The 60,948-nt window shown below is 37.3% G+C and overlaps 5 protein-coding genes across 7 annotated transcripts; 3 read left to right on the top strand and 2 right to left on the bottom strand.

Annotated features, from left to right (window-relative positions):
* Positions 1-5,651: 5,651 nt before the first annotated feature.
* LOC137732033 (uncharacterized) lies at positions 5,652-10,117 on the bottom strand. 2 transcript variants are annotated; one of them, XM_068471323.1, is made up of 5 exons: positions 9,936-10,117; positions 8,685-9,198; positions 7,111-7,227; positions 6,585-6,988; positions 5,652-6,139 (listed from the first exon to the last, which is right to left on the bottom strand). In XM_068471323.1, the coding sequence occupies exons 2-5, from the start codon at positions 9,180-9,182 to the stop codon at positions 5,761-5,763; spliced, it is 1,398 nt and encodes a 465-aa protein (XP_068327424.1). In that variant the 5' UTR covers positions 9,183-9,198; positions 9,936-10,117; the 3' UTR covers positions 5,652-5,760. The 2 variants fall into 2 exon arrangements, with proteins under 2 accessions (XP_068327424.1, XP_068327425.1); XM_068471324.1 differs by having other exon boundaries at positions 8,685-9,189.
* A 7,642-nt stretch (positions 10,118-17,759) lies between these two features.
* Positions 17,760-21,402, top strand: LOC137731085 (OVARIAN TUMOR DOMAIN-containing deubiquitinating enzyme 1-like). Its single transcript, XM_068470161.1, has 10 exons — positions 17,760-17,997; positions 18,350-18,520; positions 18,605-18,670; positions 18,744-18,827; positions 18,965-19,087; positions 19,683-19,735; positions 19,853-19,902; positions 19,988-20,088; positions 20,604-20,884; positions 20,998-21,402. The coding sequence occupies exons 2-9, from the start codon at positions 18,353-18,355 to the stop codon at positions 20,865-20,867; spliced, it is 909 nt and encodes a 302-aa protein (XP_068326262.1). The 5' UTR covers positions 17,760-17,997; positions 18,350-18,352; the 3' UTR covers positions 20,868-20,884; positions 20,998-21,402.
* A 359-nt stretch (positions 21,403-21,761) lies between these two features.
* Positions 21,762-29,141, bottom strand: LOC137731882 (protein MEI2-like 4). 2 transcript variants are annotated; one of them, XM_068471127.1, is made up of 15 exons: positions 28,459-29,141; positions 27,912-27,984; positions 27,701-27,746; positions 26,326-26,640; positions 25,624-26,051; positions 25,367-25,525; positions 25,080-25,196; positions 24,829-24,980; positions 24,612-24,709; positions 24,116-24,505; positions 23,352-24,021; positions 23,164-23,248; positions 22,991-23,059; positions 22,740-22,919; positions 21,762-22,440 (listed from the first exon to the last, which is right to left on the bottom strand). In XM_068471127.1, exons 2-15 carry the CDS (start codon positions 27,969-27,971, stop codon positions 22,282-22,284), a joined length of 2,928 nt encoding a protein of 975 aa, XP_068327228.1. In that variant the 5' UTR covers positions 27,972-27,984; positions 28,459-29,141; the 3' UTR covers positions 21,762-22,281. The 2 variants fall into 2 exon arrangements, with proteins under 2 accessions (XP_068327228.1, XP_068327229.1); XM_068471128.1 differs by lacking the exon at positions 27,912-27,984.
* Positions 29,142-45,277: 16,136 nt separating this feature from the next.
* On the top strand, positions 45,278-50,551 carry LOC137732982 (histone-lysine N-methyltransferase, H3 lysine-9 specific SUVH4-like). The gene is made up of 17 exons (XM_068472210.1): positions 45,278-45,357; positions 45,450-45,844; positions 46,288-46,317; positions 46,528-46,626; positions 46,742-46,798; positions 47,287-47,341; positions 47,507-47,613; positions 47,718-47,897; positions 48,120-48,218; positions 48,358-48,456; positions 48,577-48,626; positions 48,719-48,807; positions 48,907-49,066; positions 49,189-49,294; positions 49,378-49,560; positions 49,693-49,926; positions 50,019-50,551. The coding sequence occupies exons 2-17, from the start codon at positions 45,476-45,478 to the stop codon at positions 50,130-50,132; spliced, it is 2,031 nt and encodes a 676-aa protein (XP_068328311.1). The 5' UTR covers positions 45,278-45,357; positions 45,450-45,475; the 3' UTR covers positions 50,133-50,551.
* A 4,999-nt stretch (positions 50,552-55,550) lies between these two features.
* On the top strand, positions 55,551-58,290 carry LOC137732078 (trihelix transcription factor ASR3-like). The gene is made up of 3 exons (XM_068471375.1): positions 55,551-56,491; positions 57,095-57,154; positions 57,759-58,290. The coding sequence occupies exons 1-3, from the start codon at positions 55,801-55,803 to the stop codon at positions 58,043-58,045; spliced, it is 1,038 nt and encodes a 345-aa protein (XP_068327476.1). The 5' UTR covers positions 55,551-55,800; the 3' UTR covers positions 58,046-58,290.
* The last annotated feature ends 2,658 nt before the right edge of the window (positions 58,291-60,948 follow it).

Genomic DNA, 60,948 nt, shown 5'->3' with positions numbered 1-60,948 from the left:
TTAGAATTTCTGCGTGGAAAAAAAAACTTGGAATTTGGGACCTTCAATTCCCAAGTTTAAATTCCATGTAAATAGGTGTCATTTTCCAATTTTTATGATTGAAAATTTAAAAATAATAAATTTCATATTTAATTCCATTTTTCTTTTAGGTTAACCAAACAAGAAAATTCACAAATTCTAAAAAATAAAATCCCGTTATTTTAAAATTCCTTAGTAATCTTAAATTTCTTCATCCAAACATAATGTAAGTAGATTAAATATGAAAGTTTTTAGCTTGGTTTATTAAAAAAAAAAAAATCAGTACATTTTCGTCGCCTGAATATTTTGCATTGGAACATCTTTGTATATCTATAATTGTATGTTAGCCGTGTAATGAGTACTACAAGAAGACGAGATGTATCTTCGGACATAAAAGGTCTTCCTAGCCCCGTATATGCTCTCGCATGGCTATATGTCTACTTCTGAATTTGTACATATGTTGGACCTTTGCTGTGATCATGCATGACGTACATATGTATATAATTATTTTAAAATATAGTTCTTCTTCTATCGTCGAAATTAACACTGTAGGATTGGATTTGATTTCTTATGAGATAGGTCAAAGATTCAAGAACAATCAATTTTTATCACATGGACGTACTCAATTTTCGGGTTAATGTTTTGACTGCATCAAATTAAACTGCAAGTGGATGATATATAAATATATGTGTGTGTGTGTGTGTGTGACTAATAGCAAGATTTGATTTCATTTGATTTGTGGTTGCAAATTATTTAGATAGGAAGGTGCTCGGTGCCTGCATAGGCATATAGAGACAACCGGACAAGCATATACTGTTCATATGTATTATAATGTGTGACCACCTTCTTTTTTTTTTTTTTTTTTTTTTTAATTTTATGAAGCTCTCGATCGACAGCAGATTGGGAAAGATTACATGCACATGTAAATTCAAATACGGACAATCATTCCACATGTATTGTCACATAATATTTCGCACTTACAAAAGATCGCCCTGCGTCCCTCCAGCAGCTTTATCTTCAACTTCGAGAGAGATACATATAAATATAAATAAATATATAATGGCATTTTGTGAGTATCGTGGTTCGTGACGGAGCAATATCTCATATACAAGCATGCATGCAAAAATCAATAATTCAACCGTCCACATGACAATCATTTTCCAGATCAGGCCACGATCCTCCTCCTCCTCAACCAATCCTTCATGTCTACTGACATGCATGCATGTATTCACTTTATATATTCCTAATTAAAGTTGGAATTAAGTACCTATATACAAATTATTAATATCATTGGTCTCAATCTTTTTAAACATTCTAAATAAATACTTAATGACCTATTGGCATGTCACATCCGTTAAGCCTCAGTTAATTGTCCGTTAAATGTACATGTAACAACAATGGATCCCACTTTTTAACTTACTTGGACACTAAAATAATAATAATAAAAATAACTTAAAAAAGACAGGAAGATTAAAAAAAAAAAACAAATTCGCAAATAAAATGGAGAACAAAAATGAAGTTTAGGAAAATCAAGCCCCCGCCACCTCCAAGCTCAAAATACAACCACTGAAATCCTATCCCAACCTTTATATTCAAAACCCACCAACTAGGTATATTATGGTCAACATTATTATTAGTTGCCGCAAAATCTAAATTTCAAACGAAGATTATATATAAATGGAACCCAATAATCAAAAGGGTATTGAATTGAATAAAAAAAATATACCCAAATTGAAAATTGCATCAGGATGCCAATTTCCTAACAAAGAAGAGGGTTGAGAATTCAGATAGGGTTTCAAAGAGCTTGTTTATGCTCATGTGATTTCTTCATTCATCAATTCTCGGCTCATAAAACTTCCAAGTTCTTCTTTGTTGGTGGTGAAGGTGATCGTGGCCATATCATAGCAGTCCATATTGTATCAACTACCTCCATGAACTTCCTCTCAATGTTGGTGACTTGAGTTGTAGGGTGGAGTTGATGGTTGTGCGTTGAGCGTTGCACGTTGGTTTGGAGGTGATGGCCTGATGGGAGTGGGAGGGTAACCATTAGTTGGTGGATGCTATGCTTCCATGATCTTCCATTGATTTTGGAGACAAACTAAGCCCTGGTTAATATAACATAAATTTAATTAGGGCTTAACATATGTGACATTTTTAATCAGTTAGCTACTTGTTTGAAATGTTTAAAAAAATTGAGACCAATGTAAAATGACACTAAAAAATTGAAGCTTTAGATACTTAATCTTTAAATTTATATTAATTATTATATCTCTTTGATAATTGTTATCTTCTCTCATGCGATCAGATCCCTGTCACCTCTTCACGCTTGCAGATGCTCAGCTTCTCCCTAACCTGATGCAGATATTTATTCTCCCTCCAAAGTCCAAACAACTACCCCAAGTAACTTACAGATTGAAAATGCTAAAGAGAAACTTCCCCGAACAAGCTAAACTTAAAAAAACAATGAGCATGCATGCCAAAATGTTCTTGTAGACTTTGAGGTCGGTACCAAAGTCTTGTCGATGTCAGTTTTGCCACGAGTCGAAGTTTCTACCACCCTCTTCTTGCACTGTATTATTATGTCCACTTGATAATCATCTCATTTTAGGTTTTGTTAAACGAGTGTGAGTGATTTCTAATCATTAAATAAATTGTAAATGATTCAAACATGGATTGATTTCAAATCTATTCACGCATGCGTTTGCGAGTGATTTTGGCGCAACTCATTATTTTATCGTGTGGATGTTAATTTGCTTTGTCAGGTGGGTGGTGGGTACGTACATTCCATTCTTCACCTTATAAGTAGTTCGATTCCATGTAAGACTTTTGTAGATGTACACATGGGGCCGCATGCACATGTATGAGTGTGCCTTTGCAATATTATCAAAGGACACCAGCAAAGCTTAAACGTGAAAGCCCTTCCAATGTAATATATATTTATCTTATATATATATATATATATATATATATATATATATATATACATGTAGTCAAAGAAGTTGGTTTACGTCGAAAGTTTATATATATATATTAATCACAACATCGTCTGTATTTGTGGAGTAATGTTGGTAAGCGTTCTGACCTTTGAAACCGGCCTCGCGCTGGGAGTGGGAGCTGTCGCTGACTTAGTAGGTTTAGGTAATAATTCATCTATTAATATATAATATAACAGACCCTTTATGCAAAGGGATTCTCATTTTTTGAAAAAAAAAAAAAAAAGAAGAAGATTATGTGTGAGGTTCATTCCATATCGAATTTCAACGATCCAAATTGTTTATTTTGTTAGTCTCGATTCATAGATCATCATTGCAAAAAATCCAATTCATTCTGATTTGCCTATTTAATTATCAAGATCAAATTTCATTGTTTCTTATATAACAAAATATTCGTTTATTTCTTTGAACCCAATTAGATGTCTTAAATATTTCCGATTTGGTTAATATTTTGCAAGAATGATCTATGAGGTACAAGTTGAAAAATAAACGATTCGGATCGTTAAAATTTGATGCGGTGGATATCCCATAACTAATCCCTATTTTTATAAAATAAAATAAAAATCCCTTTCTTTAAGGGCTTCTTATAATATAATATGGTTTAAGTGATGACTAATAATATAATATAATATGGTTTAAGTGATGACTTGCCTGAAGAGGAAGTGTACCATCAATTATTCAAATCTCTAAAATATAAAATGAAGGTCCGTATTAAAGAGGAACAGGTTACCACAAAAAATGAATGGAGAGAGAGAGAGAGAGAGAGAGAGAGAGAGAGAGAGAGAGAGAGAGAGAGAGAGAGAGAGAGTGTGCCAACAAAAAAAACAAAAAAACAAGGAAAAACAAGGAAGTTTGGTGAGGCTGGCAGTGCCAGTTGAACGACGAGGTCGGTCACGGGGACTGCAAATTCTAAAAGGGTTTAGGCCTCCGGGACCAACCTCAACATAAACCAGCATGAGTAAGCGGACCATAAGTGGTGATAGGCTCTCTCCCATCCCTTTCTTATCCCCCAACTATGATGGTTTCGGTGGATCATCATGATTCATGACACTAGAGGCAATATATTATGTAACAAGATTGCGTGGGCCTAACTGCATGCGCAATCTAATAAAATTTACGAAACACGACTGCTCGTTAGGGTAGTGTTTAGTGTCTGTTACAAAGATATGTGTAAGTTTTTGTTTACATGTGTTTATTTCATTAGAATATGAAAACACGTGACGGTGTACTTATGTCATATAACATACATGGTAGAATCATGTTTCATGAAACAAGTGTCATACATATAACTCTAAGAATGTGAAGATATGGTCCAAATAAGAAAGCTATGCAATCATTATGATCTTAGAAGAAGTTAAGCCACTCTACTGTTACTAATTGATTTTATGATTAGAACTTTTACTTCCTTCATGATACTCGACCTATTGCTGATATTTTTTAAAATTGGAACTTCAACTTCTTTCAAAAACCTCATATTGAGGCTACACCACCATTCATTATTCATGTTATGCTGTTTCAGTAAATTAATTCATAAAGTTTGTCGAAGAAAAGAAACCCATTTGACCTTAATGTTGGCAAGGTTCCACGCACAACTCAAAGGATTAAAAGATCAAAAATTGCTAAGAAAAAAGGGGTCATCTCAACATGAGTGGCGAATCTAATTCTACACAAGTGATGAAGTTGAAGGGCCGTCTCATAAGAGCATCTTCAAAGGAAATGCTAAAATGTACACATCACCTATAACAGTAAAAAAAGACTACACTAATATTCTCCAATCGAAGTGTCAAATCCTATGTGGCAATGACATGGATTGGCAGCAAAAAATGTTGTTGTCAAATGTTTTTTTTATTAATTATTAAATGTATTTTATTAATTTTTAATTAGTAGGAAGGTGAACAGATTACACCAAAGGCCTCGACGAAAATGCGATCAAATGGATCAAACAGGTACCCAAATCCTCAGTGTTCAAAAATTTTCGAAAACCCATTTCACATCTATGAGCATTCAATTTCCAGTTTTCATTTTTCAATTGAATACCTGCAGGGATCAGAAATTGAAGTGCTAGAACAACAACAATCCCCACAAGCAATCCGATTGCCTCTTACCGAGAAACTCACATCCAACGCGTACCCAATATCGCCACTGCGCTTGGGCACCAACAACGCCCACCTTTGCTGAAGTTCCACACTAGCCTGCTTGCGCCTCACAGCTTGGTTTAATTAGTTTAATAATTTATTTTATAAAATAATAATTTAATTTGACATATCGGTTGAAGAACAAAACTTTAAAAGATGTCAAAGTGCCACATAAGCTGTCAAAATTTAAATTTTATGTTCAAAATTTGACATATCCTTTAGAGATGGTCTAACCGGTGTACATTTTATCCAAAGTTTGCCGCAATGCAACAGTTTGCATTCTGCATAGAAGCTAGAAATCGTATAAGGCTATAAGCTTATCAAGGGAAGACATGTAATTCCACACCGCCATGGTAGGTGCTAACCAAGGCAGACTCATCAAACTTGTTTGGTTGCTTAGATTATGCCTCAGATTTCTAAAAATGATCGACACTTTGAACAGGGTGATGCAGGGCACCAGCTACTCTTAGATATAAAATGAAAAACAAAACAGACAGTTAACCGGCGGGACTCGGAAGATGATTGTATAAACTATAAAGTTCCGACCAGTATTTGACAATGAAGCAACACAACTGAAAGCATGACTTGGACGAATCTACACATCCAAGTTTCGTTCAGCGGTAATGGGGTGCTCTAGTGTACGAAAAGTGAGTAGAGATTGGAACATCTGCCTCAGCTGAGTAAGAGGTACCGTGCAATGGTCTTACAAGAGGGTCAGCGTACACCAAGCTCTGATCCTGAAGGGTTGTGACTGGATAGTACCGTTGGTACGTTAACGTCCGTTCATAAGATGGTGCTAAAGAATGCGACTGCAACATAACATGTGAGGCTGCAGCAGTGGGAACCTCTCGACTATAAGATTCAGCCACATAATTGGAACGCGGAGCAATTTCTCTCTCTCTCCGCTTCAGCAACTGTGGCCCGTCATACTCACTTCCATAGGCAACAACTTGATCCCTGGGAACCATCTCCTCTGCAAGTGTCACCCTATGCCTGTGAAAATGCATGAGAATGTTATCTACCATACGAGCATTATGCTCTAATCAATAAAACTAATTTCTCCCACATGCGCTCGGGATCTGTGAGGATTAACTCTCACTGATGAAAATATAAGAGATTGAAAGCACGCAGTCAAGATAATGTAACTGTGGTGGTTTACCCAGTGAGGTAATGAAAATAGGATAATGAGGTAGATTTGAGTCAGTTACTGCGCTGTTTTATTCCTTTTTAAGCTTGTATCAAATGATAAAACTATCCTAGTACATAAAGCGTCGAAAGTTATAAGAGGGGGATATTTCAGGGGGAAAAAACATGACCATTAAGGAATCTCCTTTCTACAATGGAATTGATGAGATATATATGGAGAGGGTTAAATGTAAAAAATACCACATAATAACAGCTGAAATAATTGGGTAAACAATGCAACAAATGAATATACCTTCTATATGCATCCTGATGGGACATGTATGGTTGTTCAGGCAAGTACGGCTCATGTGTCACTGCTAAATAATAGGAATCAGCACGACGTGGAAGAGAAGCATGCTGAACATGTCGAGGCTCTAAGCGAGGCCATACATGTCCCACATGTGTTTCGACCTCATATTGATCATAAAGTGGATATGGGATTGGCTGCCTGGATTGCATATCAAGCGGCGATGCACGTGTACGTTGCATACCATATGAATAGGAGCCCTCTTGATGGGACAGCCTTGCTGTTGGATGAAATCCTTCTTCTGTAATGGGAGATGGAAATGAGCCTGGTTTTGCCACATCTCGGGGAGGGGCAGCAGAAGTAGGTACTGACTCGGTGAGTGGGCGAAACAATGAGATTAAAGCATGCACCTTCGTCAAAAGCAAAATCCATAAGAAATTTTCCTTTAAAAGAAAATAATTTTAAGTGATAGGCAACTAGTTTCGAATAACTTTTAAATAAGGAGCTAAAAGATGTAAATGATGTTACTTACCTGTTTGCTATTGAGCTCTTGTTTAAACTTAGAACCTCCCTGATAGTTGTCTCTGATAGCTGCTTTAAAAGCATTTTCAGGAAGAGGTAAACAATCCTTGAAAATCTTAAATCTGACCTGAATATACGAACAAATTGACAAAAAATGAAAAAAAAAATCGTAAATTAAGCAAACTGCAGAAGGTCACATGTTCTGCTATCAGTAAATATACAAAATATTAATTCTGCTATCAGTAAATATACAATATACCATACAAAACACACAGGTGAAACAAATCTTCTTGAAATTTTTTAAGTAGGTCTCACAAAGCTGATGTAACATCTGAAGATTCTAGTAAAAACAAACAAGATGTTTTCAAACAGAAAAACAAGGATAAAAGACTGTCAAGTTCCACATTAATAAAATAGTTTGATGGTATTGTGTTCTAGACTTTGGTCCATCAAGCTGGACCCAACTCTTAAACCCTCTCAGTGGGTTTGTAACCAAGACTGCAACGCTGTTGTTTGGCCATAACGTCCATTAGCCCTTGCTCCCAATAACCCTTACACCTCGACTCTGTTCCACATAAAATCCTATGTCTCATTACTAATATCAGTGCACCATCATTGCAACCACCACAAGCCACAAGCGTCACCAGACACCACCACTGTCATTAATACATTCACTTTTTTATAACCAGCTGCATCTCCGCTTGAACTATAATCATGTTCAACCTTCCACTCCGCCCTCCACCATCAACTTGTCATGACGCCTTCTCCATATTTAGAACTTTAATTATAACTTTCGGGCTGATTACTTACATTTCCAACAGTCGACAGCACATTAAAGGGAATAAACCAACAACTTTTACCACTCAAAAATGTCACATCTTGTTTCGGTTATCATAACACCACCACCACCAATCATTGCCAATCCTTCAATTGTTACTAGCTCAACTAGAATACCTGGCTTAGCTCAAACAAATGAGATCTAGTCTAGAATATTAATCTTTTTAGGGTCGGTAAGGTTTCGGACCCCTCAAAATTACAATTCAAGTCTGAGTTTTATGAAATCTGGCCCACTCCCAATTTTTTGTTTGCCTGTCCATTGGAAGTTCATGAAACAAAATCAAAGGGAGCTCTCTTACATCCCATAATCCCTCTTCCTTTTAAAGGCTGAATGACATCCGCCAAATACAATCATGTATTTATACATACTTGCATGCATATATGGACATATATCTATGTATAGCTGTTTTCTTGCAAGACATTCCGCAATAAAAGAAATGCAGGACAAGGTCATGACTGCTGAACACAGGATGCAACCAATGCATCCAATAATGGCATGGCATCTGTTTGGAAAAGATATATACTCCTAGATAAATACAATCACACATGGACAACTTAGATACACAAAGGGTAAGAGTTTTTCTTTTGACTAGTACTAGCATCGAACAATATTATTATTATTATTATATAAGGACAAGGTCAGCAAAATATATACCACGTATATTGTGAAATAAATGGTTATGTTTAGGAATCTTTTGTTCTTATTTTCTAGGACTAATATTTCATATTCATATAAAGCATTATTACCTGTGCAGGGAATTTCCCCTTAAACGCAATTGGTTCCAAATCCACTCCTCCATTTGAAGTTGCCTTGTATGTGCCATAAAGAAGCTTCAAGTCAAAATCATACAGAAATAGCTTTGCACCCGGTCTAATTTTTTTCACAACGTCCACCTTTGCTAATGGCAGCCCAAAAACACGATAGCGATAACATTCGGGTTTCGTTTTCCCACTACACATAAATATAAAACCGGAATGAGAGTGCCCACTATCCTTCTCATTCTTTGTTGGCCGAAGCTTTTTTCTACCAGTAGGATTAGCATGGCTAGACGAAGTCGCATGAGCAACATTGGAAGTGGAAGGGCCGCTGTTAGGCACAGGAGCCGACGTAGGTACTGAAGATGCACTTATCTTCATAGATTTCTTCTTTTTCTTCGTCAATTTCTTCTCTATCTTCTTATTCCTATCATTGTAATTTACAGCTACATCTTTTCCCTTTAACGCCTTCCCTCTTTTCTTTGCCATGGACACGCTGTTAAAGCTAAAATAATGCATTATTCTTACAATGTAATTCGACGTTATTCCATATCTAATCACGAAATGATTTCACAAAATGTAGTTGTTTCTAAATACGCTTGTTGACTCTCATATGACAATGCGATTCCTAAACATTGATCATCATATTCAATCTTAAACCCATCGCTGTATCCCTTTAATCCCCTAGTTCCTAACATGTTTATACAGGCAAAATGAAGGGAAATACAACCAATTCAACACAAGTAGCGATGAATATTTTTCAAATTTCGATAATATCCCGGTGGCTTAATACATTACTTCATAGCTCATACCTTTCAATTTCAATACATCTTCAATAAATACAACTCAAGAAACCCAATTTTGACAAGAAAGATTGCAACTTGTCCAAAATCTCCCATTGCATCAATTAATTATCACTTCACCTCCTTAATAACTTAATTTTTCCATCACCCACCAATTTTAAATTAGGCACAATCTTTTATCTAATTAGCTAAATGGCGATTCCATATCATCTGAAATGCTTGAATTATTCTCCAATGAATATAATTACGATAAAAAAAAAAAGGAAAGTGTTATTGGAACTTCAAAAATCTCATTCCAGAGTATTTTTCTTTTCTAATATAGAAAGTTTGGAGTGTAGAATGAGATTTTTGGAATGCTAATAACAATTCCTAAAAAAAAACGAATATATCAATAAAATCAAATCGGAGCGAAAAGATGAGTGATTTGATCGAAGAATACCTGGAAACCGATTCCTCCCAAGATTATTATTACGCTGCTGCTGTCGTTGTTGGAGGTTGAAGACTGTGAAATTGGGGAGGCGACGCCGCGACGGGCTGAATAGGTGGGAATAAGGGGTCCGATGGCGCCGTGAAGTTACCGATGTGGTGGATGAACTACACGCGTATGCCTCAGTCCGGTTGTTGCTGTGGGAGTTTGGATTTGGCGGTCCCATTTGGCAGGAAAATATGATAAAGACTTGCTTTCTCAAATGGGCTACACAGTCCTTGGGTTGGGTGGCGTTTCTAGGCCCACAAAGTTGCCCTGTAATGTTTCTGCTTTGGGCTTCTGCTACTTTGTTACACCCATGCGATTTCGACGCACCAAATGGTTGACTCATCAGGTGTTTTTTTATTTAAAAACTATCATGAGATAGTCTACTAAATATGGACGAATTTCAGGCTCGTATTTTATACGGTATATTTTAAGTTCAATATTTTGCGTTATGAATCACAGGAGAATGGTGAGGAAAGGCTAAAATGTTTTCTTTGAGTCTTCTTCCTTCGAAAATGTATACTGTCGTAACGAGCCACCAACTGATCCTTTTAAAAAAAATTCTGGTGTATTTTTAAGACATGCATGGACCGTATTAACTAACTATGTCGTGGGACTAGAAAAGAGAAAACAAGGGATTAAAAAATCACTTTTTCAAAGATTATACACTTGCATGTTTGAGTTGACCAAAATTAGTACAAAATAAATCAGTGGTAGAGCCACTTGAGGACTAAGAGAGGCTCGGGCCTATTCTGAAGTTTCTTCACTTTTAGTTTCTGTTTGTGTGTTTTTTGTTGGATACTTTGTATTCTTTGACTTATGTACTTTTCCTCTTGGCTAGTTTTATTATATTTCTCTAATTGACCAAAAAAAGTATTTTACAATAGTATTGTTGTGAAACCAAATCCTTATATCAACTAGCCTTCTTTAGTTAGTCACTCTTTTGTATGATTTGTTGAAAAGTGAAACCACGCATATATGGTGTAACAACCCATTCTAAAAATAGGTTCAATTTACAATTATACCCTTGTGCTGGGTTTTGTAAATCCAGCCCAAAAGAAATATGAAACCTATGGGCTGTGTATCTGGCCCAAACTTTGGGCTTTATGACCCACCAACCCAACCCGGCCCATAGTCTCTCTTTTCTTTCTCTCCTTCTTCATTTTTCTGAAACCACATATTCGGGGTCCCAAGGACTTGAGGAACTCAGTGGTACCATTGCATGTGGGATCATAGCACTGGGTAGTGCTTTATCATTGAAGCCGAGAGCTTTAAGCTTTGAACTCTAATCCCAGGTGAGATTCTCTAGTTTAATCTTCGAATATTGAAGTGTTTCTTGCCTCTGTGATGAGTTGGGGTTGAGTTTTGGTCTATCTATTCATGCATGTATGTGTTCTTCAAATTCCCATATTTTCCAGCGAAACCCGACAGCTTTCGAGCCCATTTCTGGCTAACTCCGACCATGGTTAATCCTCAATTTGGTAAATTCTTATTCTCCTATTCCTTAGCTTCACTTTGATTTAAAAATCATAAAAAATGGTGTAGCTTTGACCCCGTATTGGAGTAGGGGAAGTTTCCAGGCAAAAACCCTTAGATTTCAGATGTTCTCCTTCATGGGGTCTGGTGACCTGCGAAGCCAATCGAGTCGACCCACTAAATTAGCCCAAAAATCCAATCTGAAACCGAGCTAGTTCTTTGGGCCATTTGAACCATTAACCCAAGTTCACTAACCCTTTAAACCAAGCCCAACTCTCTTAACCTATAAGCCCAGCCCAAATCCTTTAATCCATAACCCTAACCCAAGCTTTTAGACCCGACCCAATAACCGGCCCAACCCAACAACCCAAGCCCAGATATGACCCATTGACTGGTCAACGTTGACTTTTTCGGGTTTCGGCCGGGACCCCTCATAGACTAATTTGGACATCATGATTTCAAATCTACACTCCGTTTTCACAAATTCAATCTTTTTGGTAGTGTTTTATTAAATAGTCTCTATTTGTATATAGGTGCAATGGTAGAAGGTGATCCAGTCCTCATTAATTCAAGCAGCTCCCCAAGAGCGGAGTATTTGTGAGTGGACCCCTTCTCAAATGAATATTTTATAACTACCAGTCTAGCATGCATTTCCTATTTCATGATTTGAGTATGTTTTATATTATGCTTTGCTTTATGGATTTCTATATTATGATTTATTTAAATTACGTTTTATGAAACGTTATAAACTATTGGTTTTACACTTAGAAAAGGTTTACGACTATTTCTTTATTGCACTATGAGATATTACGGATTTATGAAATATTATGAACTTTGGTTGATTTACGAAAATGAATTGTTATGGATTTATTTGATGAGAAGTTTAGCTTTTGAGCTCTGGTATTTTGGCATGAGTTTTAGAGATATGTTTTCATTGATATCTAGTGGGTTATCATACGGCACATACACACAACACGAGTATAGTCTATGGCCATAAGACGCATATGAGGATACTTATGTTATACCCCCAGCTTCACTGGCAAAACTAGTGTCGGACAACTTTACTAGCCAAGGCTCGTGTCGGTGTGTTTGCTATATATAGATATGTTTCTTCTCCGGCATAACCTGGAGTCGTACAGCTTCACCTTCTGGTGATGGGGCCTACCATGTTTCTTTACTGGCGTAAATCAGTGTCGTACAGCTTCACCTTCAGGTAATAGACAGGTACTACCTTCGAGCAACTATGATACCCCTATAGAGTATAGTTTTTTATGGGATCTATGGTTTTGCCTTCAAGCGTTTTGAGATCATGTTTTAGGGATGATTTTACATTGTTCGAAACATTTCCTGGATGCTAGAGTTTTAGAGAAGCCTATACATAGTATTATATATGTTTTTAAAACCAGTGGTTATTATGTTCAGAAAGAATTCGGGTTTTCAATATTATTATTAGTATAAATATAATTATGGTCCACTAACCTTTTCTGTTTTGCACCCTCTCAGGACATAGTGACGAAGAGTACAACCTGAGTGTCGAGGCATTTCCCTACGAGTTTGTTTGAGCCCAAAATATTATTTTAGGCCAAGCTTAAAGTTATTCTTTGCCCAGTAGCATTCGTCTAGAATCTTATTATAGGCCGTCCAGTCGAAGTCGGTCGAATCCTGTTGCAACAAGGATTTGTGTAACAACCCATCCCGATTTTATCGAATGTAGGGGTATTTTCGTGAAATTTGCACCTTGGGTTAGATATTTCTCTTTTAAATTTATTTTTGGGTCTTAATAGGTGTGCCCAAGGGGCCCACCTTTTGTTTGTTGTTCCCCGGGTCCAAGCATTTCACCTTTGTCTCTCATCTCCTTCTCCACGAACTCTCTTTCTGTCTCATTTCTATCTCTCTCCCTCTAGGTGCTCTTCTCTCCGACAAGAACACACACACACGCACCCATACATATATACACACAGCCATCACAAGGACTTCACCATCATCTTCATCTTTCTTTCCCTCACCTTCAGTATCCGTCTCGGCACTATGCATAATCACTATGCACTAGATCTTAAATGAGGTAAGTGCAAAGCACACCTAAATCTCCTTAGATCGTGCTTATTATTGTGTTTAGGTAGTATTTGAGTTGTTCTGATACGGTTTAAACACCAAAATAACTCGGGAAAATGTTTTCCAGATTTTCCAGCGAGGTCCGAAGGCTTTCGAGCCAATTTTCGGCCAAACCACGACTAGTTGGCCTGTAAGGAAGGTATCAATCTCTTCATCTCGCTAAGTATTACAATTTTCCTTTTTGAATCACCCAATTTCGTTGAGTATTGAAGAAGTTATATCAATTTGAATCTTACCAGTTGACAGCAACCTCCGAGGCTTTTGAGGTATTTTTCGACCAAACCATGGCGAGTTAGATGTCATGCGAGGTACCATTCTCTTCGTCTCGTCGAGTATTACAACTTCGTTTTTTGTCTCACTTGATTTCGTTGAGTTTTGACAAAGTTATAAATGTTTAAATTTGACTCAGTTTTTCGACGAAAAACCTCAAATTTCGGTGTTCTTCTACGGTTAGCTCCGATGAGCAGCAACCACACCAGGCCTTTGGGCCTTTAGCGTTGGCTCTCTTTACTAACCCAAGCTTTTTAGAACTCGGGCCTTAGGCCCGTTATCTTTTTAAACCCAACCCAAATCCTTTAATCTATTTATATTTATTTATTTAGTTTTATAAAAACCCAAACGGCTGCTGGGCCAGGCCTTCAGCCTAAGGCCCGTTAGGACCAAACCCAAAACCCTTAGAAGCTTAGGCTTTAGGGCCGTGTAGGAGCAAGTCTTCGGGCCTTTGCATTCAAGCCCAAACCCCAGGGCCTCCAGCCCGTTAACCCCTTGAAGCCCAAACCCAATGACCCTTTTATTTTCATTTATCTTAAAGCCTTAAACCCTTTTTCCCTTTTCGGCCGAGCCTTAAGTCTAAAACTTAAAACCCTTTGGACCCAAGCCCAAAGCTCAAGCCCAACTCAAATCCAACCCAAGCGTAGGGCCGTTAACTTTGACCCGGTCTGACCGTTGACCAGAGTTGACTTTGACTTTGATCAATCAACGTTGACTTTGACTTTGACCAGTCAACGTTGACTTTGACGGTTGACTTTTTGGGTTTCCGTCCGGGACCCCTTCTAAGATAATTTCGACGTCCTGAGCCCATTTCTAATGTCTGTTTTCCCAAAATAAATCTTTGAGTAGAGTTTGACTAAATGTACCCTTTATGTGCTTAGGGGCAATTTATTGTGGCATTCTGTCTCCACTAGTTTGCGTGGCTCTTCGACGGCTAAGTATCTATGAGTGGACCCCTTCTAAAAATGCATGTTTTGATAGTAGAAATGCATACATGAAAAACATGATTTGATGACTATGTTTTATGAAATGTTTTATGAGATAAACTGTTTGCTGAGGCTAGTTTGAATTATTATTATTTTTCCTATAACCTGTGTTCCTATATAATATCCGATGGATGACGATATGATATTTAGAACATGTTTAGAACACCTCGTTATAGTATAGATGATGGGTGACTTTATACTATGAAGTTGTTTTTCAATATATGTATGTTCAATGGTTTTGTTACCTAATGGTCCCTATTTCGCTACGGGACGTAGGGATATATTCCGGTCCTTCCCGGGTGACGGTTTGGTGCTGGCATAGGGTCTAGAATATGTTTACTCTAGCTATTAGCACAGGGACGGGAGCCGACATGGGGCCTGAAGTGTATTTTCCTCTGACTGTTTGTTAAGAGACGGAGAGCCGGCATGGGGCTTGGGGGTTATCGGACATTCACTAGTGATTATTATATATACAAGTTATGATTTGAGACATTGCACAACATGCTAGGTTTCGAAAAACCTATGTTTATCATGATATATATGTGTTTTCATAAAACCTAGGGGTTAGTACGTTGGTAACTATTTTATTATATATATATATATATATATATATCAACTTGGTCTACTCATATTTGTTTTGCGCCCCTTTCAGGACTTAGAATCGAGGCATACAATCCCAGCGTCAATGCACTTCCGCATTGGCATATTCGAGTCATCTCTGTGTAGGATCCATCCTTTGTTTCATTCAATTTTATATTATTTCTTTTAGTGTTATAGTTAGTTGTATGCTCTAAACACGTTCCTTAAATGCATATTTATTATTCTTTTATATTTATAAGCCTTATATACCCCTTGTTTTCAGCATTTGCACTCAATAAATGGCTTTCGTCACCCTCGGGTGTCGGCCAACACGTGCTTATCCTGGTATTCGGGGAATATCGGGATCAGGGCGTGTCAATTGGTTTAGATAAGGGTGAGGTAGTTGAACCCTAGTGAAACAAGGAGTCTTAAAGTTGAATATGCTTAGTATTAGGGGATGAATCTAGTTCGTTATGGAGCTTGGTTCAAAGTCCTATTGGAGCTAGGATTGGTTGAACCCTAATCAGATTGGGTTGAGGAATTCTAATCCGAATACATTTCTAGTTCGGCCATGAAGAGGGTTTGCTACAATAAATAGATACGAGAGTCCATCATTCAAAGCCCCTTCAAAATCAACACACAAATTGCCATGTGCAAAGCTTCTCAACAACCTTTGAGATTTCACCCTCTTCCCTTTTCTTCCCACTATCACATCTTCAGTTTGGATAAACAACGCTGCTTCGAGGCTGACTGGTTATTATCTAAGTCTCGATCGACAAGGATTTTCGAGTCCTTGTTGGTAGAGGTCATCTCATTAGTCTTCTCAGAAAAGTGAGGTGTTATCAGGTTACTAGGCTCGACACATTGAAAGCTGAGTTTTATTTTATGATTGGGTATTCACAAGTGCGTTTTAGAATTCGACATTCTGACGGCCAAACCACATTTACCATCAAGACATTTATCTTATTCGAGTATTTATGTCTGTATAGTTTAGTGCCAGTTCGGTGTGCTTATACTTTTACGAATATAATTACCTTGACCGAACCCGGCACTAACAATTTGTGAACTTCGCAGGACTAGCAGTTTTGTCTTCAAGCTCTAGAATCCGAAGGCCGAGATGTGTTCCTTCCTCGGCCGCAGTTATAAGATCAAGAAGTCAGCAGCGTGCTCAATGCGACATCAACATATTTTACTCCCCAGCCGAACTCGGCCGTCGAGTTGGCACCCCCTGCACATAACCGAATGACTTAGTTAGCTTATTAGTTACTTGGCCTGCTCGCCACGTAGGCTTGATAGTTTTTAGGGTCAACATAGTGACTTAGCGATCTTCCATTTGTGTATGATTTCCTTATGATGTTTTGTAAATTTGAATTCTTATCTACTCTCGTACTTCTATGTTAATAGTGTGATCTGGACATAATTGCGTGTCTTTTGTTTCGGAATCTTATTTATTGTCTTTCAGCATTTGGATATTCAGAATCGTTGTTATTTGTTTATGACTTTTGATATTCAGGTTCTTATATATTCTTGAGTATGTATGATTTTATGGATTTTGTCACTTTCGAGTGTTGGCCATCATGTGTCATCCTGGTATCATTAGGATATCTGGGTTGGGGCGTGTCATATGGCATAGAGGAAGAATTTTTTTATCAGTTTGGTGCAATAATTTTTGTTCAATTTCAATGCAGGAACTTAAAAAGAAGTTTGGTGTTTATGATATAATTATCTCAATCTTTTTTTTTTTTTTTTTGTCACAACTTCATTCCCCTCTTTTGATTAAAATTTTCCATTCCACTACAAAAATGAACTTTTCTCTCATTAATTATATTATTTTTTGTCCAATTTCTTTCATACTTAAAGGCTCATGCTAACTTCGATTTCTGACTCCACCATTGAAGTAAACCTAGTAACAAAATTAACGACAAAAACCACAGTACCCCAAGTGACAATGATCATAAATCATACACTTGTGACCTTTTCGGTAAAGAAAAAATTTGGTAATTTAGAGAGTAAAAGTACATTTTATTTTATAAAGTGATATTTGAGAGAGGATTTCAACTAAGCCACTAGGAATGAACTAGTTACAATTACTTTACTTGTATGTAATTGAACATGAAACTCTTTTAAAGTGAAACTTTTAATAAATTATCTGCTACTTCACAGTTGAATGTTAATTTTCGTACCAACATTATAAACATTGTACTAAAAATATGAAAGGATAGAGTTCTACTCTTGAAAATATCTTTATTATTCCTTAAATAAATAATACCAAACCACGCCTGAAAAGTACAATTAAAGAAATGGATGGGCATGAAATTGAAGCATGCATGTAAATTTATGTGGTGAAGTGAATGCGTGACGAAACCCGTAAAAACAAGTCGTCGAAGGTAGAAAACTGACATCCCAAACAGAAAGAAAACGTCACTAAACTCAACACGCTGGACTCCAACGCGAAGCGAATCGGTTTCCCAATTCCTTCTTGGTACTGCTAGTGCTAGGCATCAATCGTCAAGTAAAATCCAGAGAAGAAGCAGACGGCTGTCACTCCACTTCCATATTCCAATTCGATCCCACACCCTGAGCGCACGACGCCGTTTCACCTCTCGGTATGCCCCTATACACTGATATGTCAGCTTCGTTGTATTCACCTCAATTTTACTTCTTTACTGCTAATTTCAATTGTATCCCGCCAGTAGATTCTTGGGTTTTATTGGGTTTTAGCCACAAATCATGAGAACCCCTGTTTCTTTCTTTAATTCTTGTTTTTGATCAATTGATTTAGACTAACAAATTTACAGAATGCTGGAAAAAAGAGTTCAAACTTTTGATTGGTATTGGAATCTTGGTAGTATTGGGTGTTCAATTACGATTGAAATTTGGATAATTGAAGTGATGGAAGAATTAGGGTACGGATTTTTTTGAAATGTGAGTGTTGTTTGTTGCTGTTTGTGTGAATAGAGAATGCAGAATCAGGATGGGGTCCAAGTCGATGGGGAAGTGGAGTCTGCAGCATCGGTTGCAACACCCGAGTTTGATGAGTGGGCAAATTTTGGGGACCAAGATATCATGCAGCAGCACTCTGCGATTCGAGCCGAGGAGGCTGAAAAAATTCCCTTCCTGGGGAACAAGGCAATAATCGAAACTACTGACCTACCATTTAGTTAATTTCGTGCAATCGGGTTTTGACCCTTTTGTTATGTGATAAATCTACAGGAACCTCTATCATCACTGGCGGCTGAATATCAATCGGGCAGCGCTATCTTGTTGGAGAAAATAAAGGTTTTCTTTCATTTTTTCTAACATTTACCCATATGGGATTCTTATGGAACTAATTATAACTATCCTTATGCAGGTTCTTGGTGAACAATATGCTGCTATTCGGCGTACACGGGGAGATGGCAACTGCTTCTTCCGAAGCTTTATGTTTTCGTACCTTGTATGTCCTTGTATATATACTCCTTGAAACTGCTTTGATTTTTGTATAATGGGGTGTCTAACTGTTAGCTTCCTGCTGGATGTAAGTATGTATTCTGGTTTTTTTTGCTGTTAACAATATCTGAGCTGTCTAAATAGGAGCATATTTTGGAATCACAAGATCAAAGTGAGGTTGACCGTATCAAGGCCAATGTTGAACAATGCAGAAAAACACTTCAAAGCTTGGGTTATGCAGACTTTACTTTTGAGGATTTCTTTGCGGTAACTCTTTTATTTTCATACTTACACTTTGTATAATTGGTTCAATCATTTCTTTTTCGTATTACGCTGATGCATTTCTGATATTGAGTAAAGCCACCGACTTTATGTGTTAACCCTTTTTGTTTTCAACATGGTTTTACGCTGTTGAGATGAATAAGAGTTTTGTATGATCAACTATTGGAAGTCACTGATGATTTAAACGTTATATGTGATATCTCTGCACCATGTATTTTATGCATATAGTGCATGGAAGCACATATATCTTGTTGACATATGGGATTTCAATGGCTCCAGCATTACATCATTTTTTATTAACGTTCTACCACTTAAATATACTAAAGCTAATAAATGCATGCTTTGAGAGGTGATTATAGGATCTAGAATCTGGTTGTCATCTCATAAAGTGTGCTTATAAGGCCGTGGTCCCAATACATGTGGGTGATACATACAGTACAGAAGTATCACCATATTGTTCCAGTTAGTTGCATTTATTCCTGTTCACAAAAACAAGAATTGACCAGACTATAAAAAGTCTCGAATATATAACTCTTAAAAGAATGCTATGATTTCTAACTCCAAGTCGGAAAAATTTCAGTTATTCCTTGAGCAGCTGGACAGTGTTCTTCAAGGAAATGAAGAATCTATAAGGTGCGGATAGTTCTTTTACTTTGGACATTTTTTGGCAATTGAAAATCGGAAGTAATTTGATGCTAGTTCTGAGCTGTGTGCATAACCGCCACAAACATGATTTTCTATTTCTTGCAGTCATGATGAACTCATACTTAGGAGCCGAGATCAGTCAGTATCTGATTATGGTGAGTGGCTTTATATGACACAATTCTTAAGTGTGCTATTTTATCTCTCTATTACTTGACACACCTGACATATTTGGTTGGTTAGTTGTGATGTTTTTTAGATTTGTTACCTCGGGTGAAATCAGGAGACGCTCAGAGTTTTTTGAGCCCTTTATATTGGGATTGACCAATGCAACCGTAGAGCAGGTTTGTTCAATGAAATTTGTTCAGCCATCTCTCAGTGCATGATTTTATTTATTCTTGATAGAGATTGTTCAAGTTATTTTCTTTGAGGTACCACACTATGTTTCTTGGGAAAGAACATGAAGATGATTAAACCATATTAATATAACAAATAGTGATGTATTTTCAATATATCTTGTGAAGAAATGGTGGTCCCTTTGCTTCTTATCTACATTCTGTGTCGGGCCGTGGTGCTAATTTTGTGATCTGCATTAAATTACTAAGGGATCGTTTGGAAGTGCTTTTAAAATGATTGAAAGCACTTTTGGAGAAATGTTTTTGGGTTCCAAAATCACTTGCATTTTTGCTAAGGATTGCTTCCAAAGGCTCTTCCAAACGAGCTCTTAAGTCTTGCGTGGTTGCAAGTCAAGTCAGTCTCATGGAGATGGTTTATTTCTGCGAATCACTTTGAGATTTCCATGGTTTATTTGATCTCTCTCCCTTTGTCTCCTTATCATATGTGCTTTGTCTTCATATAGTTTTGCAAATCGTCAGTGGAACCGATGGGTGAAGAAAGTGACCATGTGCACATTACTGCCCTGTCAGATGCACTGGGTGTGCCAATCCGTGTAGTGTACCTTGACCGTAGCTCATGTGATAATGGTGGTGTTAGCGTGAATCATCATGATTTCATTCCTGCTGGAAGTGATGCTCTAAAAGCTAGTGAGGGCTCTGAGAAAGTCAGTCCCTTTATTACCTTGCTTTATCGCCCAGGTCACTACGATATTCTCTACCCAAAGTGATGCTCTCACCTGTTCCTGTAAGTACATCTTTGCATTGTTTATTAGAATGTTGAAATCTTAGCTTATGTGCTGCAGCTTATCGTTATCCATTTTGGGGTGGGGTTAAGTTGAGTTTGTTTATACCTTACAGGCAATTGGCAATGTCCGGGTTAGTGATCGAGACAAGCTGAATGTGCTGACAAGAGTTTGATGCTATAAGGTAAAGGGCCGAAGCTCTCATTTAGTTGGAGAATGTAACTTTGCTCTGAACTGTTAAAAGTGAGTTTAGGACTGCCAACATTTGCCTGAAAAAATTTCCTAATCAGTTTAGGACTGCCAACTGTAAACGAGCAGGACGTAGTTTCATCATCGATAAGAAATTACAATTTAAAAAGTGACTGTTTCTTCTGTAATGGATGTTTGCAATTTAAAAAGTAACTGTTGTTTTGATTCTGTAATGGATGTTTCTTCATTCATACGCATGCTTGAGGGTTCACTAAGTTAACTTTATGCCCTAATCATATTAATTCAAGGTCTTAGCTTTTTGTGAAATTTACGGTTATGTTGTAGATGTGTATCGGAAGAGTGTTTCTTCACATATGCTGTATCCAAATTTCAATTTCATACGACGAAAACATTTGGAAAATAAATAAGTGATGGTTGACGAATAACTGCTGTATCTTGAGATTAACCCTAAACTGTCCCGGGCAAGGCAAATTTTGTTGAATCAGTGGTAACTTTCGCGCTGCGGATAGTGAAAGAGAGATATACAAGCCAAAGTACTCAAACCCAACGTGAGTTGAGTACTTCGACTTGTCAATGTAGAACGTTCATCGCAAGCAACCACCAGTCGCCTCGATGTGCGAGTGAACGGCCGTCGATGAGCGATTGGCAGTTTCCGATGAATTATACGAATACAAGAATAATGAGTTTTGATTATTCAAAAATAAAAATTATACACTCATATATTAATAGTTACATATGTGCTCCCCAAAAGAACTAAATAACACAAACCAGAAAAGAAAAAGTACAAAACGGAGCAGTTATTAACCTCATCAAACCGCAGTTTACAATCTCTTCTTCCAGCTCAGAAACTCCTATACATAGAAAACATTTTTGTTTCTCTTAAAGTAAATACTCTTAAGATCATCCAAAATTTCGACGCTCCAGCCGATGCTCCTTTTCTTCTTTTCGTCTTTTGTCCTAACTGTTTCAGAATTTAAAAGAAAAATGGTGAAAAAAAAAACTGGAAAATCGCTTAGTTTTGGCTAAGCATTCGTCCTCTTAAGGTTTCAACGGGCTTGTAAAAACACCGCAAGATCTTTCCTTGGCCCTCTCTTTAGCCACCCAAAATATGCGTCGCCAAAGATTCAGGGTGGAAGCAAATTAGAACTTCTGTACTGTAAGGTTAGTGCCTGCAAAAAATATGCGGCGCTTAGTCTGATTCCTTAGCAGAACCTGCAGATGTCTCTCCGCTGTAAGAATGGTCCTCGTCTCCAAAACTTGGTGGACTTCCTACATGGCACTCCTCGTGGGTGACTGTTCGAGCTTTTCCAGGTCTTGTGCGAACATTAACCCCCATTGGGAAGGGCACCTGTTGATCAAGAACTGTCAGCATGTAATCTCCCCATCTCACATATTACTGTTATTCTCTTATTATTATTTGGATATATTTAAGGGAAGTGAATCAGCCTTTTTTGGCTTCTCACACACCCTTCTTCAATTCTAACCACTGGATTGAATAAATCAAATGGAATCAACGGCCAAGATTAAACAAGGGTGTGTAAAAAGCTAAAAACGGGGTGTTCATCATTTCCCTATATTTAAAATTTGAAGTTGCTCCATTTACTTCCATTTGAACCGAGTGTGTGAGTTCTGTCACCATCAGCATACCTGATCACCGGCATTTGGGCCACCAGTATTGAAGAGAATGGGACGACATCGCTTATCCTCATTCATCAAGCTTGAGTTCTGGAAATGTGCTATCAGAGCAGCTTTTCCCTGAATTCGAGCATATGCAAGTGATGCCACCTTCTCACTGTTGAACTTCTCCCATTTCTTCCCGTTGAATGACTGAAAAAATTGGACACTTATTTAACTTTGCATATTTGTTTTATCATCTTAAAGCTTTACAGAAAACAAACCTGATAAAATGGAACGATCATTTGAGGATCGGTCATATTGATGAACGCATATCCCACATTGCATTTGTTCTGCAACAGATATGAAGACCATGTTCATCATACTGCTACAACTGTGAAATTAATATATCTGAAACCATATCACAGAAAAATAAGCCAGACATGAAGTCACTTGCCTTAAAATCAATTGGTAAATAAATGAAATCATAAGTTCCTCGATGGCGATCATCGATTGCAGCCAATAGCATCTTTGAAGTATACCTGTCGATTCAAACACATTGATCCGAGAATTATTTAAGTGCCAAGAAAGTAAAAAAAGAGCCATTAACAAAGATGAACTTTCTTTCTATTCAGAGTCGCTTACTTGTTGGGAATGTTCTTTAACATAAGTGTTGTTCGGTTGTCTTCTCCTCGCATGATGCGATCAACATCAAGTTCATACTGCTTTTTATTGTCACCTTGATTAACACTGCCTTCATTTCTACGACTTCTTGCACGCTCAGTAGGCGGATCAAAGGCATTCATCATGGGAATCATCTGGCCCCTTCCAGGAAACATCATGCACCTCTGATGATGGGCTTGCAGTCCTGCATTTTTGTGGGCAATTGGCAGGTCCATGCTGTTTCCACCAACATGGGGGAACATGTTATGAGAAACAAATTCCATTGAATGTGGTGAGTTATTTGAGATTCTCATATTCCCAAGAGAGCCTGGATGAAGCCCAGATGCCTCGGGGGATTCTCCTCCATATGATTGTCGTCTGTCCCACAGAGAAGGAATTACCACTGGTGCTGACCCCACATGATGGTTATGTATAGGCAAACCTGGGTTTAACATGTGAGATGGTGCTCTAGGAAGTCCATGAACACGTGTTGGGGGATGGACTGCAGAAATGGGACGAGCTGAAGAAAGTCCATTGGCAAATGATGGTGAGTTCGGCCATATCATTCCAGGAGGCTGAGGGTGATAGGAGTTGTTCCATGCATATTGATGTCCAGGAATAGGGCAGCTAACATTACCCGTAGAGCCAAAAACTGAGGAAGAGAGCGTAAACAGAGGATCAAGATAAGAAAACTTTCAATCCGAAGAAAAATAAAGGAGTGTGCAGTTTGTTAATCATCCACTTACCACCTTCATTTAGTTCAATTGAGTGCCCCTTGGAGCCTACTTTGGGGAAGTTCCTGTTATCAATTCTTTCTGGTGGTCTGGCATTGATACTTGCAGATACATTGCCCGGTGAACTGCAGTTGACTGACTTAGTTAGACCATCATGATACTCTGGAAGTGAATGAGGATGGAAGGCTGGCGAGCCATGGATGTCAAACTTCAACAAGCCTGGTGAATGAACGGACTCAGCAAAGCCAGACTGATTCCCAACTGATTCAGCTCTCAGAGCAGTAGGTAAGCTGTTAGGAACGCTAGAAGAGACCCCATAGTGGAATGCATTTTCAAGGGACGCAGCTTGTGTTGCAGCATGTACAGCCATGATACTTCCATTATCTGTGCAACTGGATGTAACTGATCCATGTGGAACTGGGCTTGTTAACGACTCATTATGAGACCAAATAAAGCTAATATGTGCTTCTAAACTAGATCTGACGAGGATTTTTAGACAAATACTTACCAGAAAATCCAGTGATAGCGTCAGGAGGGCAAGTCTGCTGCAAATACAGGCCACATTCATCTTGCTCTAACAAATCAGGAGATAAATGTATCCCCAAGCTGCAATGCGAAAACAGAAGATGAAAAGAAAATTAGTGATTTTCTAACACTGCTCGAGTAAAAAGAAACGCAGAAAATAAATACAGGCAATGAATCAAAGTTATTGTGTAGGACAATACCTCCGTCTTGCACCTCCAGGACGGCTTGGCTCAAGCTTAATTTGCTTCCCAGCAATTTCACTGTTGTTTAAGGCATTAAGAGCAGCGTTTGCAGCTCTAATGTCATAAAATTCAATAAATTTATGATGACTTCTGCTTGGGGTTTCACGGATCTGTAATCCAGGTTCAAGAATGACAATGCAAGAATGACAATGCATTAGAACTTATGCTTTTGCCACGAACAACTATAACAAATGGAAAAACATATTCACCTCTTTGATTTCTCCATATACACCAAAAACCTGGTATAATTCATCATTTGAAACAGAAGAATCCAGGTTAAATACTACAAGGGTGCCCTGATTAACATCTTTCTCAGAAGAGTTGTCCTGACAATAGATAACCCACGTAATTAGCCATATAAAATGTGCATGCATGATATAAAGCGATTTATAGATTACCAATAAAATTCTCCTATGTAACAATAATCATGAAAAATACTGACTTCTCAAAGGAACCACATGCCCAGATCTAGAGGGATAACATTGTGGGAACTCACCTTTGGAATCGAGTAATGTATGTCAAGCTTCCGGCGCCTCAATGGTTTATTCTGCAGTGATTTCATCGCATTACGAGCTGCTCTAATGTCATAAAAGGATATCATAACAAAACCGCGATGCTTGCAGGCTGTATAAAGAGTGCAAATGTCTCCATATTGCTGCATATTCCAGTTATCAAAATTTCAGTACTCAATGGCCAAAGAATATGTAATGCTGAAAATAAATACAAATCCCACAACTACGACATCCAGCATACCTCAAACAGGGTTCTCAACTCAGAATCTTCAATGTTACTGTTTATATTTCTCACGAACAACGTCCGGGAAGGATGTTCACCATAAGGGTGTTCACCAATTACTGAACCGTTGCATGGCAGACCATTAGAAACTTCTCCAGGATACTCAGAGTCCTTTAATCCAGCTGCCAAACCATCATCTCCCAAATCCATCCCTCCAACACTGCTAAAAAGGTCCAACTCCTCCATATCATCCCTAGCACTGAGTTGGACCGTATAGTCAAGTCCATCAGTAACTCCAGAAAGCAACTCGTCATCATTAGGGAGGAGGTTTCCGATGGTTTGGGCCTCAATTTCTTCAAGGGATTCAAACACTTCCTCTTCATCATAGTGGGAGGCAACCGTATCAACAGAATGGCCATATAGTACATTGTTCGACGATAATCTTACTGCATCAGAAAATTTTCATTTTCAACAAAAATCACATAGAAAGTAAGCAACGAAACTGAATCAATCAAAGAATCCACAGCCTAGAACATAGTTGATACAGCAGAATGGCAATATTGTTTGACAATATTCTCACTGCACCGGAAATTCAACAAAAATCATATGGCAAATTTGCAATGAAACTGAAGCCACCAAAATAACTACAGCACATAACACATAATAGCTCGCACTGGAAACAGAACTGCACAGAAGGAATACTGAAGTCAGAAGACTTACACTTCCTACTCATTAGCTCCGACAATGAACTTGAGAAAAGGCTACTCTCATACTGAGCTCCCATCATATCGACTTTACCACCTTCTCCAAAATAAGATGCTGTTGCAACATTTACATTAGATCTTGCTCCTGAATCATGGTTCATGGTTCTTGACAAATTCAAGGAATGACTTAAGGCTCTCTCTGCTCCCACTGCTTGTCTATTGAAGACAGGATGCACTTTCTGGTCTCGCATAATGAAAGATTCAGAATGGTCCAGAGACTTCACTGTCTGACACTTCTCCAGAGACGATGAAGCGAGTGACTTCTTACTAGCTGTTCACAAGATTAGAATCAGTACTTGCTCCTTAATAGAAGCGAAACTCATTGTCAAAATGAAAGGGCATAACATATAAACTTCTTTTTTCCAGGTACAAAAAGGGGGCGGACAGCTCTAATTCATACAGATGGTATTGATTCAGGAATTACTACATAATTACCCATGAATTATCCCAATAGAACTAAAGTTATTAGTTGTGATCGAACTTAGGATTGAGGGGACACTCTGTGACAACCTATTTTGATTATAGGCTATTAGGCATGAATATGAAAATTTCTAAATGTGTTAACGAGATTGAAAACATGGACTCTTCCTAATCAATAATATTAGATTCGTGGGAGAAAGACGTTTCAGAAAAGGCAAAAGGTTATGAAATAAATATTATCCACACCCAGAATCTCATATGGAATCCACTCAACATTGCAGATCTACAACTAATTAGCTGAACAGAAAAATTGATACTGCAACCATCCTCTCATTCATTCCTCCACTCCTTATCTTTATCACTGTAATCATACATTTCATCTTGTGGATCAACACCATCAAGTCGTGCTCATCACCACTCCCATTGCCTGCTCAAAATTCAGAACTATTTCTCTTAACAACAAAACAGACCCTCACACTGGAATCCCTATCAACACCCCATATCCCGTATCTCTTTTCAGGAAAGGTAAGAATAACTTCTGAAAACTAGAGGTCAATCCAGTTACTGAATAAGTAACTAAGATGATTACTGGCACAAAATTAATATTCGGCATGAACACAAATGGAAACTTTTGGTTGAAATGGTAATAAAAAGCAGTAACGGAAACTTCTTGACAGGTTGGATGCCAAGAAAATAACAGACGTTTATAACTGTCAGGTAATTTCTCACAGCTGTGGATTAATTGAGATGGCATCTTAGTTCAACAATCTTATGGTAGTTTCTTTTCACCAAAAATAAATATTCTTACAATTAATTATTAACGCCCTCTAACCGAATGGTTTAACAAGTTTGATAAGAATTAAAACGGTGAGACTGCAAACAAATGCAAGTTATAGATTGGTGGTACTGACCATGATTATCAGGCAAGTTATCTGACTTCCAAAATCCAACCTGCCTCTGCCAAAATTTTCAACACAGAGAATAAATAAAACTAGAACTCAATGAAGAAAAATGAACTAATAAAGCAGTTCTTGTTAATATGATAAAACTTCACATTCTGTAATCGACGCTCAATTTTACTGCAGATGGGAACAGAAGGATGCACAATTGTTGGTTCCTTACCTCATCGGAGAAGAACGACGAGGAGGACAAACCCTTAAGGTCCATTATATCAGATGGCATGACGAAAATTATACTGCACAAACCATATATATATTTCAAAAAAATTCAAAAAAAAATTCAAAAAGAAATTAAAAAAAAAAAACCCTCCATCTCCAGCAGCCACGTCCAAAAACTTACTCAAAATTATCCTTCCATCATTAAAAAATAAATCTAGCACGCCAAAAATCACAACAAACTTTGACAATTTTGATACGCTTCTTGGAATTACGGTGAATTTATAAGCTGGAATTTGAAGAGAAAACAATCTACAAGTGGAATGAGCTCAAGATCTCGAACAAAAGAAGCTAAATTATGAAAAATTTAGCGAAATCCAAACCGCATTTAATAAAATATAACTAAGAATCCTAAACAATCACACAATTCATTTAGTACCAAATCCGCGAGAAATTCACACGAAGATCAGCGAGATCACGAGCAACAATAATTAAACAAATTAAAAGGAAAATTAAATCACTCAGGCGAAAATTGGAGGCGGAATTCAGCTCACCTGTGAAGTTGCTGAGCCGCCGACGTAATCGATCAGACGACGAACAGACGAAAGCGGACTTCGAAATCACAATTGGAGTAAGAAATCGATGCCGGACACCAGACGGAGGAACACACAGAGAGAGAGAGAGAGAGAGAGAGAGGGAGAGAGGGAGGAGAGAGGAGAATTTAAACCGAGGATGCAGAAGAGGAGGGAGAGACGAGGAGGATATAAAAAATGGAATAAATTACGGCATAAGGCAAGGGGATTGGAGAAGGGATCATCTAGGCATCTGTGCCGTGTAAGATCCTCTTAAGCTTCTTTGATGCTCTTTTTCCCTGCATTGCACGCCAACCATTTTTTTTCTTCTTTTCTTTATGCCTTCTTCGTTCTCCTCGCTGCACGTTTTCTCCTCCCTCTCCTGCTCTTTCAGCTCCGCCGGTCGTCGGAATCTATGGAATTCTCCGGCGAGATGCGGAGCCCTCCCGCCAGAGAGAGAAAGAGATGGATTTTTTGTGGCCCTTTTTGCTGGGGAGCGTGGTGTTTGGATTCTTCTGTTTTTTTTTTTTTCCGGGCAGACGGAAGAGAAATAGAAAACCGGACGCACTTGGACCAGGCTCCTAAAAACACGAGAGAGAATTTTGGGGGGAGGTGGCCGTTAAAACTGTTTAACGGCGTTAAATCCCAATCCGTTGTGTGGCCTCGGTAAAGGAGGGGCCTTGCTGGGATTGGAAACTCTTTCTCTGTCTCGATGACACGCTGGCAAGAAAAGGCTTTGAGTTTGTGTAGAGCCGGTCACTTGTGAAATGACGAAATGCCCTTCCGTTTTGAGATTGACTGTAGAAACGGCTATTACTTTTTAGGTAATTTAGTTGGACGGGGTCCACATGGAACAGACAGGCGTTTGGGCCCAGGGCCTGGATGGTAATTTCGAAAGAATACTTACATATAATGTACAAATAATGCTACACTTATTATATATTTTATATTATAATTATCTCTCTAATAGAGATAGGATAAATTGACACATGTGGGTTCAACTTTATGAGAGAGGTAATACAAAAATGATAGTAGTAGCATTTTTTATAATAGAGATCTATTATTATGACGTCATCGACTGATAATATAATCTTCTGCACATAATATTGTCGTATTAGTGTTTCAGAAAAAAAAAACATTGAATTATTGATTGAAGACGTGATGATGGCATTGTGTGGATTACATGTCAATCCTTTATGATTTAGGACACAATTGAAATGCTTTGTGAATATCATTTAATTTATACTAAATAAGTATAATTAAAACTTGTCTAATATTGTTAAACTAACTACATTGTGATAGAAGGTAGGTTGATGGATTAGGATTAGAATAGTACATAATTATTTTTCTAATGAATAGTAAAAGTTTTTTTTTTTTTGGTCCATATAAGACCCATAATGAGATTCACAATTGCTCTCTAAACTTTCATCACAATTTAAATTTGGTCTCGAAACACGTATTTAGAATTAAACGAGACTCACATGTGTGACATATCATTATACTAACACATTTTTGCCAAAAACTTTAATGGATAAATTAATAGTGCATTTTTTTGTTATATTCACGAACCTCAAAATATTTCATGATCAATTTATCAAAGCATCATAAATCGACCACGAAATGTTTTGAGAATTAATTTTTTATCATAATACTTGTGAATTATACAATGCTTTAAATTATTAATCATAAGAATTGTTATTGACACTTTAAAAATCTTATTCTATACTCTAAACTTTCTATATTTGAAAAGAAAAGTATCAAACTTTCTATATTTGGAAAGAAAAATACACTTATGAAAAGTGTAACATGAGATTTTTAGAATGTCAATAACACTTTCTTAATCAACGTCATGAATTGACAGAAATCTTAACATCACAAGTAATATGAATTGGTTGCATCCACTTCGGGTTGGGTTCGGTAGCAAACGGGACACACACACTCTTTCCCTCACCTGGAGATGCGTGCGCGGTTTAAACAATGGCTGTCGTAGTGGGGAAACTGACCTGCTGCAACGTGAAACACGCTGTTATTTTCCGTTTCTGGATGAGAAACCCACTTTCCGATATTGATAGACACGCGGCCAGCTCGCATTGGATGGAGTTGTTTTATTTGTTTGCAAAACGCAATCAGGATTCGCTTTACCCGATAACATGGCGGCAGTTGTAACGGCAGTTAAGTGCCATTTAGGACAAACCGAAAAATGAGATATCTCTGCTTGGTGATGTAACAGGACGCGAACAATGCGTCATGAGTCGACGCGTGTACTCCGATGCGTTGGGCTATCATTCGTTGATGGGAGATTACTAAGGAGCCCCTGTAGAAAGTCTGATTAGTGAAACATAAATTGTGGCTGGGTTGGTCCCTCTCCCAGATAAAAGTCTTTGGTAGAAATGCCACTTTCATGATCAAGTAGAATTTTGGATTATCGTGACATCTTTGATTAATGATATATTTATAAAACGAGATATATTAATGAATGATATAATATTTAATGACATGTAAAGTCATTGTAGCGATTTACAAGTCACGTTACTTTCTAATACGAAAAGATCCCTTTGATTGTGAGTGTTATCACAATGATTATCCGAATTGCAAAACCGCTAATGTGTCCTATATTTCATACCGAAATATATTTCTTTAATTATTAGTTAATACACCGACAGTAAAGTGGAATGTCCCATTTACAAAAGACATGAAATTATAGACTATTCAAAAATCATAAATCATAAGCCAAAACCAAGAACCTTTCATGCTCTTCGGGAAAGAGCAAGAAAAATTATGTTGGATGACATTTAATGATTGGTTATTTGTCAGTTAGTAAATTATTTGGCTTGTATAAAGGACTTAGAATCACTCCTTATAAGTTAAGTCAATTAATTAAGGTAGTATAATCTCCTCTTTACATGATGCGCAGTTTGAACCGCAATGCTGTTTGTACGGGATTTGCTTGCAGAGTCGGTGGAGTTCGAAGGGAATGCGCAGCTGGTTCTTGTTGCATTATGACTTCATGCAGCTGGCGATACTTCTCTGTTGGGGAATGTGGTGAATGATGCTTGCAAGTTAATACGTACAATTCCCCACACAAACCTCACTTATAATCGAAGGGAGGCAAACAAGGGTTGCACATAGGCTGACAAGATTGTGATAGTCTTTAGATCAAAAAATAATTTGCTTTGAGAAACCCATGATGTAATCACGGATCTTATTTTTTAGGATAATACAACTTTGTACTTTGTTGGTATCTAACACTCTTTTTTCTTTTAACCAGGATGAAATCCCCAATAAAATTTTAATTTTTCAAGACCATTTAAATGCACCATAACTTCCAATATGTACATATTCTTTTCGTATCATACTTGTTCTCAAAATATCTCAATTTGTAACAAAAAGACTTAAAAATCTTGCTCAAGAATAAGGATTTAATTAATTCATTTTCATATTATTAAATTTTATATGGTTGTTGGCATAATATATAGCAAATGTCTTAAATGGATGTTTGAAAGGCAATATAATAATGATAATATACAATTCATCACCGTTGATGCTTGAAAGATAGTAGATACACGCGTTTTTTTCTCACATTAATTATCGGATGTAGAGGGCACATTAGCAACTTAAATATAGTTGAGTTTATCATGGGAGCTTCACATGATTAACCAATTAAAATTACATTTAATCTTGACCCCTTCATATCGACCGTCTTTATACGTTAATCAAAGTCGCATGTATTCTCTTTAATTAATTTATATTTAAAATGGCAATGCTTGGTTATATCGTTGCACCACATCATCATGTTTGAATACAGATAGACTTGTATCTGATAGATAACAATTATCTATATTATCAAGGGATGGCTGTCGGAGTTGGGTGTGGAGGAAGGGAGGAAGGTGACTCGAGCTCGAAACTGTTTCGGGTTTTGTGGGTCGCTAGTATTTTGGCTGGGCTCTTTGGTCGGCAGGCCGACGGCAGCAACTCCTTTGTTTTTTTTGTCTTTTTGGTGTCGATAATGTTATAGGTGTTTTGAATGCCAAAAATGATATTCTTACTATATCATTTGTACTATATTTCTAACAAAAATGGGACTCATATGTGTTGATGGGTCTTATCTCTATTCGATAGATGGTAAGTGTAGCATTATTATGTATGAAGTGTTGATTTAGTCTATGAACTATCACCTCAGTGAAAATTAGGTATCTTAATTATTTTTTTGATAAAATAAGTCCCTTAATTCATTAAAATTGCTAATTTCATCCCTACTATTCAATTCAAAGCTAATTTATCCAATTTTCGTCAACTTAAGTCACTTCACATACTTTAGAGCGTAATAACGTCATTTTATTACCTATAAGCCCATAACATTTCATATTAGTTGCGAATCTAACTTCTTGTTTACCCTCCAAAGTTCACTCCATACACTATTTCTGTATGAATCAATTTACCAATCTATCCTTTAATGTGTATCACATGCAAGTAATGGACTTAAATTGACGAAAAATTGTATATAGTAGCTTCGAATCTAATATTAGGGATGTAATTGGTAGATTTTTATAATTCAAAGATTGATTTCTGAAAAAATAATTTAGGGACCAAATTTTCATTTAAGTGATAATTCAAGGACTAAATTGGTAATTCACCCCACCATTATTTGAATGCTCTATCTACAACTCAGGTTCTTGGATTTAATTTTTAATTTATCTTTTTGCTTTTTAATTTGTAAGCTTAACACAGTTAAATTGAGAGTTAAAGTGAGCGTCCACTTGTAAAACTATTAGGGTGTGTTTGTTGCATTAGACTATCTTGAATTGGACTAGCTTTAAGGACTAAGCTGGACTGTCTTAGAATAGACTAAGTTGGACAAACTTAGTGAAGCGTTTGGTACAGAGTCGGATTAAGAAGCAGGATAATTAACAGTGTTCTAAAAAACGCCCTAGGTGCTAGGCGCCTTGGAACCGAGGCTATTTTTTGCAAAATGGCTGGAAAAATCAGGGTGACCCTAGGCGGCTGGGTGGTTTTTTTTTTTTTTTTTTTTTTTTTTTTTTTTTTGTGAAATTTGTTTAAAGTCTAAGTTCTAATTATACCTTGAAATTTTGTTAATTTTATAGAATAGGTGTGTTGTGTATCAACTTAAATTCCGAGATGCTAAAGATAAGTAGCTTACATTACTAAATTTCCTTATTTTCCTCCTATTTTCCATTTTATGTTGTTTTAAATTGTGAACTTGTTGTACATATGTCATCCTACAATACTCCTCACTATGGTTATATGGCATATATGCTTAATGTGTTTTTAAATTTTGGACTTGGGATACTCTTTTTGCATTTTATTATTCTTTTATTATCTTATCAATGAATTTCATACAAGAATAATTTTTTGTAAGTGTCAATTTGCACTTATTTATACAAGAAATTTACCTAAATCCGCCTAACGTTTTTTAGAACCTTGATAATTAATAAATTCTAATATTGTATTAATTTATCTATATCTCTATTAATATTTTATTCTTAATTCTCTCAATTTTTTTTCCTCTTTTTTTTTTTTTTTTGTTTTTTTTGTTTTTCTTCTGAAAACTCTTCCTCTTCTTCGAAACCCAATTCCACACTTTGAGATCAAATCAAAACCAACTTTCTACAATTGCATATCAGATCAAAACTAACTCCTCGCAATTACAGATCAAATCAAAATCAACTCCCGACAATTTTAAATTCCACAATTTGAGATCAAGTCAAAACTAATTCCACAATTTGGCGTCTCAGGTTGCTTACCCCATCTTCATCGTCGGTGACCCCAAGCCATTGTCGTCCTAATCCAAGACCTTTGTTGTCTTCATCACCGTCGTGGGCGTCGACATTCTTGGCCTCCAATATTCCTTCATCGTCGTCGTGTTCCTCACCCACCACTGGGTTCACAACGATTCCGTGATTTGGGTTTCAACGACCGTCATGTTCTTCACCCACTACTGGGTTCACAAAGATCCCATGATTTGGGTTTGAACGGAGACCATTGACGGTGATCTGTGTCCATGACGGTTGGAGGTGGTGCAGTTATATAGGTCTTGTTGGAGGAGGAAGAGACAGAAGAGAGCAGAGAAGGAATACGGTATTAGCTAGTCCCCTCCTTTTCGAGGGCTCTCACTAAGAACTTCTAGTGAGCCTGTTAGTCCACACGAGTCCCCTTTAGTCTTATTAAACATAATCTCAGTATCTAACAAACACTGGACTATAGTTCAGTCTAATCTAGTGAGAGTTAAGGAAGCCAAACAAACGCACCCTTAGAGGCTGGTAATTTTTTTGTACAACTTGTCAAACTATTTGAAGGCCCCACTTTTTATCATACTGTTTCGAGATATGCAAAAGAAACTTTCTCAAAATGGAACTCTCTATAAACTTTATGTCACCGCATAGGCTAACATTAATTCACGTGCCAACATTATAAAATATTGTGCCAAAAACAAGAGGTGACAAAGAGTCCATAGAAAGTCTCACTTTTGAGAAAGTCTCCTTAACATTTCTCCCTCATTTTTACTCACTATAAAAAGATAAATTATGATTATACAATTAAATCAAGTGTAATGATAGGTAAACCAACTTTTTAGACCAAATTTGCAAATCATGTGATGTGTCACCAATAGGAAATAAGCATATTAATCAATATATAAGTAATTGTCACATCCCCGGCCCAGGGCGGATCATTTCCCGGGCCAGCTCCATCCCCTGGGCGATGTAGGATATCACAATCCACCCCCCTTAGGGGCCCGACGTCCTCGTCGGCACATACGTGGCCAGGGTTAGGCTCTGATACCAATTGTCACATCCTGGCTCGGGGCGGATCATTTCCCGAGCCCACTCCACCACCGTAGCACGATATTGTCCGCTTTGAGCTTACCATTCCCTCACAGTTTTGTTTTTAGGAACTCACGAGCAACTTCCCAGTGGGTCACCCATCATGGGATTGCTCTAGCCCCCTTCTCGCTTAACTTTGGAGTTCCCACGGAACCCAAAGCCAGTGAGCTCCCAAAAGGCCTCATGCTAGATAGAGATGGGAATATACATATAAGGATCACTTCCCTTGACGATGTGGGATGTCACAGTAATAATTCATTCATCAATCAACTAGTGGCATTTTGGTCTAAATAATTGGTCTCCTTAGCATTACCCTTAAATCAAAGACATACCTCTCAAATTCCCGACAAGTGAAAACATAATTCTGACTAGTGAGTAGTGATGATGAGTGCACTTTTAAATATAGTTTAAAATAGATTTTTTAGGGAGGACTTGTTTGTTTGTTTGAAAAGTAACATACATTAAGCAAAAATAAAAAGTTACAGGCCATCTCAAAGGAAGACAAAATAACCCAAAACACATTAGAGAAATTTAGATACACAAAAGTTCAGCCTAATAAGCAAACAAACAAAACCATAATCTCAATCCTCAAAGCGTAAAAAGCATCACCCGCCGCCACCACCACCATGAATGTCTTGCCAACAATCACTAAGGGCACCAGCACTAGAGAAAACAACGAGTGGGTCAATTCAACCAAGACATTGCATCGCAAAAATTACAAAACCCACAACCAAAAACACACAACTAGATTTCATCACCAAAAACGTTGAACCAAGAGATAGTCATTGGATCCAAAACTCTCTCACCAACCCTTACAAACATATATAAAATACTCTTACTTTGGCCGAAGCTGCATAACACTTGGCCTCGAGGGAATTTTGGCATGCTGGTCGAGGGAGTGGAAGTGAGGGAGGGAAATGAATCTAGCATCTATTTTCGGTTTGAAGCCTGCTGGGGATGGATTATGAGGAAGAGAGGTAGAAGAAAAGGGTGGGGGAGAGGTGTGGGTTTAGAAAGGCACGACCGAAGGAAAGGGAGGGATAGAGGGAAGAGGCATGAAGCCCAAAACTGAGACAAACTCAGAGAAAAATTTGAGACAAAACACAAGGAAAGCTGAGACAGAAATCAGAAGAAAATTAAGATAAGGGGTTTCCACCAGCACCAAAGCCAAAGGCTAGGGCCAACGAGGGGTTTCTGTTGTTTGTTTGGGTTTCTGCTCTATCCTCTCTCCATGTGTATTGTTTGGATTGACAGTCTTTCGCAACTGTTTTATGGGGAGGACTTGTATATCCTGCAAAAATGCAAAGAAATCGATTATAATTTGGCTGTTAGGTTTAATTCTGGCTGCACCCGCATGCCAAGTCTCTCTCTCTCTTCAAAGTAAAAAAGGCCCCAAGTCAGTTTTTTATTTTTTTTTTTAATTATTATTATTATTTGTCGCATCTCGACCCGAGATCTCACCGCATCTCAGGCACAACTCCGCATTGGGCCACGATCACGTCCTCATGGTTTTATTTCTGGGAACTCACGCGAGCAAAACTTCTTAGTAGGTCACTTATCCTAGGAATTTTTTTTATTTTTTTATTTTTTTTTTATTTTATGTCAGAGAGATACCAAGTCAGTTTAACTGCAATATATTCATGCATGTAATAATACCGATATTCCTTTCTTTCTTTCTTGGGGTGGCAGGTGGCTGGTAGCTGGTGGCTGGGGGGTTAACTAACGTAGACATGCAGCTACACACACGTCCCACGATTTATGAAGGGTACTTCTCAATATTTTCCGGTTACTGCTTCTCGTGTGAAAAAAGTATGTCATGATCCTTACAATTAGCCAAATGCACTCACGTTCTAGTACTATTTTTGGGATATACATGTTGCTTCTCATTTCAATTGGTTTTTTGAATGACGATTCTAACACTTAAAAAATAGAAATAGACACATAATCACATCATTCACAAAACACCTCTCACAAAAAAAAAAAAAAAAAAAAAAAAACAACAACTCTTATAAATTGGTCTAGCTCTCGCATCATATGAGAGTTGTCATAGTATGACATCCTAATCGAATTTACCCTACTATGATTACCATTTTCTGCCTTATAGCCATATATTCTTCAGTTTTATGTTTAGATATTTCTGATAAAGTATTGCGATAAGCCGGCTTTTGAAAAGACTCTGTATATTTTATCGTACTACAAATTATTTCTTTATTATTCACTTGAAAACTATATACAAAGGGTAGTGCACATGCCCATTTTTATTCCCAAATATCCTTGTTAATTTTTGTCTATTAATCTTCTTCAATTCATTTGATCCGACAACCAAAAATTAAGAATGATCTGTAAAAATAAAAATGGACGTGGATAGCACCGCCCTGTAGATAATACAAGTCAAGCATATGTTATCTCCATTCCCAATGATCGGTCTACTTGCATCACTACTTATAGAAAGAAAGAAAAAATTAACCTATAAAATAATAAAGAGCACCCCACTCAATCGGCGAGAAAAAAAAATTGTAAATCCCAAACTTTAAAAAATAAATTTATAATTGAGGTTAGTATAGACTGTTTAGTATAGTCTCACTTTGTCTCTTCACAACCCCATCCTCATTTTCTTATTTTAAACTCAAAATCCTCCAATTTTAATATAGTGGAGGCGAGCAAAGGTTTCAAACTCCGCTTTAACGTACAGTTTGATATAAAAGTTAAAAATACGTTACAGCTTCGTGCGATACCGGAGCAGCATGCATTTGAATAAAAATAAGATAAATATGATTGTATTAAGAAGACTATATATGCTCAATTAAAGGCATACATCTGCTTAGCTCCTCCGCACCAAAAAAATGCCTGCCTTAAACATGGCCAGCAAGAACACGAGATGCTTTATCTGGAGATTAGACTACAATTAAGGAACATAAAACGGACCCGGCTTCTTTGCCCTTCCAGTTCTCATACATTGTCATTTTCTCATTTTTTGTGCGATCACGGTTAAGTCACATCAATATTTTATATTAATTTTTTTTATAGAGATAATAAGACAAAAAATAATAGTGATATAAAATGTTGACGTGACTTAACTGTGACCGCACAAATAAGAGGGAATGGAAGTGTATGGAAACTGAGAGAGCAGAGAAGCTAGGTCCACATAAAACTGTCCGCCAGAAGAAAGGGGTTAAACAACTAATTAAGTGATTAAACAAATAATTAAGGGATTAAGAAAAAGAAAGCATAAACTAGAGAGAATGATTAATGAAAGACATGTGGATGTGGGTGCAATCATAGATTTTGATTGCTCAGAGTCTTGTGGCTACATGGTTTTTGGCGGAAATGGATTATGTTTGGATCTCTTTCTCTTAATTCACCAAATCAGGAGATTCAAGCCGTTGAAATTTGATCAAACGACTACAAACAGGAGTCCACTTTAAAATTTATAATAACTTCAACCGTTTGATCAAATTTCAATAACACAGATCTTCTAATTTAGTGGATTAGGAGGAATGGAGGATCCCTTTCCGTTTTAGCCACCCTATGAGATTCTCCCCTATATTTACTTTCACGTGCCTTATTCATTTATATAAGGACATTGTTTTGTTGCAAGCACCATTGAGTGGGACGCAGCTCTTGTTTTATTTTTTAAAATAGACAATTTAAAAATGGGAGTTTTAACGAAAATCCTGTATTACAGTTTATTTTAACGAAAAACCACATTTTTACACTAAAAAGTCAAATTTGGTACTATTCACTTTACTCTTTATTTTGTCCTTATCGTTAAAACTCAAAATTTTCAAGCTATTTTCATTAGTTTTCCTTTTAAAAATCCCATCAATTTGCAGTCGGTAATCTGTATCTGTGATTTTGTTTGCATAAATTAAGAGTGAATTATTGGAATTAAGAGTTTGTAACCCATCTCTCGTATTTTGGATTCGAATCCATGATAACAAAGGGTTTGTAACCCATCTCTCGAGGTGGGTTCCAAGTCTAATCGCACTCACGCCTCTTCTTCTTCTCCCTCTCTCTCTCTCTCTCTCACTCTCCTCAAATCAGGAGAAAGATACGAGGGTTGTCAGGTCGTCGATGTAGCCTGCGGCTCACAAATTGATGCTTGATCTTCATTGTGGGTCACGATCGTTGTGGGTTGATGCTTGATCTTCGCTAGGTCGCGATCGTTGTTGCGATCTCATTGCAAATTATGTTTGCTGATTGCGATCGTTATTTTCTATTGGTGACACATCACATGATGTACAAATGTTGCCTAAAAATTTAGTCTACCTAGCTTTGTTAATTATAGAATTAGGCAATGTGATATGTTGATTAAAAAAAATTGCAATTGAAAGGGGCAATTCAGGTAGAACTTGATTCCTTGTGAAACGTCGCATGTGTTGACTAGTTGTTCCAACACCCTCAGATGTGTTGGTGGTACTGGAGAGTTGTGATTGTGATTTTTGGCAATGGTGGTACCGATGGTGATAGTGGTTTAGTGGTGATTTCAAAAATAAATGAATAGATCAGATACATTGTCCTATTGATTGAATTTTTCATTTTCAATCTATTGCATGTCGAATTCAAACTCTTAAAGAAAAAAATCATAATCCAAATGTTACCAAAAGAGCCCAAAATCATCACCAAAACAGATTGTCAACTCTACCAATTATGGTAAGCATATATTTGACAACCTTAAGGTACCATTTGGTACGCAAGCGGGACGGAATGGATGTTCTGTGTTATATTTGGTACGCGTAAGACGGAACATGAAAGTTGTTTTGTTCTGTGTTTGGTAGCGCATGGACGGAACGGAACCAAAAGATTGAAATGACTAAAATACCTATGTTCCATCTATTGTTTGGTACAATTTTATGTGTGGAACGAGACAAGACTCTTTTTTTTTTCTTTTTTTTCTTTTTTTTTCAAGTTGTTCAAATTTGAACACTATTATCCATTATTTGTTTTTGTTGGTCCAAATTTTATTGTGTATATGTTGTGTTCCACATGCAAACCCCTTTAAAATTTGCAATTTATGTCTTCTATGATTTGTTGATGAAGTTAGACTTCTTTGAGCCAGTGAATATTGAAAGTAATGAGATCATTAGCATGAATGAGATGGTTGAGATGGTTCTGTTCATGGTTGCCATGCAATGTTGAAAAATATATAAGTTTAATGATCATGCTTGTTGTAAAAGTTTTAGGGTTTAAACATTCAGAACTTAAACAAAGAAAATGAAATATCTAGAACTTAAACATGAAATATCCGAAATCAAACATTCGACCTGACTTAAAAAACAAATAATGTCTTGCTAAAGCAATATTGAAAACACTAGAAGTTGATAAAGTTCATCATACTAAAATCACAAATACTAAATCCCCAAATGCTCAAAGGCTATCCTAAACACTTTAATGAAATCTGGCTTCTGTGAGTCATGATACCCATCAGATCGGTATCTTTCACTAACTTCATTGAAATTATTAGCACCTAATCGTATGGAAGACCCATAGCCTGAAGCTCAGAAGGTAGTCTAGCTTTTCTTTCTCTGAAAGTAAAACTTTTACCTAATTTCTTCATTTCAGTAACAACTTTATTCCAACCTTCACTGATAATAGATACAATATTTGCATCACCATTATTCCCACTCATCTTCCTCTTCCTAACAGGTTGAGATGCACTATATGTAGCAATAGAAGGAGATGGGGTAGGTGAAGATGGAGGCATCTCGGAAGTCTCAAAATCCTAACTTTCCAAACCCATATTTTCGATTGCATCCGCTGCTGATTCAGCCATACTCCCCATGGCTCGGTCTCTCCCAAACACCGTGGATACAACGGGAATGGCTTATTTGGTTTGCAAGATGCATTGGGATGTTTCTACAATAAGAACCCAAAGAAATCAAGGTTAAGACTTTCAAAGCAACTAATTGATAAAGAATAAGAAACAAAATTTACCTTCACCCACTTTTGTAGTATTTCATCACTATCCATAACAACACATTTTTTTCTCATCATCCCAACCAAATCCAGATGTATTCATCATTTCATATGCAGATGAATACTTTTATTTCAGACGCTTCAATTTGTTTTGTATATGTTTCGGCTCTATATTAATGCCAGGAATCTGTTCCCTTATCTTGGAGGCAACCATTACAAAAGTACCAGCCTTAAAACTGCCAGTCTCACACCTAACACCATCAACAACCATCTCCTCGAGGATGGTAAGTAGTACATCCTCCTCATGATCAATCCAATTACGTGAGGTTACCATATAATCTATCAAAGAAGCCATCTATTACATAAGTAACACAAATAAACATATTAGTAATTAATTCAACACTTAAACAATATAACTCCTATATACAAGGAGGAAAGATAAGCGTATATGAGAACACCAAATAAAAGACACCAGGCTTTATCAGCCATAACATCCAGATAACTCCCAATTACCACATTACAATAACAAATATCTCAATAGTCTTGATGTTACGAATTTTCAAGCCAATTACAACAACTCCATTAAGTCCACATCTCAATAAAAGACAATTACAATAACTACCATGTCAACCAATTTTCAAGCCCTCATTCTTCTCCACTCATCATATATTTCTCTTGCAAGATCATCCCTTCATTGAGTCCATGTTTGGCTTGACTCAACGGTTTCAATGTAGGCTAATACTTCTGGTAAATATTCCCCTATAGGTAATTCATCAAATGCAAGCCTTGCATTTTCCTTAGGATCAACCACCATATACATTTTGATAAAATTATGAAGTAAACTACATGCGGTGATCATTCGTCCTTGAATCTTGATTGGACTGTGGGAAGGATTTCGTAAGATAGCCCAACATCTTTTGAGGAGGCCAAAACATCTCTCAATGACATTCCTAGCACTTGAATGTTTCTATTAAAATATTCTTCATGATTCCTAGGTGTATGTGAATTGTCTTCCCACTCTTGCAAATGGTATCTAGTGCCTCTATATGGTGCTAGAAAACCCTCATCGTTCGTATATTCGGAATCAACCAAATAATATGTACCTATATTAGTTGATAATAAACTTTAGTTGTTGGCCAACAAAGGTAAGGAAAAATATTAGGTACTTGTCTATTTTATCAGTTGGGACCTTGAGGCCATTAGCTCTAGTAACAACGTCAACAAGAACTCTCGAATCAGTAGTTGATCCTTTCCAACCGGATAACACATATACGAATCTGAGGTTGTGTGTGCATACGCCTAACACATTAGTTGCTATATGACCATTCCTTATTCTATATTTTGGTCCATCGACATCTGGCACGGTGACCCTATGTATGTTCCATCTAGCGCTCCTAAGCAACCTAGACAAAAGAAAAACTTATATTAATTAGCAACTACAATAATTATGTTATTAATGATTTTACTGTGATGTTTACCTTAAAACATTTCCATCTTGATTCCGTGCAATCCTCTGAGATATGGGTTGGTTTTGCAAACAACACATCTTGGAAACTAAGCAATGCACACAATACTCTTCAGACATACCGACTAATAGTTTCACCATACCTAATGAATCTAACTTGCATTGACCTATTTTTACTGTGGTGGGCCAATATGTTAACAAAAGTAGCTACTTGCTCCTCTATCGTAACATGATCATCATCTACCAATCCACCACGAGTTTGTAGTAAATCACATCAAACTGCAAATGCATTCCTATCCATTCGTAGCTCCCACAAACAATTAGTATCACTCAATCGCGTGATACGATTTATTTCCTCTCTCCTAACATGAAGTCTAACACATGCCCTCTGCTCTAAACTAGCTATTTCCTGTTGTCTCCTTTGTTGCTGTCTATACCTCAGCAATTATGCATTCATAGTAAAGACTTGTGCCATTATAATCCAAACGTTCAAAAGAACAAAGAATTGAGTCTCATATTCATCCATACCTTTATATGCCAAAAAAACAACACATGAATGAGTGGAGCATCAACATACGCATGATTCAATTACAAGCGTATGATTAAATGGTAAAACAAAGTGGAGCATCATATCCTAATTGCAATTCTTAAAGTGGCGCATCAACTTTGGCATGCACTGAAAATCTGAGAGTGCTACCATTTGAGGATTCGACTAATGCTATATGAATGCACTTCAGTCTTGTAAAAACCAAGGTCATTAAAAATAAATGCAAACAAAAAGATGCTGCAAAGTGAAGATTTTTTTTTCCATAAATACTTCCAGAAACAATTTTTATTTATTTTTGGTAATATAACCTATTTAATTGTAGATATTAAGGTTTGGTAGAATTCTACGATAAGAGTTTGGCTCCTTCAAATTGAGTGGGGAATTTTTTTTTTCCATAAATAGTACCAGAACCTATTTAATTTTAGATACTTGGACTTGGTAAAATTAATGATAAGAGTTTTACTCCTTAAGGTTGAGTGAGGTATTCGAAAGATGCATTTGTTTGTGTCCATATTCAAGATATGTTGGGAGTGGTTCTTGAACATAGAAGCAATTTAATTTGGTTTTTTAAAAAATAACACAGAACACAATCCAACAGAGGAAAATCCAAAACATGTAACCCAATCCAATCCAACAGAACCCCAAGACACCAGATTTATAGATTTCAGCACATAAAAATTGAAACTTGAACACTGAAAAAATGAATCCAGATAAAGATACGTCTAAATGCAATACTGCTCAATAGGGGGAGTGGAGGCAAATAAATAGAGGCGGATCTTTGGTTGCAGATGTAGTATTGGGCAGATCGAAGCACTAAATACAAAGAAATCGAAACAAGCAAATCAAAAAAGAATACAAAGAAATCGAAGCACTACAAAATACAAAGAAATTTAGCAGAATCAAGAGAGGCTCAAGGATTTGGCAAAATGGAAAGCTCAATTTGAGCAAAGCTCGAAAGCGATTTAAGGTTCTTGGAAGGGTATGCAAGTATATAAAATGGAAGTCCCAGTAAATTGTTCTGTCATGTTTTGCAAAATCCATCTACTATTGGACAAGAAGTATGTGTTCCGTCATGTATGTTTACGGTAGTTTGGTTCTGATGAAATTTCATCTTCTTTTCTTTTCTACAGGACAATTTTGAGGAATTAATGACATGGAAGGATAAAGTCGAGCAACATGTAGTGGAAATTACAAATGTTTTGAATAATATGCAAGGACCAATGCAGATCAAACCAACCAAAGCAGACCAAAACAAGTAGTGGGAATTACAAATGTTTTGCATATTAACTGGGTGTTAATAAAATCAAAACAAGCAAATCAGAAAAGAATAATAATGCCACTTCAAATTTACATCAAAATTAGGACATCCTAGAAGCAATTTTTTTATTTTACAAAGAAAGAGAGACCAAGAGGCTACACAAAAACAGATCGAACCTGGAACGAAGATGTAAAGCTGAAGATGCTACACGGAAGAGGATGAGGAGGAAGGTTGCGAAAGGGAGATGTAGAGGTGAAGAGGTTCATAGCGGCTGAGAAGAAGAGAAGATAGTTTTAGGGTTTGTTGTATGATTTAGATGATGTAAATTTTGAAAAAGACAAGGGGTATTTTTGTCTTAAAATGTTATAAATTTGTGTCCCACCGACGTGGAACAAAGTTCCAGGGAGTGAGGCGGAGTGAAAAATCATCCAAAACTTGTCTTGTGGAAGAGCGTGTTTCACTAGTTTTAGGTGCACCAAATATGAAACAGAACGTCTTTGTCCCACTCCGTTCTGTCCCGTCCCTCGTACCAAACGCGAACTAATCTCACGGTGGACTTATCTAAAACGATCATTTTTGCCTAGTTGGACTAGTCTCTTAAATAAAACGACCGGTCGTTTCCAGCCTTAATTTCAGAATTGGCGGTTCAATTACATCTCTAATTACTCTGAACCTGTCCAGTTTCCCGCCTGTATCGATATTTTAAACTTCCCCACTTTCGGTCCGTACTCCGACAACGTCTCTTTATTTTCAAAACCCTAGCGACATCTCGAACCCCGAGTATTCTCATTCTCTCCGAATTCTCTGTCTTCCCCGAGTTTATCGCTCCGCTCCAAATCCCTCCGTCGTCCAATCGGTGCGATTCTCGCCGTCGATCTCACTCTCCTTTCTCCTCGAAATCTTGATTCCTAATTATTTATTCACTATTTTCTGTATGTTTTGTTGCAGATTTTGGTGGTGGAAAGAGCAAATCGATGGGTGAACTGAACAATTCCGCCGCTCATCGCAGGGTTAGCCCTCGGCTGCAGAACGTTCCGGCGGAGAAGCGGCCATTTTACGGGAGTCCGAAACGGACGGCAGATGAGTCCGAGAACGACGCAGTCAGGACCAAGAGGACCAAGGTTGCGAAACCCCCCAAACCGCCGGCGCAGAGTTCTAAGCCCGAAGCAGAACCGAGCAAGGGAAAAGTGATACTGGAGAGCGGCGAGGGCAAGGATTGTGTGGATTGGAGTTGGTATACCGGTGCTGATTTGCCTTTGACTGATGAGAACGGAGTGAGCTACACTGCTCGCGTGAGGGAGACACTCCGAGTTTTCAATTTGCATTACCTTCACTATGTTCAGGTATGGATTTCATCACATGTGTTCAATGTCATTTGAGTTGACAAGACGATATTGCAAATTAATTGATTCACTGGTATGGGGATTTGAACTTGGGTGCAAGGGGGCCAGCACGCAGCTCTCCCCAACTAGCCTAACCCACATCTGCATTTGCGATTTTTCGGTTAAGCAACTTGTTTGAATCAGGTTGATATTTATATGGTTTTAAGCTCAAGGAGAAATCATTAGAGCACTGTTTTGTGCCCTGTTTCGAGGGATTCTAGGCTCTTGATTTTTATTGTGATATTATACTGTGATGGGTTTTGACGATGGTTATATGCAATTTAAAAGGTGGACTCGTTGAAAATCTACTCTTTATAAGGGATTTTATTTGGGTCTTATTTTTTGAAAATTGACAAATGCAAGTTCTCTGCAAGTACTTCCACAAGTTTGTTGCTTTTCCGCAGGAAGAGGAGAAAAGATGCCGTAGGCCTGAGGTTAGTATCTTTTCCCATATTATTGTAGAGAGAAGGAATAACTTATGCATGTAAGCGGTAATGATAGCGAGGGTCAAGAGAAAATAAGTTGTATGAACCTTATAGCATGTCTTGGATGCTTGAACGTTCCCTTCGATTTTTATTATCATTTTCTATGAAGGAAAAAAAAGGATAGTTGGAGATCGTGTTTGTGATTTTTATTTATTTTAGTTTGACAAACATTTGCAAAATGGGAGTCCTGTGAAGAGTCCTTCCAAAAAACCTCCCAAGGGGCCTTCGACGAGTCCTTCCAAGGAATCTGATAAGAAGGTAGTTTATGAGTTAATTTAGGTCCTATATGTAGATTCGGAACACGATTATTATCTATCAAGTGTAGGAGTTAGACACCACTGATCACACTACCATATGTAAAAATCTGTTGCAGAAGGATGATGAACCTAAGAAGCAATCCAAGAGACCTGATCTGAAGGCACTTTCTGAGGTGAGTTCTGTGCTACATGTAGGTCTGATACACGTAGTATTTCTATGAAATTTAAAACCAGAAGTTATGAATGTATTCTAGAGTTAATTTCCAATTCCTTTTTTGCGGCTTCAGAGAATGGTGAAGCTGTTTATCAGACTTATATTTTATGTCCTGTTGTAATTCATTATTGTAGACAGTACTAAGAATTCCTTTTCATAATTAGTTTATAAATTGTGAGGAAACCTTTTTCTTCTGGCATTCAAGTGAACACTTACATCTGTTTTTTTATTTGTGTATACCCTCATAAGCATCAGAATTATCATAATGTCTGGTTGTCTGCCCTTTGATATAATTGAACTAGTATATTTTTTGTAGTAACCACGTGTTATATCCTTTCAGAAACATATAGTAACCTGGCATTTTAAGGTTTTAACCCCTCTATTTTTATGCTAACTGTGATGATTTTTTGTGCCTTTTTTTGGGTTTTGTCGTTTTGATTATGACAGATGCTGAAGAAGAATCAAATTTTATTCCCTGAAAAGAAAATTGGTCATCTTCCGGGTTCGTTGTTATTGCTTTGCCGGTTGAATCACATGTTAACCTTTTTAGTGCTATCTTGTTTTATTTGGGTACATCGAGAGAACGTTGGCTCGTTTCTTATGCTTGATCATTAGGAGGACCATTTTTCAAAAGATGCTTTGCTTAATGTAAATATAAATGACTCAGGTATTGCTGTTGGGCATCAATTTTACTCTCGGGCTGAAATGGTGGCCATAGGGTTCCATTCACACTGGTTAAGTGGAATTGATTGTGTAGGAGAATCTAAAGGCAAGGTAACAAATCTACTTTCATTGGAAGGTTGAAGCAATTAGACGCAGTAAGGTTGAAGTATTTTGAACCAAAGGTTGTGATCTTATTAGCCTCTTGGATATTGCAGGAGAAATTCCGAGGCTATGAACTTCCGTTTGCCTTAACAGTTGTGGTTTCTGGCCAATATGAAGATGATGTTGATAACTCAGACGAGGTTGTTTATACTGGTCAAGGTGGAAATGATTTGCTTGGTAATAAACAGCAAATTGCAGATCAAGTTATGAAACGGGGTAATTTGGCTCTTAAGGTGCGTCGTGTTGAAACTGATATTTGTGCTGCATCTGCTGATGTCGTCTCCTTTAAATGTTCATGCAAGACGCAACAGTTTGTGTTGAAGTTTATAAAAATTGTCCAACGGCATATGATGCCAATGACCCAAGGATTCATTTATCTCACATACCCACTCATTGGATGTGTGACATTCTCCTACGTGGTGTTTACTTATTGTTTGTGTTTTATCTTCTTGCAGAATAATATGGAGCAGGGCATTCCTGTTAGAGTCGTCCGTGGACATGACTGCGTCAATAGTTATACTAGTAAAGTTTATACGTATGACGGACTATACAAGGTTGGCCATTTTCATGTGTATTTTGTTTTGCTTATGGTTAATATTTTACAAATGCATAAAGTAACACATAGTTAAAAATGGAAAAAGGAATACATTTAGCTGAAATGAATATATTTCGCTTATTTTCTTTTTCCGGCAGGTTAACAATTATTGGGCAGATAAGGGTGTTGCTGGATTCACCGTGTTCAAGTATCGTTTAAAGCGACTTCCAGGGCAAGATAATTTGTGCAGTAAACAGGTTATCATTTCTTCTTCATTTCATGAAATCCGATAACTAAATACAATTTAATGACGAGGGAACAAACTGTGGGAAAATTTTGCAGAGCTTTTTGAAATGCTTAAGTGCCTAGTTTTTCAGGTAAATTTTGTTCGTGCGCGAGGGTCTAAAGTTCAAGCAGAATTACCTGGGTATGAAATCAGTAAGCTGTTCCCTCAATGTTCTGTTTTTCTCCCAATTGTGTTCCTTCGATTGTAAACCCAAGGAACCGTGTTACATTTAGGTTGGTGTGCAAGGATATCAGTAATGGTCAAGAAAATATTTGCATTCCAGCCACCAATGTCATCGATAAACCTCCAGTAGCGCCTGAAGGTCAGCTACACTTCTTAACTTTTAGCAGATTATTTGTACTGTTCAGTAGGCATTATCCATGCCACTACTAATGACATGGTAAAATTTTAAATCTTGCAGGCCTTACATATACAAACTCTATTATAGTTGAAAAAGATGTGAACATTCCAACAAATGCTCATGGGTGCAGTTGCAAAGGAAACTGTACTAATCCACTGACTTGCTCTTGTGCTCGAGTGAATGGCGACGATTTTCCTTACGTAAGTAAAGATGGTGGAAGGTAAGGTTTGAAATCTGGCATACGTGTTGTTGTAAGACTATCTTGTTTGAGATCCACCGGTCCTTTTATTTTTGGTATAAAGGCTGTGTTGGTGAAACTCTCCGTTTCTCTCTATCTGTTAGATTAATTGAGGCAAAGGCTGTTGTGTTTGAGTGTGGTCCAAATTGCGGCTGTGGACCGGGTTGTGTTAACCGTACATCTCAGCGGGGAATAAAGCATCGACTTGAGGTCTAAAGGCTACAACTGCCAGTGCTTCTTTTATGATACACGGTACTTTACAAAATTCATAAATCTACTATTTTATTGGACAGGTATTTCGTACAGATTACAAAGGCTGGGGTGTTAGGTCGTGGGACTTTATTCCTTCTGGTGCACCAGTATGTGAATACACCGGAGTTCTTAGGAAGACTGATGAAGTTGACGGTCTCTTGGGGAACGAATATATATTTGAAATTGATTGCTGGCATACAATGCATGGGATTGGGTCAAGAGAGGTAGAATTCCAGCTGTTTGACATGGAAAAATTGAACTCCGAATGTTCTTTTGTCACTCGTGCATTGCGTATTTACATTTTCGGATTAGATGCGGTGAATTTGTTCTTGATGCGTTGGCCTGTACATTTGCAGAAGCGAATGTGCGATGTCACCATTCCAAATAGTGATGCGGAGTCAGGATTCAGCAAGCTATCAGAAAGTGAGCCTGAGTTTTGCATAGATGCTGGTTCTCATGGCAACGTTGCTAGATACATCAATCATAGTTGCGAGCCTAACCTCTTCGTACAGTGCGTTTTGAGCTCTCATCGTGATGTTAGACTCGCTAGAATCGTGTTGTTCGCTGCAGATAACATACCTCCCTTGCAGGTAAAAAATAATCTTCTTCCCAAACTCATGTGTCCAACATTGCTTGGCATGAATAATTGAATAACGAGTTGATTCAATGTTTGCGTGTGCAGGAACTTACATATGACTATGGTTATGAGCTTGACAGCGTTGTCGGTCTTGATGGAAAAATTAAGCGGCTAGCTTGTCACTGCGGTGCAGTTGGCTGTCGGAAGCGTTTGTACTAGGAGGAGGAGGAAGCAAAAGTAAAGGGTTAAATGATGGTTTTCCCCCACCTTCAGGAAGCAAAAGTAAAGGGTTAAATGATTGTCTTCCCCCACCTCAGGAAGCAAAAGCAAGGGGTTAAATGATGGTTTTGCAATGTATGCATTTTTGTTGTACAATGAAATCATTTGAATGTCCAATTTTTTGTTATAAAAGGTCATCTCCAACAAAAAGGCTAAATATAGCTCCACCTAGAATTATAGCTACATTTGGTCAGCCTGTTGCCTCTTTGGCCGAATATAGGTTGGTGAGTTTAATAGAATTATAACTTAATCATCAGTTGGAGATGAGTTTTTGGACAAATCAGGTTAATTTTTTGGCTTTGACCTTTAACTTGTCCACTGGAGATGCCCTAAGGGTTATATTACGTCACTGCAGAGTGCTGAACAGAAAAGTTTATTGAAAGGATTAATTTAATGATTAATATTTTGTCAATGAAAGGATTATTGTTTGATAAGCACTTTTATTTTATTTTTTTTGTATGGTATGAACAACGTCAAGAACCTGACCTATCAAATGCATCTCTAATTTTATTTATTTATTTTTTAATATATAATATGAATAGGTAATCTTTGTTTGTTAGTCACTTTATTTTTGGGTCAAAGTTTGTTTGCCACTTAGGGTAACTGTAGGTTAGACTGGGAGGTCAAGTGCGTGATTAAAGAAAGTAAAAACGTGATCATGCCGTAAGAGAAAAGAATAACCAATCTTACGCTAATTGGTTTGACTAAATTATATCCTAAATTATTTTAATATATGGAAAAATAATTTTAAATTTAGGTGTACATGAGGTTGACACACGTTTAATCCGACAACCTCTTGGTGAAAATGAGGTTAACGTCCCCAGAAAAAATAAAACAAAACCTTACAAATGAGTGAGACCACATGAGATGACTTTACCGTCACGTGTTGTCTCGGTTCAATAATATATTATTGTGTATAAGGTTTTCTATCCACATGATAATGCGTTAAGAGGAAATCAATACCCGAATCAAATATTCATTTATCTCATGGTAATCTTTAGTCTTGCGTGTATTAACAATTAAACAACTTAAATTAATTGTCACGTTAGAAAAAGTTAATTATCCAAAACCTTTTGAGTCATAAAGAATAACGCATCTAAAACTAAAACCGCTTGATAAACATATATCAAACGGCCCCTTAATTAATTGTGAAATAAGTTATACTTTTTTTAGACATGAACTATTTTACCCAACCCTTCAATCTCAAGAAAGAAGGAATGTTAGTCCATTTTTATGATATTATCGATTTAATTAATTCTCTCGTGCTCATATTTCTTCCATGGGTCCCTCCAAAAACATGCTAAACAGCTCTGCAAACAAATATTTTCACAATTAAATAGTGAACTGCGTGTAGGAAATCGACAAGTGTACTTAATACGTCTAATTACCCACCTAATGTGTACCAATTAAACCGTTGAAAGTGATCAGATGAGCCTGTCATGGAATCCTATTGAGGTTTGACATGTTACCAAATGCTGATAATATATACTTTCCAGGTTTTCAAAACCATTTGCCACTTTTTTTTCTATCACCAATTGGCTATTTGTAAATTGCATAAAGACTTTTGAGAAATTATATACTAAGGGGGGTGTATTCAATTAGAATTTTAAGGGATTTTAATTCTTTTAATGAATATAGGGATATTCAATCAGAATTTTTAGTAATTTTTTGAAATTCAAGGTGTATTCAATTATAATTTTAAGATAGTTTATTAAAATCCTTATAAATTCGGGTGTATTCAATTATAATTTTAAAGAAGTTTATAACATTACAGGTGTATTCAATTAGAAATTGATTTTAAAGAATTTGAGAAAGTTGAGGAATTAGAGGGAATTTGAGAGATTTTGTAGTGTATTTTAAACATTCACAAATATCACCTTTCCCCATGAGATTTTGAGAGAATTGAATTAAAATTTTATATAGAACCTCTACAAATTAATTAAACTTCATAAAAATCTATTAAAGTCTGTCAAATTCTCAATTGAATACACCCCCTAAATAAAATAACACTCCCAAATTGTATAGTTTAGAGTAATTTCATATTATTTAGTGATTAGTTTCTGTTGAGAATGAATTTACATTGATGAGATAAGAGATCTTGTATGAGCTTATAAGTAAGTTATGTTATCCTCTATATTACCAATTGGTTTTATAGTGGAGTCTTAACTTTATCCATGGTTATTGGCTCACATTTGAAGACCAACGACCACACTTGATCTACGGTACACCATTTGTGTTGTCCACGTGTTAGGCTTGAAAATTTGTCATACGTGAGAGAGCGTGTTGAGAATGAAACTCACACTGATAAGAGGATGGACATTTCATGAATTTATAAATAAGTTGAATTTCTCCTCGTATTATCATTTGTTCTTATGGTAAAATCCCAACTTTCATGTCAGCTTTTTGGACATTGGGTGATGTAATTAATTGACACAATTCTCACACTACGTACTCATTTGGCATGCATGCATGGTGTTAAAGTAACCAAAGCCATGCCCTTCCTTCTCATTTTTTTTGTTTGTTTTTTTTTTTTTTTTTGTAAGTGGGATCCAAAAGGATCGACAACGAGGAACTTTTATTAAAACACACACTTACAAATCAAACAAATGCCTAATTTATTCCTAGAAACAAACAAAAAACGGGCCTAAAAACAGAGAAAACACAGAAAATGAGCCCAACAATATTGAAGTCCAAACAAAAACGAACAACCGAGAACCATCCATTGTGTTCTCCACCGCCGATTCGAGAATTAGCCAGCCACTCGATCCTCCGTCCATCACCGATCATCTCCTCCATAGGCACCACCTGCACACAGTCAGCAACTCCTTCGAACCAACCGCCAGAAAACAAAAATAGAAGAAAGAAGAAATGAAAACATAGGCAAGCTTTGCTTGGCGTGTCGAAATTAAGTTGGCCTAGTAGCGTAGTTAGTTTATTTTCCAATTTTGTATTACCCTAAAATAATCAATTACGATATTTTTTTGTTGTGCTGTGGTTGAAATACAAAATTCGTTCCTACTCACGTTGTAGCACGTGCAAATGTGTTACAATCACTTTAGGATTTTCCACACGGCACATTCTGTGGTTAATTTCTGGAGTTGGTGAATTACAAGATAGTGTATAGGAAGAAGCTGAAATGCCTATATGAGTTTTTGTGACTTCTGAAAAAATGGACTGCCGTGATGAAGCCACCAGTAGCATCCTTTTTTTTAAGGAAAAAAGAATATGATTGAGGGCAAAGAAGAGAATATCATGGAATAATATGGAAATTTACCGTGAGAGCGACCTAATTATGAAGTAAATGTGGTAACTAGCAATGAGTCTATGCAAGTGCGGCCATAGGCGTGCAAAGAGAATAGTACCATAAATTGGCAAGCCTTGGCAAATAGGGATCACCCTTTGTCCCCGGTACATCACAAGCAGAATATGACCCTCCTCACCCTCTCTCTCTACTCACAAACCCTATAAGATAATTAAAAAAATATAAATATAGTATGTTTTTCAATAATATGATTATTTACTAATCCTAGATTATTATTAGCTAAAATAACTTGATTAAGGAGAGAGAGGAGTGATTTGGGAGTGTGATGCATGTTTTAGTAGTAGGATGGGGCAGTCGTTAGTGGCCTACCCTCAATAATTTTGTTTGTCCAAACTTCGTATAATAAAAATAAAAGTGACTTTAGCCGACTAAGATTGATTGAGTTGGTAAAGATTGTTCTCTTTATTAGACGACGGCCCAGATTTGAGTCTTATTGCCAACAATCTCTCTTGATAGGCGATCTTAAAAAAAAAAAAAAAAGAGTTACGACCCTCTTTGTAAGTCCCTCTTTGTAAGTCCTCAAAGGAACTTATGGTATGCCTTAATCCTGAAATATGATAGTGTATCCTCCCGTCCCCCAAAACTTTCGTCGACCAAAAAAAAGTGGCTTTAATATTGGAGGGGCCGTCCATTATCATAAGCATTAGCGATTAACTAAAGATTAGGGAAAATGATTAAATGGGATAAGAGTCTAATAGAGGTTGAGAACGAAAGGAGAGGTGGGGAAAATTTTAGTTAAGTGGTAGGGTAGGATGCCCTTATCACCTTTCTTAGCATCTATATCCCAAACCTTGGAATTGTCAATAAACAATTTCTTTATAATTGTAGCCCAAAATACCTATTTATTATAGTTTCCCCTATAATTAGATAACTGGACTCACTCCTAAAAACACTCTACATTTTTGGACTTGCATCTAAAAGCCCCTTTATTATATAGATATTTATATAGGAGAGATTTTTGGCGCTAAGATGATAAATCGCAGAATGTTAATGTGTCAATAAAATTTAACACATATTTAACAAAAAAAATAATAATTTAACACATATATGGTGCTGATTTTCACATTTTTTTAGCTTCTACTTTTTTTTTTTTTTAACAAACAATATTATCTATACTAAGGGGTAGGTTTAGCCTCACAATGTGTTAGCAATAATGTGGTTCAAATTCATCTTTAGCGAGAATCGAACATAAGACCTCTCACTTACAAGTAAAGAAGAATACCACCAGACCATAATACTAAATGGTTACGACAAGATTAAGCAAAATGCGCGTTTGTCATTTAATTAGATATATTTCACCTCTCGCAAGTGGCTTGTAGTCAGTTGATAAAGAACTTTCACCCTTGCATGCGAGGTCCGTATTTGAATCCTCACTGCATAATTTGATATACATATCTATCCTTTGTCAAAAACAAAAATATATTTCACCTCTCCAAATCAAAATCCCATGATTTTTGTTTTAAAATAAAATCAGGGAATTATTATTGGCACTCCAAAGTTTTCATTCTACATTCCAAATTTTTTATATTCAGAAAGAAAAATACACTTGTGAGGAGTGTAGAATGAGAATTTTGAAGTGCCAATAACACTTCTCTAAAACCATTGACCAAAAGTTTAAGAAACATACCCAAAAATATTAAATAGTTTAGTAGGACAAATTAAATAAAAGAAAAGGCAATAAAACAAAATTAAAAAAGAGAAACAATAGGATAAAGGTGCCCCAAAAAAGAAGGCGTTTTATGGACCATATTTTACACAGAAGAAAATGACATAATGCAAATAGGAGATTAGAGTGGTTGTAATGCCTAGAGTGAGTGCCCTTAGAGATTCCAAGACAGATAATTAAAGCTAATTGGATAAAAAAAAAGATAATTAAAGTTAATTAACCCTTGATATGGTAACAAGTTAAAAGATGAAAATAAATCCCCCATTGATTAATCGAGATTTCACAAATTAATCTGTATATTTAGCGATAAAAACATAGAGATAATAAGATAAACCCCACCACTCTCCCATAATAATCCCAACCCAAAAGCCCTCTAAACCTCTCTCTCTCTCCTCCCTTGCCTCTCTCTCCCTCTCTCTCTCTCTCTCTCTCTCTCCTCTCCTCCCTAATTGTTTTAGGTATAGAGAGATAAGAGCAAGGTGACCCCCTCTACTCTCTAAACGCCGTTTAGGGGGGACCTTTTGCCTCCGAAAAACGCCGTTTACTTTCAACGTAAATCGCCATTGTGGCACGTGCGTTTCAAATATTTTTCTCTTATTTTTCTTCCGTTTTTGTTATTTATGGTCATGGCCTCGGTGCAGCAGGTAACCCTGATCCCCGTTGACGGCGACAGTAACGGCGTTGACGCCCGCAACCCCACGTCAGCCGACACCGGTGTTGATGACTCCAGCAAGGCGCCGAGGCTGCCACGCTGGACGCGGCAGGAGATTCTCGTGCTGATAAACGGTAAGCGGTACGCGGAGGGCCGGGGCGGGGTGCGGGCACCGAGGTCGGACTTCGGGTCGGGTCAGTTGGAGCCCAAATGGGCGGCGGTGTCGAACTATTGCAAGAAGCACGGGGTGAACCGGGAGCCGGTCCAGTGCCGGAAGCGGTGGAGCAATTTGGCGGGGGACTTCAAGAAGATAAGGGAGTGGGAGGCGCAGAGGAAGGACGAAACGGAGTCGTATTGGGTGATGAGGAACGACCTGAGGAGAGAGAGGAAGCTGCCGGGGTTTTTCGATAAGGAAGTTTACGATATAATGGAGGCGGTTCCAGGTACTCCGGTTACGCTGGCTTTGCCGGGTCCGAACCGGGTGGAGTCCGAGGAGGTGAAGGAGGAGGGGACGGCGGAGGAGGCTGAGAACTTGTTCGATAGTATACAGAGGCCGACTGAGGAGGGGTTGTTTTCGGATGACGAGTCTGGTCGGAGCCCCGAAAAGGAAGTCCGGTTCAAGGAGGGTCCGGGAATTTCAGCTCCCTTGCCAATATCAGGTATATTCGAATCAAATACAGTTGACTCCTTTTGGATAAAAAGATTTGATTTTTGGGGTGGAAGCTTCAAAATTTGGTACCAAATTTGGCTGCATTTGAGTTGGGTTTTGATGAATGTCTTATTGGTGTTTGTAATTGGTTTGATTTTTTTTTTTTTTTTTTTTTTTTTTTTTTTTTTTTCAAACAGCGAAGTGATTTTCGAACTCCCTCTTTCTTCCATGCACTCGACTTGTGTTTTGTAGCCTTTAGATTGAAGAAATCAAAGGCGAATCGAGAAAGATGAAAATGGGGACGAGTGCAAAAGGAGAAAACGGGAGTGCGAAAGTTACTACCTTTGCATTGTGGGTTGAAAAAAAGAATGATTTTGGGAGTGAGTGATGGGTGATGGAAAATTTAGTGGTTGAAGCAGGTCCATTGTGTCTGATATGCTTAAAAGTTAGATATAATTTGTGGTGGGGGTGGAGGTGGGGGTGGGGGTGGGGGTGGGGTGAAAAATAATCAAAGATTATGAATGCTTTCGGGTCTTGAGAATTATTTGGGGTTTTAGGTAGACAGCATTACTGAAATTTCAAATGTTGTTTTGTTGGATGTAATTGTTAACAGAGAAGGTGTACAAACCAACACCACAAGGACATCAAGAACCTCAAGCACATCAAGGACAAGGTAATTCTGTCTGCCTCAACCCTTCCCACGAAAAATAAACTAATACTTGAGCCACAAACAAAACATCGTATTGGGCATTAGCTGTTATGAAACTTACCAGGTTGAAAATTGATGAACCTTCTCATCAGACTGAAGCAACTTCGAAAATTTTGTTAGTTTTGTCGATGGAGTATGAATTTTCTTTTCTTTTCATGCCTTGTCCAGCTTCCCCGTAAATACAGTTATGAATGAATGCACAAACATCCTCTTTGGATTAATTCCGAGATATAATGTACATGTTTTGCCGTTTTGCTCTGTGTTCATCTGCTTCAAAGGTTTTCTTTTACTTTTGTTCTTTGTATGTTCTCCTTTAAGCTTACCACCAAGAACCTGTTAGCTTATGATGCTGGGATACAGTTTATCGCTTCTTTTGAATTTAGTTGAGGCGATTAGTCAAACATGGACTTGGTTTAATGCATCTTTAAGAGGAAACAGATCAAAGTTTAAGCAAGACCAATTTCTCTGTTGCAATTCACATGTTCAACATATTTCGGCCAAATGATAGGGCAATTTGTAGATTACCACCTCTATGTGGTCACTGAACGCTGAATACTATTGTCTACAGGTGCAGCAGGCCCAAAACAGCCAGCTTCGATCCCAGAGGTTGGATCTACCTCTCAAGACCGGAAGCGGAAGCGTTTTGCAATGGAAGGAGACGAGGAAGGATCCACTCTGGAGAACCAGTTGATTGATGTCATGGAAAGGAACGGCAAAATGCTGGCTGACTACCTCCATGCTCAAAACTCCCATTCTCAACTCGACCGGGAGCAGAGGAAAGAGCATTCCGACAACTTGGTTGCCGTTCTTAACAAGCTTGCAGATGCATTCATGCGAATCGCTGAGAAATTGTAGCACAGAAGTCAGTGTATATAGAGAGTCCTCTTCAAGAACCCCATAGATGTTAGCGGAGGCTGAGAAATTGGTGGATTAAAATTTGATCATTTTATATCTTGGGATGGCAGCGTCCAGTAGAGTATTTACACCTGTCATTCCTCATTTTATTTTTCAATTTTTTTAATTCTCGTATTTTTCTTTTCGGTGTGTCACCTTTGTGGCATATATTCCCCATTTATATTTTATAGGTTCCATACACACAAGGGTTTACAAAATTTCACAGGAGTTAGCACAATGTTTAATGTTTTTCTTTCATATAAATGCCCCTTGGGGTTAAATTCCGCCCGTTACCAATCTCAATACGTGCGCATCACTTGCATTTGTAAACGGCATCCAAACATTTTTAATTGGGTTGATGTGAGGTTCGATTTGAACTGAAATTAGTAACGAAGTTACCACGAGGACATTTAGATTCGCACCATATACACACCAATGCAGTGATAACACTCTTGTCAGATAACCCATCACTCCCCAAAGCCTCTACATGATTGCGTGGTTTCAAGCACGAGAGAACAAAAATTCCAGAACATCAACAATCAGACTCAATCAGATACTGGTTTTTTCCGATAGTTCCGACCGGATTTCTGTGCACAGGCACATGCAACTACTGCACTTGGTTGCGACCCTTCTTCCTCGACTGCATTGACATCACTTTGGACTTCAACAGCTGCAAAACCGACTGGGATGCCTTGTGAAATTCTTTGTTTTTAGTTTCCTAGTCTGTTGTGGTTTGGGCCGGATGTGTGAGATTGGGGTATATGTAAACCTGGTTCATCAAATGGGCTGAATATTTAAAATGGGTTACTTCTCAGTTCTCACTCACTCCTCTCGATTTTAATCGGATCAAATGAACTGAATAAATTGACAAAAATTCACGAGTGTTTGGGAGGTAAAAAGATTTGCGTGAGTAACACTACCCTTTGAAATTAATACACACAATCAGTGGGTCCCACTTATGGCTAGCTGGATTTAGATCAATATGGGTAACTGGAGTTAGATCAAGCAAGTTCACTGCAACGTATCTTAACGTCCGACTCATTATTAAATTGGAACGCTAAAATGGCGGTGAATCCATTCGTAAATTACTCTCCGTGAGGAAGCTTGATTTCTGGATGGATTAGATCGAAATCAAGATTCTAATTTCAATTCAAAAAAATTGCAGAATAAAATTCAAGCTATTTCTGTGCACCATTATTGGTTTAGCGGGACAATATTTTTACACAAATCATGTACATTAATGTCAAATTTAGATGTCACCTATCTAACTATTTTATGCACAATTATTGGTTTATGGTTAACATTTTGGTGCATTATGTTGACAAAATTTGGAAAACCTAATGAAATGGGGAAGGAGAATACGACCTCCAACACCTTTACCAAGCCCTAGCTAGGGTTTTGGTTTTGGAGTTTTGCAAATAGGCTCTTGTGCCAAAACTGAATAACGACAATGAGACTCATTGGTTTGGTCTCTGAAATTGTCCCAAAACAAAAAATATATAAGGTGAGCCCTCGTTGTTTTCTTGATGAGATATGAAATAGACTTCGGATGGGCCTAGCTCTTGCTCTACCTATTGTCTACGAACGACAAGTGTTGGGATTCTTTAGGACCCCATACCCTTAGTGAATAGGGTCAAATATTAATGGGGCTCAAACAAATTCATTTGCCCATTTCTTCCTCGTTAGTTTCGAAAATTTGTTTGATACTTAAATAGCATTGGATAATACGAGTGAAATTGAAAATTGAAAATCTTAATAGATGTACAAATAAAATCTAACAGTTAAAATACTTGTAGAGCATTGAAGCCACATCACTTCTTCTAGACGAAAAAAAGGATGTTGAATGACCAGTCATTTATTTATTTATACTGAATGACCAGTTATTTATTTATTTATACTAAATGACGGACTTCTGATATGGTGTCGTTAGGGGTGCAACTCGATTTGGTTGGGCGAGTTAGATGGTCAACCTGACCCTAAGCAACATTAATAATTCGTGTTTCGGTTGTGTTGGGGTTCATGTGGGTTTATTCGGGTCCAAGTTTAGATTATATTTGAGTCTACTCTAGTTAAATTTGGTAGTATATCCTCTTCAACAACTTTACTTTATTTGGTGTTTAATAATAACAACTCGTTTAAGGTAGGTAAAACCAAAAACAAATATTTAATCATCTCAAAAAAGATAGGAAGCAGCGAATCGAAATATTAGAGCCTGATTAAGCGGGGATTAATAGTTTAAGGATTGAAAGCAACTTGTTGATCATATTCTTTTCATATACAAGAGCAAAAAAAAGCACAACATGTTTCACTTTAGCTCCTCCTCCGTAGGCCATGTCCTTATCTGTCGGTGCTTTACCTTTTTCTTTTCCTTATTTTTCTTCCTCCTCCCTTCTTTTTTCTCTCATTCCTCAGCAATCTTGGTTGTCGCATAATGCACCACACCTGTTTAAATTTCAATCCTGGATCCTCCTCCCAGGAGTTCCAACCAAAACAAGATTTTTTTATCCATCGTTGCAGTATGTATACATATCTTCTTTTGTTGTCCGGCCAAATTTTGCATGCAACTAAAGTCGATGCCAATTTTGCATGCAACTAAAGTCGATGCCGATTTTGCATGCAACTAAAGACGGAAGAGTATTGTGGTAAAAAAACAAAAAAAACAAAAACGGGAGAGTAAGAGACTTGTAGTTCAACTGGTTAATAATTTATTTTTATATCTAAAGTCTTTCATTCAAATCTTTTATGCTCAATGTTGTTTGTACGAGAAACAACTAATGGAAATTGGAAAATTGCATTGAGTGATACAAAATTAAAGGGAGCGCGGATTTGTGACACCACTTTTTTTACACAAGTTTTTGTAGATA

The sequence above is a fragment of the Pyrus communis genome, chromosome 4, assembly GCF_963583255.1.
Source record: "Pyrus communis chromosome 4, drPyrComm1.1, whole genome shotgun sequence".
Lineage (NCBI taxonomy): Eukaryota > Viridiplantae > Streptophyta > Magnoliopsida > Rosales > Rosaceae > Pyrus > Pyrus communis.
This window is presented reverse-complemented; position numbering and strand designations above follow the sequence as displayed.

Excerpts from the sequence above, each read along its gene's own strand:
- LOC137732033 (XM_068471323.1), bottom strand. The coding sequence starts at position 9,182 with ATGGCAAAGAAAAGAGGGAAGGCGTTAAAGGGAAAAGATGTAGCTGTA. Across the intron at positions 6,989-7,110 it reads AAGAGCTCAATAGCAAACAG|GTGCATGCTTTAATCTCATT; the intron begins GTAAGTAACATC and ends CTTTTGACGAAG. Across the intron at positions 6,140-6,584 it reads CATCAGGATGCATATAGAAG|GCATAGGGTGACACTTGCAG; the intron begins GTATATTCATTT and ends GCATTTTCACAG.
- LOC137731085 (XM_068470161.1), top strand. The coding sequence starts at position 18,353 with ATGCAGAATCAGGATGGGGTCCAAGTCGATGGGGAAGTGGAGTCTGCA. Across the intron at positions 18,521-18,604 it reads TTCCCTTCCTGGGGAACAAG|GAACCTCTATCATCACTGGC; the intron begins GCAATAATCGAA and ends ATAAATCTACAG. Across the intron at positions 19,903-19,987 it reads TCAGTCAGTATCTGATTATG|TTGTGATGTTTTTTAGATTT; the intron begins GTGAGTGGCTTT and ends TTGGTTGGTTAG.
- LOC137731882 (XM_068471127.1), bottom strand. The coding sequence starts at position 27,971 with ATGCCATCTGATATAATGGACCTTAAGGGTTTGTCCTCCTCGTCGTTC. Across the intron at positions 26,641-27,700 it reads TAACTTGCCTGATAATCATG|CTAGTAAGAAGTCACTCGCT; the intron begins GTCAGTACCACC and ends TCTTGTGAACAG. Across the intron at positions 25,197-25,366 it reads TACATTACTCGATTCCAAAG|GACAACTCTTCTGAGAAAGA; the intron begins GTGAGTTCCCAC and ends ATCTATTGTCAG.
- LOC137732982 (XM_068472210.1), top strand. The coding sequence starts at position 45,476 with ATGGGTGAACTGAACAATTCCGCCGCTCATCGCAGGGTTAGCCCTCGG. Across the intron at positions 47,342-47,506 it reads GAAAATTGGTCATCTTCCGG|GTATTGCTGTTGGGCATCAA; the intron begins GTTCGTTGTTAT and ends TAAATGACTCAG. Across the intron at positions 49,295-49,377 it reads GAATAAAGCATCGACTTGAG|GTATTTCGTACAGATTACAA; the intron begins GTCTAAAGGCTA and ends TTTATTGGACAG.
- LOC137732078 (XM_068471375.1), top strand. The coding sequence starts at position 55,801 with ATGGTCATGGCCTCGGTGCAGCAGGTAACCCTGATCCCCGTTGACGGC. Across the intron at positions 56,492-57,094 it reads AGCTCCCTTGCCAATATCAG|AGAAGGTGTACAAACCAACA; the intron begins GTATATTCGAAT and ends AATTGTTAACAG. Across the intron at positions 57,155-57,758 it reads TCAAGCACATCAAGGACAAG|GTGCAGCAGGCCCAAAACAG; the intron begins GTAATTCTGTCT and ends TATTGTCTACAG.